Source organism: Protopterus annectens, chromosome 7.part0 (genome assembly GCF_019279795.1).
Source record: "Protopterus annectens isolate FY-2018-M chromosome 7.part0, PAN1.0, whole genome shotgun sequence".
Taxonomy (NCBI): domain Eukaryota; kingdom Metazoa; phylum Chordata; order Ceratodontiformes; family Protopteridae; genus Protopterus; species Protopterus annectens.
In genome coordinates, this window is record NC_056739.1 from 715,401,648 (window position 1) to 715,462,658 (window position 61,011).

Below are 61,011 nucleotides of genomic sequence, written 5' to 3' on the forward strand. Positions count from 1 at the left end.
TTCATGGGAGACCTGAGGTGGTACTTGTACTACTAAGGGAAATATGGCAAGGACATCATAGAACTTCCCCTACTCTTGGTAGTAGAGGGGAAGCATTTCTGTGTGACACAAGAGACTTCCTGTTCAAGGCACTGAGACCGGAGAAAACATGGCTGATTCAGCTTTTGCTGAAACTGACGTGAAAGCTGCTGAAAATGTAGTTGAAATGGTAGAAATCACTATTAAAGTCTTTTCTGAAGATGCGAGTGCAGAAAAAAAGTGCAGTTGTGTACACTTACCATAAATGTAGATGTTCGAGTGTATTCACTGTTGCAGTCATTACATTTGGGTTATCTGCTTGCAGTAGCCCTCAGTCGGCCTGATTAACAAAGTCTTGGGTCCTGCGTCGGATGCTGTCCCTTCTTCCATGTCAGGGTCATCAGGGGTATACAACATGCAGCCGGCGTCATTACATCAGTTTTTCTTGCCCCCCTAATGGGAAGCAATTAAATCTATAATTACAAGGATATACCTCCAACAAAAAAGCAAACGCACCAAAAAGCTTTTTGAGCATAGTAAGGGAGAGTAGATGTATAGCTAAAAAAAGAAAGGAAGCTGGAGGGAGGGTAACCAGGACTGCAACAGTGAATACACTCGAACATCCACATCTATGGTAAGTGTACACAACTATACTATGTTCACAGTGTTTCACTGTTGCAGTCAGTACATTTGGGTAGATTCCCAAAGTTAAGGTTGGGAGGAGGAATTTAAATAGAATTAGGACCAGCTATAAGGCCCTGCAAGACTGCAGTGGCAAAGCCAGCTCTTGATTTAGAGAAAATTGGCAAATGATAATGCTTTGTGAAAGACAGAACTCCAGGTAGCAGCTTCTATGATGTCCCTGGTAGGGACGTCCCTGAGAAAGGTTGCAGAGGTAGATGCAGCCCTGGTTGAATGGGGTCTGATGCCCTGTGGGATAGGTTTTCCATAGTGCTTATAGCAGAAATGAATGTAGTGGCCTATCCATTTTTGAAATGGTTTGCTTTGAAATAGCTTTCCCCTCTGTCCCTGCAGCAAATGCCACCAGCAGTTGTTCAGATTTCCTTTGAGGTTTAGTCCTGTCCAAGTAGAATCTAAGTTGTCTGTGCACATTTAAGGAGTGCAGTATCCATTCCCCTTTGTTCTGTGGGTTAGGAAAGAAAGTGGGCAAATGAATTGACTGATTAAGAGCCACACTGGATACCACCTTGGGCATGAAGGAGGGATTGGTTATGAGGGACACCCTGTCCGCATGAAAGAGGATGAAAGGCTCCACTGCCATAAGGGCCTGTAATTCAGATACCCTTCTTGCAGAAATTATTGCTAAAAGGAAAGCTGTTTTCCAGGAAATTAATTTTAAATCTGCAGTAGCACCTGGCTCGAAAGGAGGAAGAATGAGTTTCTCCAAGACAAAGTTAAGGTCCCAAGCTGGAGTTGCAGCTCTCCTGGGTGGCCTTAAATTTTTGGCCCCTCTAAGGAATTGCTTGAGCAGTAGGTGAGAGAAGAGGGGAGGGTCTGTGCTATAATGAGCTGAAATGGCTGAAGCATGAATTTTGATGGAGGAAAAGGACAAGCCCTTATGAAGCATCTCAGTCAAGTATTGTAGAATCTGAGGTAAATTGGGCACTGCTGGGCTCATCCCTTGAGATTGATTCCAGGCACAAAATCTTTTCCATTTTGCAGCATAATATTTTCTAGTACTAGGCCTCCTTGCCTCTAAAATGATATCCATCACGATTTCTTGAGGGATGGTAAAGGAGAGATTAGGTAATTAGCCAGGCTGCTAGGTTCAGGGTTTGCAGCGGAGGGTGCAGAATCTGGTTCTTCTGCTGAGCCAACAGGGAAGGAGTCTGAGGCAGGTGCCATGGGGCCGAGCGTGAAACACTGTGCAAGAGGGGGTACCAGTGTTGGCGTGGCCAGTTTGGTGCAATTAAAATTGTCCTTGGCTTGTTCTGTTTGACCTTTAGTAGTACCTTGGAGAGCAGAGGCAGAGGAGGAAAGGCATAAACTGACAGGTTTTTCCAGCTGAAGGATAGAGCATCCACTTTCCAAGCTAGTTTTTGGGGAATCCTTGTGCAAAACTTGTCCAATTGATGGTTCTGGGGGGAGGCAAACAGGTCTATATCTGGGCTCCCCCATTTTCTTATCAACATGTTGAAAATTCTTGGTTCCAGTTTCCACTCGTGTGGGTCCATGAGGTTTCTGCTTAGTCCGTCTGCCAGTGTATTTAGTTTTCCCGGCAGGAATTAAGCTTGTAGATTCACTTGGTAGCTCAAGGCTGTGTTCCACAATGCCATGGCTAGTCTGCAGACGGGGTAAGAATGTATACAGCCCCTGCTTGTTTATGTACCACATGACAGTGGTACTGTCCATCTTTACCATTAGTTGTCCTGGAAGAATGTGGTCCTTGAAGGCTGTCAGAGCATTCTGTACAGATAACATTTCCTTTTGATTTATGTGTAGGTGGATTTGACTTGGGTTCTATTTGCCCTGAAAGCACTACCCTGCCAGGTGAGCCCCCCATACATAGTTTGATGCGTCTGTCGTTAAGGTTTGGGTGGCAGGGGGTAGCGTGAATGGTAGTCCCCTGTTTTGGTGGCAGGCCTCTGCCCACCAAAGGAACTCTAGGCATAGGCAAGGTATGATAGGAATCATTGCTTCTAGATCCTGTGAATGTGGACACCATAGGCTTTTGAGATACCATTGTAGTTTCCTCATATGCAGCCTTGCATATGGAATTAGAAGAATGCAGAAGGCCACGAACCCAAAGGCTTGCAGTATTTGCCTTGCAGATAACTGGGTTTTTTTGTGGTCACTTGTTTGAAGTAGGTTGTCAAATGAATCTGTTTCTCTGGCGTGAGGAAAGCCATCTGGGAAGTTGTATTCAAGCTTGCTCCCAGGAATATAATTTGTTTGTTGACAGGGTACCAGGTGTGATTTATTTTCGTTTATGGTGTACCCCAGACAAGTCAATGCCCTTTGAACAAAGGCCAGATGATTCAAAAGTATGTCCTGGCTTTCTGCCTGAATTAGACAATTGTCCAGGTATGGGTATATTTGAATATTTCTTTGCCTGCAAAATGCAATGACTGGAGCTAGGCACTTTGTGAATACCCTGGGCGCAGTAGATAAGCCAAAAGGCAGTGCAGAGAACTGATAGTGCATGTAGCCAGCTTTGAGGCATAATCTTCTGCAAGACTCCCTGATAAGGATGTGCAGGTATGCTTCTTTTAAGTCTAGTGTTGCCAACCATGCATTTTTGCCTAGCATAGGAAACAGCTGGTGAAGAGTCAGCATTTTGAATTTTGGAATCACCAGAAAGGTGTTTACAGTAGAAAGGTCCAATATAGGACTCCATGTATTGCCTTTTCTGGGTACCAGGGAAAATCTTGAATAGAAACCTAGTCCCTTTACTTCTTCTGTTACCAACTGAATAGCCCCCATGCTTAAGATAGAGAGAGTACTTGATTTTGGGCTTCTGCCCACCGATTTGGCAGTAGATCTGGCCACCCGCTTGGTGTTGGTAATGTGTGGAAGTGAAATCTGTATCCTTGGGACACTATATTTAAAACCCATTTGTCCTGGGTAATGAGTTCCCAGTTTTTGGCCTGCAGACCAAGCTTTCCCCCTAAAGGAGCATTCAGTCTGGAAGTGCTTGGAAGTTTTAAAAGCAAGTCACTGAAACAGTTTTCGTTAGGGGTGAGTCTTACTACTCCCACAGCTTAGTCTTGTGTGTCCCCTGGGACTGAAATCTGGGGTTTCTGCTGTGTCTGGGTTTGACTTGAGAAGACTTGGAAGGGGCTGGAAGGGACCAGTTCTTAAAGGGCCAAAGACTATTAAATCTAGGAGGGTGAACTTGCAAGAAATCTTTTAACAGTTTGCATAGATTTAGCTTTATCTTCCATCTTTTAAGAACTTCCTCAGCTTTGTTGTCACAACAGGTGGTCCTGATTTAAGGGAGCATCCAACAGTTTAGCTTTAACATGATCAGACAGACTGCTTCTTAAGCCAAGCTTGCCTTCTGAGCACAGACCCAGTAACAGCAGCCCTGCAAGAGGCCTCTAATGAATCAAATCCACATTGCAAAGTATGTTTATCGACCTGTTCAGTAGAATGCATTAAATCTTGTAATTCTTTATTTTCAGCACAGTCAAGAATCAACATCATTTTCTGTTTAAGCAACCCAATAACATGTTGATACTTTAACATATGAAACTGGCAGTTTAAAGCCCTAATGGCCAAGGTTGCAGAAATGTAAACCTTTTTACCCAATCTATCCAGCGCCCTGGAGTCTCTATCAGAAGGCGTAGGATTTTTAGCAGTAGAAGCCTTAATGCCCTTGGGTCCCTGTGAAATAGTCTCTGGATCCGCAATAGGACTTTTAAAAAGAAACTTGTATGAATCAGGAACCCTGTAATATCGGTCAGGTTTTCTGGGAGCAGAAGGCAAAGAATCAGGGGCCAAACTAGGTTCCGAAAAGGCATCATCAACAATGTCTAGTACAGGAGGTATAGCTAAAGGCCTATGCTGAGAAAGGAGTAAGAAATCCCTAAGCCTCTTTTTTGAATGAGAAAAATCCTGGCTTTCCCAGTGGAAATGGTATGTAAGGTTTCACCAAAAGAAAAATCCTCTAGAGGGGAAGCAGAGGGATGGCAAATCCAGATCATCAGAAGAATCAGAAAAATCAGAATCCTGGTCAGAAGATTCATAAACAACTTCAGTCCTTAGTCTCTTAGAAGGGGGAGGTTGGCTTCCCCTGATTAAAGTTATAAGATCTTCAGCCATTCTCATCATTTGTTTTCTAGGCATAGAGGCCTGGGCGTCAGTTTCTTAGGCATGGTTCGAGATTTAGGCCTAACTGAAGGAGGAGGCTTCAGTCTAATATGCAAGTCCGTAAGCCTGAATACACCCTCAGAAGCCGGTGCCAGCACATCCAAGGTAGAGACATCTGCAGGTTCCACAGAAGCATCTCGCGGCATACTGGATTCCGAATGGGTCTCAGTAGAGGCCTGCAAATCAGAAGTAGCGGGTATCAGGGGCTGCAAAAGCACCTCACTGAGTACCAGCAAACTGGTGACTGGCTTAGGAGAAGCGTCGTCGGCAGCTTGTCTTTATGTTTGCGTTTTTCGGAATCCCGGTAGTTGGATGGCTAACCGACAGCATTTCTGGATAATTAAATCAATAACCGAAATATTTAGAGGTGAAAACATATCGACGATGGACAGTGCACTGATTAAATAAAGCACAAACCGACAGCAAGGTAAGTCGTGGTCAGGGCCCAGGCACGAATGAAAATCTTTGTGAGGTATTTGCTTTCCACAAGTAATGCAATTATTAACTTTAACTGACATCAGTAAGTAGCAAGAAAAAGTTTCCCCAACGGGGTACTTAGCTTTAGTTGAAGACTTCGGTTCTGAAACTCGAAAACGAAAATTTCAGGAGTCGGCCGACCAGCACTTGTGAACTGCTTCTGCTTCGGGCACCACACGACAAGAAAGACTGATGTAATGATGTCGGCTGCATGTTTTATACCCCTGACAACCTGACGTCATGGAAGAAGGGACAGCATCCGACGCAGGACTCACGACTTTGTTAATCAGGCCGACTGAGGGCTACTGCAAGCAGATAACCCAAATGTAATGACTGCAACAGTGAAACATGAAGAACATCAGTGACATTGGGGGAAAAGTAGATTATAGCTGAAACAGAGATGGATTCAGAGGTAATCTTTCAGAGGAGATTGTTTGACAGAGATTTAATGCCAAGAAATGTATAGTTATCCCCTTTGGGAAAAAACATGTATCTGTGAATTACCATATAGGTGGCAGTACACTAAACACCGAAAGTTTGATAAGAGACTTAGGGACACAGGTGGACAGTGGTCTCACCTTCGATAACCACATCGCCACAACAGTCAGGAAATCCTTCTATGTGGCACACCTCATCACTAAGGGCTTTTCATCCAGAAAAAAGGAGGTCATTCTTCCACTGTACTCATCCCTCATTAGACCCATTATAGAATACAATGCCCAGTTTGGTATGTACCTCTCAAGACATCTGCAACAACTGGAAAGGCCACAGAAATACCTCACTAAAAGAATCACAGGCCTAAAGCAGATGCCCTACGCTGACCGCCTTAAAAAACTCCAGCTATATGTCGCATATTGTCTACTCAGAGGCGATCTTTGCTTAACATACAAGGCCATGTCAAACCCAGAGCTGTTGGACATGCTACACTTAAAGAAATCACAATCCCTCAGAGCCACACGCTCCAGGGATCTAAACCTTGTCACCACAATAAACAAAACATGCTGGAGGAATAGGTTCCTGACCCAGAGACTCCCCAGACTCTGAAACAGATTGCCCATACATGTCAAGCAGAGTGCCTCTTTGGTCCTCTTCAAAAGGAACCTTGACGACTGGATGGGAGAAAGGAAATTCACCCCGGGTATCACGTCAGTCGCCCTGCTAGACAGGGGTCCAGGGAAGTAAATAGTGTGGGGAGAAATAGCCAGGGAATTGTTATGGCTAGGCTTGTATAGGCCCTAGGGCTGATAGCCTATAGGTTGGTACTAGGCTATGAGAGACATTTACCTCTGAAAATGCATAATTACAACCCTCCAATTTGGGGGGAGGGGGTATGGTTATTTGGAAGAATGGTAAACCAAAATGAGCTAGAAAATGGAGCAGCAATTTAATAGTGACGTCATGTAAAAAATAAGAAAAAGGAGAAGAAGACATTGTGCCAGAAAAAGTTCCAGAGACAAAAACTTATGCACAAATTGTTAGAGAAGGAACAAAAAAAATAAAAGAAACAAAAAAAAGTATACAGTGCATTTTAGCAGTAGAAAAAGAAGAAAGTTTGGACAGGTTTGAGGTTTGGGACTCTACCACAGCACCTCTGCGTGTCAAAGCAAAAAAGAGGGAAGAGCATTTATTTTAATTAATAAAGATACTTTTTGTGACTTGATATTTGAGACTGGGCAGGCCATGGAAAATGTTCTGGGTGCACATGAACAAAAGGAAAATATTTATCCATAATCAGAATATGTGATGCAAGCTCTTTACAGGCAAAAAAAATAATAATGATCCAGTTTAGAACTGAAGTTGAAGCAAAAGAACTGAAAGAACATTTATTAACTTTATGTAAAGAAGTAATGGAGACTACAAAAATATATGGTGACAGAGGACTATGGACCGGGAATGGGAATAGGGAGTAATACTGAAAATGGAAAATGATAATGTTATACATGTACCTAGTATTATTAATGTTCATGGTAATAAGGGTTTTGTAAAATACAGGGGTCAACCAAAGATTGTTATTTTTGTGGAAAAAATGATTAATTTATGAAAGTGATAAAAATATGTTATTTACGTGGTATGGGGCATAATGCAAAAAAAAAAAAAAAGTGATTTAAAGTGCAAAACGTGTGGCAATACTGGTCATTATTGACCAGAATGTGAAATGAATGTGCAAGAAAATGAAAATGAAGTTATGCAGGAGAAAGAGATAGAAGAACACTGATTTGCTAGTCCATAGATACAGATATGTGTCACAGGCAAATTAGTGTTTTAAACAGTGATGGAACAATCTATATGATTTCCAAAAAATAGTCATATACTTTACTATTTTGAGTGCATTATCCCACTGTTGTTGTCTGTATTCATTTCAGTTATTCTAATAACATTTTTATCCCTTTCCTTTCTTATTTTCTCTAAGCATTATAGTTCTGAATTTTTTTTTCTTTCTTTAACCCTTTTCCCTATCAACTTTGTTTTTATTTCTTCCTATACACCAGTCAGCTTCTTCCTCACTTGTCTGCTCTGTTTGTTTTTCCTTGTTACTTTCTTCAACTTCATGTACAACCTCTTTGTCAGTCATATCCTTTTGTACATTTTCTTGTATAATACATTCTTGTTGTTGTGCATTACCAAATCAATATCCTTGTTATATGTATAGATTTACAGTTTTGCATTTGTGGTCTGCTACTTCTACTTTACTATGCAATGTCTACTTGGTACTGAATGTAACACGTTGCAAATACCAATTGTTATTTAACATGGAGATTTTTTACCAGGGCTTCCGCTGAAAATGGGTCATTATTTTAGATACTACCCCAGAGAAATAAATAAAACAAAACAAATAATGGTAGTGATGTTACACATCAGCCCTAAAAGTAAGATTTAGAAAATGTGCAGCGAAACTGTGATCCGTGTACCTGGAGTGTCTCTTTGGAACACTTACCAAAACAACTTAGGTCAAATTTCCACTACACAGCAGACTGAAACAAGTTCATTTTCATTTTTATGTACCTTTCTGAAATGACAAGTGACAAATGCAAATTTGTTTTAAGATTTTATTATGGTTTCTTTTCAATGAAACCAAATTCGTATAAAAAATTAAATTAAGGCAATAAAGTTACTCAGCTTACACTTTTTTACAAAATTACATTATGAACACAAGACAGTGGTCTAACCACTAAAAGTATCTTACGACATTTGCAGGATAAAGAAGTATTCATAGAATTTATGTAATACAAAACCTTATGCAAGAAAATTTAACAACTTGTACGAAACAAGTCCAACAGGAACAGCATATAAAACATGTAAACTTTACAAAAATACTACTCTGTAGTGAAAAGAAAAATCACTAATTCTGTAACAACAAACCTCTGTAAACAACAACAAAAAAGAACATAATTTGGAATATACAGTTATGAACTGGTACAGCAGTAAAACAAATTATAGTGTAGGTATGTTCAGAACAAAGTAAACAGTAACATTCCCAGTCATTACCTACTTTATGGAAAACAATTATTAAAAAATAAAACTGGACCATACAGACTGAATTGAAATCTCAAGAGGATTACAATCTGCAATTCAGGAGGGTCAGAAAATAAAAATGATTATATAGTAGCAGAATGCAGACAAAAGTAACAATTTGCTGTAGAACTTCACTTGACAGATAACAAGGTCAGCAACAATAACTTAGGAAAAAATGTTATAAAAGTGACCTTCACACAAGAGGTCAACTTTAACTGGGAGTAATCAAAAGTCAAAAAGGCTCAACATTTCCTGTAATAAAAAGGATGATACGCTACAAACCCATCCCTTCTTTGCAGCAGCATGTGCATCATGCAGTGAGAAAAAGAATGGGTAATGCACACAATGTCTACCCTCTAGTTCGAATAAAAACCTCAATCTTGTACATTCATGGCTTAAAAAAGCATACTATTTTAGTAGTCCATTTGTGCAATTATACCATGCCATCTAAACTGGGGCACTCTACCACTTTAACAACCAAAAAGCAGCAGCTCCACCTTCTCCTTCTGCTCAGTTTTAAGTACAAAACTCGTATCTTGTTCTGAAACAGTGCGTTAATGTACAAGAAACATTACTGTTTGGGAAGAACGGGGTAGTCAAACAGTTTCACAGACTTAATTTTTCTGATACAAAACATGAAGGCAACAAACCAATGTGCACAATATAGAGGGTTATAATCATGTATCCAATCACTTCATTATGTGTTTTGAGACAAGGATACCAAGAAATTCACCTCGAGCTAATAAAATTACAGTTATGTATAAATCAAATAGAATTAAATGCTGAAGATGCGATTCTGAAATAATAGCTGACTGGATGCATACAGTATATGAATGTGAAGTCATCTCCACCTTTTTGGAAAGAAATTAATAATTTAACTAATATTATTAAATTACTTCATTCATGCTCTATGGTCAGATAGATGTAACATTTCTAAATCTTTAGTTTTACTTAATGCTCAGATTCCTGAGATAATTCCAAAACCCAAGCGACTAGACTTGCTATAGCCGGAAAAGTAATTGCTAAAAATTGGAAAAGTAAAGTAACCCCCCTAGTGTTGAATTTATTAGTATGGCAGAAAAACTGCTTGCAGTAGTGAACTGCATACTATAAAGATGATAATTTCTAATATTACACATTCATATAAATCTTGGCTTAAACTTAAGACTTGCTTGAAAAATATTACATGTTTTTGATATGTACAACTTTAATGTATTGATCGGCTGTGGACCTATGTAAATAATTAGTTTGTTTTAAAATTGATTTGTTTATCTATTGTTTAAAAAACAAATAAAAAAATAAATGAAATTCACCCAAAGAGCGAAGCTTGAGAGGGGAATCTTGGCATCCATGTCAAGAACTCATAATAAACAGGTTATGATCGGTAACACCTGATCATAAGAGTTTGTACTGCATGGAGTAGCCAGTAAAACACAGTGAGTGCTGTTGCATAGACAGCAAGTAAGGAAAAAGTCAGGACAGTTTTTAAATACTGCCCTAACCTAAATAACTTACTTACAGATTAATGTCTGTAAACTTCTGTGGACATAGGAGGACAGATATTCAGGGAATGAAGGAATGTCTTTTCCCATATACCCAACAGACCATCACAGTGCTTAGGAGGTGTGTAGCAGTTATTACACAGTGCTGTTATAGTCAGGTCTCGCACTATAGTACTGAGTAACAGGTTTATCATTTTTTCCAATTCTGAAGCGTAATCAGGGTGCACCATACACTACAAAACGATTTGCCTGTGATATCTGTTAGTATAACTAAATTTGGTTATCAGTCCAAAATGTTTTGGAGTTGGAATTTGTACTTACAGAAATGAGCAGAAACAAGAGTATTTCAAGATCTGTGTGTTCCCCACTGCTCTTGGAAGAGTGAAGTCTTGCTTGGATTAATGCTTAGACTGAAACTGAAAAGCAACTTAAAGAACAGGCATGCCTTAACACTTACAAGGATGGACACACTGTATTACTCATATGTAAGAAGCGGTAACTCTAGAGGACTCATGGATAATTCTGTTGTAGAAGCAGAAGAAATGAGAGTCCACTCTTGAGTAGTTAATACAAATGGCCAACATGATTACTGCTTTTTTCCAACAGTAGTGAACTAAATTTACAATGGAAGCCTACACTGCAGGAAGAGTGGAGTTACTGTTGACAACAGGAAATAAAAGAACAACATACACCGTAATATGTGCAAAGAGCAGAGTTAACTGGTTATTTTTAAGAGGCACTGAATATCTATGTCTAAAAATATAATGGCTTCAAAGTCAGAAAACAACTTCCTTGTACATTAGGCTCACCACATAAACAGCTAGTTCTCCATGAGCAATTAACATTTCCAGGAACATTTTACTTCAGCCAAAATGGCCTGTGAGGTGTCAAAGAGGTTATCACATATGCTAAATGGGTTTCCTCTTCCTGGTCAAGCTGTACTTTCCCATACAAAACTTTTTTGCCCCAAACATAAAAAGTACACAACAGATACTGGAAGAAAGAGCCACGTCTTAGCTCAGTAAAGGAAATGGTTGTTATTCTAGGAAGATGATGCAAAAGCAGTACAACTTATGTGGAGATAAGTATTTGGATGAGCAGTGTACTGGTCCTCTGCAGGATAAATATCTCAGCTGTGGTGCTAAACAAAGGAAAACAGTGGAGTTTTTAATTATAGTAGGGGAAAATGTAAGTTGTAATTGGAAGTCCCATATTTTCCTCTAGTCAGTGTGCAAACGGAATCCGGCCGACCGAAGGGCTGCCTGACGACAGGACAACCCATTTGTTAGGACTGAGATGCATCATTGAAGGACATCAGTGGAGTTTTTAATTATAGTAGGGGAAAATGTAAGTTGTAATTGGAAGTCCCATATTTTCCTCTAGTCAGTGTGCAAACAGAGTGGCAGGAAGATTTCAATTAGAAGTGGAAAACAGCCTACTATTGTTTGAAATGTCAAATAGATACTGGATAAGGAGACCGTGGCCACCCATGTTATGCCATCTGCATATTAATGGAACTAAAGCATCATTTCAGATGGAAAGCAGAAAGGTATGGAGGAAGGGTGGGTGAGCTCAGCACAAAAAACGAGAGGGTTCTCTTAAAGGCCTTCTTGTCATTAACTCTGGATAATGTTTTACTGGGCAACATCATCTGTACCTACCCTGTTTCTGTATAAACAGTTTATAAGCCTAAACTTAACGAGATTCCACATCTGAAAAAAAAAGCAGTGCAGGGTGATAACTGGGGAGTTAATTGTATACTTTGGTACCACCTGACTGCTAGCGAGGTTAAGGTCTTTACCTCATAGATACAAGGCAGATGGTTTGATTCTGAACTCTGGTTATTGGCTAAGCTTGTAATAGTCTGCAGACTGACAGCCATAAATTAAATCTATAAATTTTAATGTTCATTTCAAAATGTTCTTCAAAGTGAACGTGTCATGTACGGATGAATCTTGGGGTAGCTAAGCACTTGAATTGAACAAATTTTGTTGTGTGTGCTTTAAATGGCATTAAAATAACTGATGTGTGCCAACCACAGAGCATTAATGCATTAAGACATTACTACTAAATTAAGTTTGTAAGTCTGGACTGCAAATGTGTGTCATTTTATGGTACTTGTTGAAGAAATAAAATACTGGGAAGAACACATAAGAATAAGGTAAATTCAGTAAGGTTAGGCATAGTTTTCATTGGGAAGTACTGATAATGCAAGTGATAAAGGCAGGGAGTTAGAGCCTATAACCATTTACTACATCAATAACAAGTTAGTATTTGCTTGAAGCAATGTTGAATACTAGTGCCATTAGTGACCTATCTGGAAATCCATTTAAAGGACATTGCTAGTCCACGCATGGTTTGCCACCAGGTACATGAATACAGTGCTAAGTAGTTGCTTGACACACAAGAATACTTTACACAGAGAAGCTCCCAAAATGAAGTCTACTTAACAGTGTCTGGTTCTGGCTTGGATTCCTTGTTCATATAATAATGAGCACAGGACAAGTGGGTTTGGCATAACGGTCAAGGTCTTCACCTCACAGACAAACAGTAATTGTCAGGTTTAAAATGGCCCATCAAGGCAGTTTAGTTTAGTAGTCACCTGTAAACCCAAGTCTCCCTGACTTGGGCACTTGTTTAGCCATACCCACCTTAGTGAATGGATTTGTAGACAATTAATATGGGCATTTTCATAACAAGATCTGAATAAGCAGCTCATCCCCCCAGCCCTGCACCACTGACAGCTAGTGGAGGGGGTTTATTTTGAAATAAAAACTGTCCAGGTCAAACTGTACCAGTGTATGAAACTGAGAATTGCAGCCTGATCCCTGAATACAAATATGGTTAAAGAAGGCACACTGTTGCTGGCATTACAGTTTATTCATCAACTTTAAGCCACCCTTTCTCATAATCTTGTAAAAGTTCAAGGTAGTACAGCCACTCTGGCTCAGTGTCATATCTGACCTCGTACACAGTCTTTAGTGGATTCGGATGCTTTTCATGAATTCGCACAACCACACCCCTGTACCAAGACTCTGATTTGTCATTCTCCTCATAAAGATGGCAGATTTGTTTCCCCACTAATTCTGGGTACTCTTTTCTTGGTATGCATTCTCTGGAGGTGGAGCTGTGCTGCAAAGTTCGATTCAACAAAAACTTGGGTTTCAGCAATGTTGCCTTCCGTTTGGCTGCAACACCAGTATGGCAAAAAGTTGCTTTTTGTGTTCTATCATGAAGCCTGTGAAACTTGATGCTTACTACTGATCTGCGGAGGTGAAGCACCTTTGATGGACTCCTTGTTAGTCTAAAGTTATCGTGAATTTTTTTTTTTTTCTTGGGTGTCACTTGAGTAACTTTAAGGTTCAGTTGAGAACAATCTTCAGAGTCATAAGAACATTTAAAGTTTCCTTCCGAGCTCTGTGGCATCATATTTACTAATTTAAGTTTAATACCAGGAGCTGGTTGTTTATCATGAGTTGATCTCTTGCGATGAACACTGCTCTTAACTGGCACTCGTTTTAGCTTTAGAACCAAAGAACCACTACTTTTTTCCAATGCAAACTTGTGGTCAGTCTCACTTTGTGCTTTTAAAATGTTGTCTGGCTTCACCTCAGGTAACTTCTCACAGAACTGTGACAGTTTCTCATTTTTACTAATAACATCTGTGCCATCACAGGAAGTCACTGTCTCAGAAACATCTTTTGTTTTCCCTTTACACAAAAGCTTTGACCTAAAGCGCAGTGGCTCTTTGGACTTCTGGCTTGATTGAGCAACAGATTTCCTCTTGCCTCTTTTCCTTTTGACTCTGATTTCTTCCTGTTTAATGGTATTCACTGCATTTACATTTCCTTCAACTATACTTTCTAAATGCTTGCTTGCAGCTTCTGGTTTACTCTCAGGATCAGATGAAAAGGGACCCGTAGCAACTACATGTTCACTTTGCTTGCCTAGAAAACAAAAAAAAAATGCAGTCTGTAAAACTGCTGCCAAAACATTTTGAAAAAGTTTTAATACAAACAAAGACAGTTGTCACCACAGCGAGACCTTTTTTTTTTTTAATTAAAAAAGGAGAAATACCTTATTTGTGACATCAAGATCAGCCTGTATACTTGAATCTGTAAAAAAATAAAGTTATCTGTAGTAATCTGGAGAGGAAAGATTCTACTACAGTAATAAAAACATTAAAACATACCTAGCTGGAGAACAATGTGAGATCGAACAGGTATAACACAATTATTTCCTTGTAATTTTGCCAGCCCCTAGTCTTGCCCTGTTCAGACTAACAGCTGATTATCATCAACAGACATTAACAGCTGATTAAGATTAACAGGCTGTTAAAGACAGATCTTTGGCAGCTGAAAGAAGGGCTCATATGTAGTTACGGGGTATGTAGTTCGAGACCAGTAATGAGCCTAGCCCAATTTCCCCAAAGTACATACTGATAAGCAACCCCCACAGCATCATGTCCAGTCTCTGATATACAATTAATTATCCAGAGTAAAGCCCCATTCCCAATTAAAAAATAGGTTTGTTTTGAAACCGATTCCACTCTTGCCATTAAGGTTAGTTTGCACACATGGGTCACTAGTATAAAAAAATGCTACCCTCTCATGCTAGCCTTAAATCCAATATCATTGAAAAGATTTGAAGTATATAGTAATTCTCCGTTTATGTGACTTTTTCCTGTTGACTACAATTCTATTATTGACTGGACTAACATTTAAAAGAATCAAACACACTATAAAGGCAAGTTAGGTTTTGCCAGTCAACTACAATGTCCTGCAAGTGTCAGCACATTACTGTAATGGTTCTATACTATTGTATATTACAGCTGTACATTGGAATCATCACCCTATTACTGTACACTGCATCAGCCACTTTATCCAGGTCAAGACTGAAAGGGTCCATGGACCAGTTCAGTTACCTGGATAGCAACAAATACATCTGCAACTGTTATGCATTTTATTGTGGCAGCAATTTACGTCACACTAGATATTTGCATTCAAAACAATGAAATACATTTGATGCTGCTTTTCTACACAAAGACAATCTACATTTGTGCTCCGATACAAGCTTTATCTGGATCACAGATGGGGGAGCCACAGCCCATCCCATCTTTCAATGGAAGTGAGGGTAGAGAAACCAATCCCAGACTGGATGCCAGTGTATCACAGGATATGGACAGATACAGATGCACGCACTTGCAGACAACACACCCATACACCCAAAACCAAATCAACCAACTGGAAAGTATAGTTGTGCGAGACTAGTCACTACTGCAGTAAATGTCTGAATAAAAGATCAATGCTGGAATCAATCTCAGTACTTGGGAATTAGCTGCAGATAGACATCTTTTCATATGACATGACTCCAGAAACTTTGTGGACACCTTCTGCAAAGGACTGATCCTCCCTGTATGTCATGGACATCAGTAAGTAGTTCATTCTAGGGTGTGTTTTTGGGAGGGAACCTATACTGCAACAGTGATCCTTGTATTCAAAAGGATACTATTACAGTGCATATGCTGACACTACTGCGCTATAGTCTCCATAAAACTAACTGCTGCAGTATTTTCATAACACTTGGAAGGAGTAGTAGAGCATAATGGAAACTGGTCATAAATCTAGGTAGCACAAACACACACAAATTACTCTTGCAGATGATGTTGACAGAGGTCCAAGTGGTTCCTTCAATGATGCTTTAAAGCTAACATATTATGAAAAAGATGCCCATGATAGTAGTTTGGCCTGGTGTGACTTTTAGCAAGCCATTTAACCAGACAATACTCTCAGGTCACTCCAGAAAAATAACACTTGTGTCTAGTGAGCTTACTAGTTACCACACAAACCAGCAGCCTTAACCTGCCCCTGCAAAGTTCATCAATGATGATTGTAACAGAAAAACTAAACAAAAAGTTAGCTAGCTACTTACAGAGTAGGGACACTGGTCTGTCCTTCTTTCCTGGCATAAAGGAAAAAAAAAAAAGACCTGGTCTATGTCTGAGGAATTGTGAACATCACAAGGTGCAAAAATTATTTTCCTTTGTTCTAAGGCTCACAGTAGATGATGGGTAAATTAATAATTTGGTTCAAACCCAGTATTGCCACCACTATGAGACATGACAAACAAACTGGTCTTAGGTTTTCCAGACAGACATGGTGGAACTTGATGAATGCACCCCATAGTTTCTTCTTGGTGAAGTAGTTGCTACCAAATACAATACCGTAAAGTACAGAAGATTAACTGCATTTACACAAGTAGTTTCACTGAGGAGTTCATTTTCTGTGGTACAAAATACCAAGGTCCTAAGAAAGAGGAACTACCCTCTTTGAGGTGTTTAAACTGTAGGAAAAGATGGTTACAGAAGCTTTGTAAGGAAGGCAAGTCAAGCTGAAATACTGAGAGATGTACCTTCAACTAAAGCAATGTCAGGTTGCGAAGGCCCAGCAATTAGTTGGGAAGTAAAAAGTGACAACAGAGTAAAACAAGGCTGCACTTTACTGCAGCCTACTTACTTCGACCCTTGCTGGACTAATCGAGTTTGTAAAGCCTCCCGTCCCCTGCATGTGGAAACTTTCACAATCGTCTTTTTTTGTTTTTGTTTTACACTTCTTCATGCCGGTGTCTCTCTTTCTGTTTGACAGTAACACTAGAGACAGATGGTCCCCTGTGCATGAAGGGACAAGGAACCCCTTGACCACTGGACACTTTTGTGCTTGATAAATATGAAGCTTTCTCGTTAGTGTGTGTAGTGCTCATAAGCTGATGCTGGATGTTTTGGAAGAATCTTCACAGGGAAGAGTTAAAACAGAAGCTTTCTTCTAAGAAGGCAGAAATAATTCTAATGATACATGGCATATGGAGTAGAGACAGAAGACAAGAATTGGAAAAAAGACAAGATAAATTGGGTAATATATAAACAAGCCAGAGACAGAAACCGGGTGTAGCAAATCTGTAGGCAAGGAGTACAACAGTACAGGAAGGGTAGCAAGCTGGTTTGAACTACATTAGGTTTAATTTTGGTCATAAGGAGCTCATTTAAATAGCTGTCGTATAGTTGCTTAAACAGGTCAGTTATATTCACAACATAATCTAAAGGGATGTCTAGGCTAAGAATGATACAGATCTGCAAGAAAGGGGAAGAACATTTGATATTCACAATCTCAAGTGTGTGTGTCTTAAAAACAAAAATATGCAAGTTTAGGGGCTTCAGTTTTCAGCCAGGAAACCAGAGTCTTGAAAAGCATGCCAAATATCATAAAAGCTGATCAATGAAGGCTAAACACTTGATGAAGTACTGTAGTTTTGGGTATTACAGAAGTAAAAAGTTAGCAGACATTAATGGACCATCTTGGACCACTGTCCAGACTACTATTGCTTGAAACATACTGAGGGGTGTTTCAAGATGTCTGAAGTGCAACTGCATACTGAATTTAAAAGGAGGTTTAATACTGAATTAATACTTGACAAACCGACCAACCTAATCAGGGCTTTAGATATGAATCTTATGCCAGCCCATATGGTCACAACATACATAAGTAAGATGTTTTACAGTTAAGCAGTAATTTAGTGGCTGAAAAAATGTGAAACCAATATTACATATGAATACCTAATGCTGACCATGTGTTTATCTTCTCCAGTCAACAAAAGGTTATTTAGCCACTATGAAATGGCAGATTAGGAACCTGTTTGTAACAGATGCAGTTGATATTCTAAATAAATTCTTGAAGCAGTAGATAGCTGCAAGGGTGTACCCAGGCATATTGCATTAACACAATAATATATACATTTTTGAAACTATTTATTCTGTGCAATGAAATGAACTAAGATTTAAATTTTCAGAAAGCCTTGGCATATTTACGAAGCTGTTATAAAGTTATAGAGATTTTTTTTTTCCAGAATAAAATACTGGCAGATTTTTTTGTTTTAATTTGTTTAAGGCTATCATTTAGCACAATACTGAAATGATTAGTTGCACAGAAATTTCCACTGTCTGAGGAGGTACTACTTTGTGGGAGGTGGTATACAGTTACAAAATTCCTGGCTACACCCCTGGTTGGTTGCCATCACCAGCAAAAGCGAGCTGCAGGGAGAAACTACACACGTCAGCTTTTACAATAACAGAAATAAAACACCCACCTTTAACTTGAGAAGTGGAATCAGGAGCAGTGAACCACAATTGTGGTGTCACAAGACATATTCTGCGATGCTGTTAGTCACTTTCAGTTCTCTAGGAAGGGCTATGTAAAAAAAAAATCAGTAGGGAAAAGGGAATAATATAACTTGTAAACAACTGTCTGGACTTATGATGATGTGCTACACCAAACAAAGTACAACTATTCAGTATAAATGGAAAAGAAATACTTAGAAAAAGCAAAACTGTAGCTTATGGTCATGTTTTAGACATTAATGTTTCTCCACAGGAAAAGTACAAAGTGTGCATCAAAAAGCAGAAGCAATCTGGAATAAATGTGTTGGACCTATAGTACTTTCGCCTACCTCAGGGAGAGTTGCAGTAATGCAATACTTGTGATGAAGAATCAGGTGCACAGCTGTAATAGTACAACACCTGTGGTGACGGGTCAGGTGCACAACTATAACACTGCAATACATGTGGTGACAGGTCAAGTGCAGAAAGTACAGTTGTGTACACTTACCATAAATGTAGATGTTTGAGTGTATTCACTGTTGCAGTCATCACACTTGGGTTATCTGCCTGCATGTAGCCCTCAATCGGCCCGAATACCAGAGTCTTGGGATTTCTGCGTCGGATGCTGTCGTCTCATCCATGACGTCAGGTTGTCAGGGGTATAAAAAACATGCAGCCGATGTAATTACATCAGTTTTTCTTGTCCCAGATGTCAGAAGCCCCCAAAATAGGAAGCAACCAAATGGTGTGGAACACCTCCAGTAAAAAGTAAATACTATTTCCATAAGATAAGGGCAAAAAAGAGGATAGGTAGAAAGTATAGAAAGACAGGGGGCTGGAGGGAGGGTAACCAGGATTGCAACAGTGAATACACTTGAACATCTATATTTATGGTAAGTTTACACAACTGTACTATGTTCTTCGTGTTTCACTGTTGCAGTCACCACACTTGGGTTGATTCCCAAAGCTGAGGAAGGGTGGAGGCTGCCAAAAAGTAGTAGGGCTGGCTAGCAGGCCTTGTAAGACTGCTGTGGCAGATCCAGCTCTGGATTTAGAAAAGACAGGTAAGTGGTAATGCTTGGTGAAGGTGTGTACAGAACTCCAGGTTGCAGCTTCCAGGATGCCCCAGGTAGGGACTCCCCTGAGAAAAGCTGTAGAGGTTGAGGTAGCCGTAGTGGAATGAGGCCTGATCCCCTGTGGGGTAGGTATTCCATGGTGTTTGTAGGAGAAATTGATGCAGTGCGCTATCCATTTAGAAATGGTTTGTTTCTAAATGGCCTTGCCCTCTGCCCCTGTAGCAAAACTGACTAGCAGCTGGTCAGATTTTCTGAAAGGTTTAGTCCTGTCAAGGTAGAAACTGAGCTGTCTGTGCACGTTCAAGAAGTGCAGGATCCTTTCCCCTTTATTCTGAGGATTAGGAAAAAAGGTTGGCAAATGGATGGATTGGTTTAAAGCCACACTGGATACCAAGTTAAGGTCCCAGGCAGGAGTGGGAGCTCTCCTTGGGGGTCTTAAATTGTTAGCTCCTCTCAGGAACTGTTTGATCAGAGGATGAGAGAAGAGGGGCGTTTCAGTATTGTAATCAGCTGAGATGGCAAAGGCATGAACCTTAACAGATGAGAAGGATAGGCCTTTGTGGAGCAGCTCTGCTAGGTAATCTAAGAGTTGAGGCAAGGAGGGCACGGCTGTGTCCTTCCCTTAATACTGGCTCCAAGAACAGTATCTATTCCAATTTTCTGAATAGGATTTCCTAGTACTGGGCCTCCTGGCCTTAAGGATAACATCCAGCACCTGTTTGATGAGGGTTGCTGGTGATGTATTCAGGGAATAAGCCAGGCGGTCAGGTTCAGAGTTTGCAGCCGAGGATGCAAAATCTGTCCCTCCTGCTGGGACAGCAGAGAGGTGGTCAGATGTAGGTGACAGGGTGGCAATGCTGTCAGACTGCATAGGAGTGGGTACCAGTGCTGGCGTGGCCAGTCTGGTGCAATAAGGATTGTCCTTGGCCTGTCCTGTTTGATCTTGAGGAGTACTTTTGGAAGGAGGGGCAGAGGGGGAAAGGCATAGATTGAGAGGTTTTCCCATGTGAAGGATAGGACATCTACTTTCCAAGTTTGGCTGTGGGGAATTCTGGTGCAAAATTTGTTTAGCTGGTAGTTTTGGGGGGACGCAAAGAGGTCCACCTCTGGTGTCCCCCACCTGTGTATTAGAAGTTTGAATGAGTTTGGTCCCAGTTTCCACTCGTGTGGGTCCATTAGACTTCTGCTCAAGTCGTCTGGCAGGAATTGAGCTTGCAGGTGCACTTGGTAAGGCTATGTTCCACAGAGCCATGGCTAACCTGCAGAGTGGGTAGGAGTGAGTCCCCCCCTGCTTGTTTATGTACCACATAACTGTGGTGTTGTCTGTCTTGATCAGGAGTTGTCCTGGCAGGATAAGGTATTTGAAGGCTGTCCGTGCATTCCGTACAGCTAACATTTATTTCTGACTGATATGCAGGTGAATTTGTCCTGCACTTCATTTGCCTTGAATGCATTTGCCTGCCATGTGAGCCCCCCATGCACAGTCTGATGCGTCTGTTGTCAGAGTTTGGACGGCGGGGGGGTTGTGAGAAAGGGAGCCCCTTGTTGTGGTTGCAATCTTCTGCCCACCAAAGGAACTCTGTTCTTAGGCAAGGAATGATTGGAATCATTGTTTCCAGGTCCTGGGAATGTTGATACCAGAGACTTTTTTTTTTTTAAGTACCATTGAAGTTTCCTCATATGCAGTTTTGCATATGGAATCAGTAGAATACACGAGGCCATGAACCCTAGCCAGTAGTCCTTGGCTAGCATTGGAAGGAGCTGCTGGAGTGTTTTGAATGTTGGTACCACCAGGAAGGTGTTTATGGGTTGACAGATCCAGAATAGGGCGCCAAGAGTTCACTTTCCTGGGCACCAGGAACAGCCTGGAGTAGAAACCTTGTCCCCTTTGCTCTGTTGGCACAGGTTGGATAGCCTTGATACTGAGAAGAGAAAGTACTTGCTTTTGGGCCACTGTCCACTGGTTTGGAGGAAGGTCTGGAAATCTGCTTGAAGTTGGCAGAGAGTAGAAATGTAATCTGTATCCCTGGGATACAATGTTTAAGACCCATCGGTCCTGGGTAATATACTCCCAGTTTTTTGCATGCAGGGTGAGTTTTCCTCCTAGGGGTGCAAGTACTTGGGCATGGCTGGGAAGGATTAAGGACAAGTCATTGTGAACTTTTTCCATATGGGGGTGGCTTACCACTCCCAATTTTTGAGGAGGGTGCACTCCATTGATTAGATCTGCACATACCCTGAGACTTAGTCTTTGTGGTCTGTTGCCCCTGGGTTTGGGCTGCGAAGGCCTGGAAGGGACTGGAAAGGATCAGTTTTTGAAGGCCAATGCCCACTGAATCTAGGTGGCTGTACCTGTAAGAAATCTTTAACAGTTTGCACGGATTTAGCTTTTCCTCAAACTTTTTAAGAACTTCTACTGCTTTAGAGCCAAACAAACATTTTTAGTTTAATGGAGCATCAAGTAATTTTGCCTTGACATGGTCTGGCAAGATTTGTTCCTTCAGCCAAGCATGCCTTCTCAGAACAGACCCAGTGACAGCAGCCCTGCAAGATGCTTCTAGGGCATCAAAACCAAACTGCAAAGTATGCTTACCAACTTGGTTCGCAGAATGCATCAAGTCGTGTAAGTCCTTATTTTCTGCACCATCAGGAATCAACAACATTTTTTGTTTAATTAGATCAAAAATATGCTGCTGGTACTTCCAACATGTGCAATTGGCAATTTAAAGCCCTGATGGCAAGAGTTGCAGAGGTATAGACCTTCTTAGCCCATCTGTTTAGAGCCCTAGAATCCCTGTCCGAATGGGGTAGGGGTTTTGGCTGTAGAAGCCTTAATACCTTTAGGTCCCTGGGAAATGTTCTCTGGATCTGCAGTGGGATTTCTAAAGAGAAATTTGTGAGAGTCGGGTACTCTGTAGTATCTGTCAGGCTTTCTAGGAGCAGGTGGTAAAGTATCAGGGGTAAGGCTGGATTCCATGAAGGCATCATCTACAATATCCAGGACAGGGGGAATAGCTAGAGGCAAGTCTAAAATGCCTAGAGTCTCTTTTTGGACTCTGGGTAGTCCTGGCATTCCTAGAGGAAATGCTCTCTTAGGGTATGCAAGGTTTCACCGAAAGAAAGGTCCACTGGGGGGGGGGGGGGGGGGCTGAAGGAATTGAATCCTCTGCATCTGAGTCCTCATAGGTAGATATGGGTATATCCTGATAATCACAGGGGTCAGAGTCATCAGACTCATGGTCTGAAGAATCAGAAGGAAAATCAATTCTTTGTCTTTTAGGGGGGAAGGCTGGCTTCCTCTAATTAAAGTAATAAGGTCTTCAGCCATTCTAAGCATTTGTTTCTGTGGCATGGGAGCTTGAGAATGTGCTTTGGTCGTCGGTTTCCTAGGCGTAGTGCGAACCCTGGGCCTGAGAAATTCGGTAGATTTAGTCATTAACGAAGTAGTCGGTTTGATACGAACATCGGAAGGTCTGAATGCACCATCAGAAGCCGGTGCCTGCACAGCGGCTCCGGACTGACCCAAGGTAGAGACATCAGCAGGTTCCATAGCCGAAGAAGCATCTCGTGGCATACTGGACTCAGAATGAGTCTCAGTACAGGCCAGCGAATCTGCAGAAGTGGGTAAAAGGGGCTGGGAAAGTGCCTCACTGAGTACCGGCGGACTGGCGACTAGCTTAACTGAAGCATTGTCGGCAGTTTTGGACCTATGCGGTCTGTCTCTGTCTTTATATTTGCGTTTTTTCGGAAGATTGGTAGTCGGATGGCTTACTAAAGCCGTTTCGGAATACAGAGCATAAGAGCGAAAGAATTGAGAGATAAAAATAGCCAGACAACAATTAGTTCGGGCGTAAGGCACAAAACCGACAGCGACGGACATCATGGTCTGGGCCTAAACAGGTGACGCAGTAAGAATGAAAATCTCTGTGAGGTATTTGCTTTCCACAGGCAAGACAATTGTTAACTTTTTCTGACATCGGTTAGAGCAAGAATCCCCAACAGGGAACTTAGCTTTAGAAGACTTAAGGTTTGAAACTCAAAAAACGAAAATTTCAGGTAGCTGCCGACCGGCAGTTGCGAACTGCTTCTGCTTCGGGCTCCCGCGCGGCAAGAAAAGCTGATGTAATGGCATCGGTTGCATGTTTTATACCCCTGACGTCATGGATGAGGTGACAGCATCCAAAGCAGAAATTCCAAGACTCTGGTACTTGGGCCGACTAACGGCCACCTGCAGACAGATAACCCAAGTGTGATGACTGCAATAGTGAAACACGAAGAACATCTGTAATACAAGGTTCTGCTTTAGGCAGCACCTCTCGAGAAGCAACAGGAACACCTTGATACCTGAAAATGACCTATTTTCAGCCAAGTAATAACAAGACTTAGTGCTATAAGAAGTACTACATAGCACAGGGACAAAGACACTGCATACTTTGCTCCTAAATGTGGCACATGGACAAATCAAGATGGTGATGGCCAATGACAGTCTCCTTGCCCAGAAAGGGAAGGCAGTCAAACACCCCGCTGCAAATACAGTACCAATCACTGCAACCCACTATTTGCTCAGTTTCTTCCTGAAATTATGCATGCAAGTATAATTTTGGGGATGGTGGGCTTGCAACAAGGTGCTAGCATATTGGCAGGGAAAGCACAAAACAGATGAAGGAGAAAAAGGGAGGGCGGAAAGAAGAATAATCAATAAATAAATGAAGCAAAAGTGAATAACGATGATACAGCAGTCATTATGTTCTCGATTTAGAAGAAAGTACAGTTGTGTAAGGGTATAATTGATTCACTGACTTAGTACAACCCACAGAATGAGATTTATGCTAGAGGAGGATGGACAGGCTTCCAGAGCAGTATGGATGCCCAAGTATTGGCCTACTTCCCATGCCAAGGACATCAGCCAGAATCCTGGACATAAACAGGAGAGTTGTTGTTGTCTTTTGGCTTTTCCCGGTTAGGGGGTCGCCACAGCGGAACTCCGGTCCGCTAATGATTGGCAGTAGATTTTGACGAATGCTGAGGTGCCAGCTCAACATTCAACCTTCAAAGAAGGCACGCCCATTTACACATGTCTTTCGAACGCCCACCCAACTGCGGGGAGGACATGCAGACTCCACACAGAAGGCACCCCCCGCACTCCAGCCAAGAATCAAACGGAAGAACCTCTTGCTGCGAGGCAACAATGCTACCGCTGCACCACCAGAGTACCCAGTGCTAACTGACAAGAGAATTAAGGCTGTGAGCTGCAGCACCTGTGGTACAGGGTTTAATTCCTTCAGTTCTCACTTGTCAACAGCATGACCTTGAGCAAGTCACTTAACCAGATATTGTCCTGGGTAGCCCCTGAAAAGGGACTGTGGGCCTTCCTAGTTAACAAATGGCTATTACCATCTTTTGTTCTTTACTCTAAATGAAAGAGAACCAACAAGAAAGTCCAAACCCTTCTTCATATGCTAAGCATTAAGGGCATGTTAACTGCTTTATATAGTCAAGTATCAAAGGAATCTGGGAACCAAAAAAAAATTCTGATCTACAATAAATGAGGAATTTAGTTCCAGGAACACACACTACACCTCCCATTAAAACATTAAGACTTCTAGTTAAGATTCCCAGAAAAGCTAAAGCACAAGTAAATCACACTGGGATTACCATGCCCCCCCCCCCCCCCAAGTACAATACAATACAAAACTGAGGATATTTTCTTCCCAGGATAGTGGCCAAGGTCTGTCCCCCAACACAAAAGTGCTCTGCATCTGTCCAAGGGGATCAGTGGGTCAGAACTCCCACTGCAGTAATCAATGCTCCCGTACACAGATGCTAATGCTATGGTAACTTATCTTTTGCGCTGCTCCTAGACTGCAGGTCCAATATTTAATGAAAAATTAATTATCCAGGTGCTGCTTACTGTAATGGATCTGAAGTCTTAAAGACACTAAGGTCTTGCTGGCTGGATTCTGCTGAAATCAAAGCCTAGTTATAATTGCATTCAGTCTGTTGCCCACAGAAACTTGCAGAATATACACTGATGCAGCACCAAACTCTTTCACTTTAAAAGTAGTAACTAATAAATTGCTTTTTATAACAAACCACATGTACTACTGTTGCAGCTTTAGTCACACTGTACCACTTACTTCTTGATCGGCACAGAAGATAACTTTCCTGTACAAAATACCTCTCCTAACAATTTCATTTGCTAGTCTTTTGATAGTGTTTTTACATCCTGTTTTTCTCCTTGGTATTCTATTTTGGTCTTTGTATGAAAACATCTGTTTGCTGGTGTTTGCAGAAAAATATGTTTTCATCCTGTAGAGAAACAATGCTGGTATTGTCTTTTAAGTAAACATCTTGTGCAAATGCTGACTTGATGAAAGCATATCTATTCAAACTTCCTTGCTTAACAGTGTCATATGATAGAAACACGTACAGATTGTTTTCATGTTGCCCATTTAAGGAAGCAGGTTAACTCTCTTACTGACAATGTTTAATGTGCATACATTCCGTTTTTTTACATTTTTGCTTAGTCTGTAAGAGGTCAGCTTTCTTGCCGACAGTGTAAAATGCATACATACTTGCCGACTCTGTAGGAAAACATGTCAATTAAGCAAATTCCTTATTTTTCAAGCCACAGTCAATTAGTATGGATGCCAATCACATACTGCTAAACTCAATTTCTACATTTAAGCAAGCTTTATTTTATACCTTATTTATGTTGCATATTTGTAGCAGAATTACTTTCAACCTCAATACCTTGTTGAGCATACTCTTAACATTTAATGTGCGAAGAAGGTGTGGGAAATGGTCTGCATAGTAACTTCACAAATATTCTGTACACACACAGTATTGAATAAATCTGCTGTTGAGTAGAGTTGACCCTAACATTTCCAAACAGTGTCTTACTATACTGGCTAGCCATCTGTAAAGGGTCAAGATGGACATCTAGGCCTGCTTTCCTGACCAAAAAAAAAAATCTGACATTCAGAAGGAGGTGAAGGCAAGCAAGATCCTGGGATTAGGAATGCACAGACATAGACCTCAGCAGATCTTATAACTCCAACTTTTGGCAGGACTGGCATGATCATTAAAGCACCATGCACCCTGTTTAGTTCTTCAGTGACTGAGCCCTTTTCCACTTTTTTGATATTTAACACTTCCATTTTTGGTAGAATTTCCAGCAAGAAACTTGAAGGGAACAGCAATACTGCTACAGAAATTTGGTCTGAAGGACATATGCCTGAAGCCAAAATACCATTCTATAGAGAGTACTGTAAGTGGTAATCCTTAGGGTGAACACTTTCAATTACATTTACAGTTATTTTTCAGATTTTAGCAGTTTTTAATGCAACTATAAATAATATACTAAAAGTGAACATTGTGTCAATTGTTTTTATTCTCGTAACTGATCATGAGCAATATTCCATGTAGGACTTCAAAATCATAATTCTTAGTAACAGTTTGAAACATTTGAATTAACTAAAGAAAAGCTAAATGCAGGGAAGGAGGACATGAATCATCTAAGCTGAAAGAAATAGTAGAGGAAAAGTACAATTGTGTAGATAAAACTTAGCTTATATGTGATCACTGTTACAGCCATCATTATAGGGATTGTTGCATCATTTGACACAATGCAATGTCGGACTTGACTTTTTTGGGTGAGCATGCCTCACCCATAGCCAGGCCAATTTCACCTCATCTTGAATGCCTTTACATACCTGGTATATGCCATCTTTAGTGCTTTTAAGCTCCCAAATAAGGAAGAGCCACAACCATATCAAAGGTTACCAGCAAGGACTACTCAAAAGATATACCTGTGTTATGAAAAAATCAAGCCCTCCTTAGGGAACATGAATAAAGAGATGATGTGAGCAAATCTGAATGGTTGGGGGGGGGGGGGGGGAGAGTATATGGGAATTCACCCAAGTCCCCGTCACATGGGGGGTGAACACAGGCTGACTGGTCTGCAATAATGACTACATGAACATCTACAGTAATGGCAAACTACTTACACAACTATATTATTTTTTTCTTGTGGACCACTGTAAGAAGCTGTCAGTTTGTAGGTAGGGAGGTGGTTGGCTCACTGGTTAAATAATGACTGAAGAAGAATTCCCTTCAGTATAGTAACAGCAAATCCATTTTCTGCCCTAGAAATTAAATCCAGTTGGCAGTACTTTGAGGAGATGTGAAATGCAGACCAGATGGCTACTTTTGACAGTATCCTGTGCAATAGCTTTTTTAAAAAGGCAGTGGTAGCTGCAGTACCCCTTGTGGAATAGGCCAACTTCTTCCCTCCAGGGCACTGCCACAATAAGTCAATACAATCGGTTAGTTGGCTTCCTAATCACCCAATACGTTATATCTCGAACTGTGTTGTTGCAATGACTCCAAGTTTTCATACTAGCCACATTTTATAGGTTCATAGGCTCATAGGTAGGTACTAGGCTATTGGCCCTAGGGCCTATACAAGCCTAGCCAAAAATGTACCCTGGCTTTCGCCACCCAAGACAATTATTTTCCTGTGCCCCTGTCAAGCAGAACCACAGAAGTGATCCCCGGAGTGAATTTCCTATTACCCATTTTTCTTGAAGAGTGCTAATGAGGAGCTCTGTTTGACATAGACAGGTAGTCTGTTCCAGAGTATGGGAAGTCTCTGGGACAGGAATCTATCCCTCCAGCATGTTCTGTTTATTGTGGTGACAAGGTTTAGGTCCCTAGAGCGTGTAGCTCGGAGGGATTGGGATTTCTTTAAGTGGAGCATGTCCAACAGCTCTGGGTTTGACATAGCTTTATATGTTAGGCAGAGATCGCCTCTGAGTATGCGATATGCGACGGAGTAAAGCTGGAGTTTTTTGAGACGGTCTGCGTAAGGCATCTGTTTGAGGCCAGTAATCCTCTTTGTGAGGTATTTTTGCGGCCTTTCCAGTTGTTGTAGATGTCTTGTGAGGTACATACCAAAAGGGGCGGGCGTTGTACTCTATAATGGGTCTAATGAGTGATGAGTAGAGGGGAACAATGACCTCTTTTTTTTCTGGATGAGAAGCCTTTTGTGATGAGGTGTGCCACTTAGAAGGATTTCCTGACCACTTTGGCGATGCGATTATAAAAGGAGAGACTACTGTCCACCTATGTCCCAAGGTCTCTTATCACACTTTCAGTGTTAAGTAGACTACCGCCTATGTGGTAGTTCATGGGTACAGAATTTTTACCAAAGGGGATGACAATGCACTTTTTGGCATTGAGCTTGAGACCATGTCTTCGACACCAGGTATCTGTCTCAGTGAGGCCCTTTTGTAGGATGTCCACATCGCTAGGAGTTTCAATTATGGCTCCTAGTTTGCAGTCATCTGCGAATTTTGTTAGCCAAAGACCTTCTGTGGTACTCCACTTGTCACTGGTCTGTTGTCACTGGTCTGAAGTCTGATTTGGAGTCTGCTACTTTCACAGTGTGGGTTCTTTCAGTAAGCCAGTTGGCAACCCATCTTGTGACATAGGGATTTATACCTAGTTTAGTGAGTTTATCTATAATTCCAGAGTGGGGGATGGTGTCGAACGCCTTGGCGAGATCTAGATAGGCTGTGTAAACCACCTTACCCTCATCCATGGCCTTGGTGACTACTTCAAAGAAGTCTATCAGGTTTAGGAGACATGATCTGCCTTTCACTAGCCCAAACTGTGTGTGGTCCAGGGTTTGGAGATCTCCAATGTCTTTGTTTATGAGTTCCATGATGATACGTTCCATGGCCTTGTAGACGAGGCTCGTCAGGCTAATGGGGCGGTAGTTCCCGGGGTCTGTTGTGGCCCCCCCTTTGTGGAGTGGGATAACCGTCACGGTGCGCCATTCAATGGGCACAAAGCCTGAAGTGAGGCTATGATTGAACATGGTACTTAGGTGGGGTGCCAGTTCATTCTGTAGTTCATGTAGAAGGCAGCCTGGGATGTTGTCAGGTCCCATGGATGCTGTGTTCTTGGCTTTGGAGAGTGAAGTTTTTACCCATGCAGCCATGATTACAGGAACTTTGTATTCTTCCGGTATAAAGATGGGCCCTTTAGGGGGTGAGAGGGGGGTAAAGTTAGCACTGAACCTATCTGCCAGGATGTTGGCAATATCAGTTGGTTCTGTATATTTAGTGTCATTGTGCTGTGACTCAGAGCAGATCTGAGTGTTGCCATTGATGGTCGCAGGACAGGTAGCTTACATCCTTCTAAGTTGGGAACTGCTGATTGAGGGCTCAGTGTCTGTTATTCCAAAAGTGTATTAATTCTGTTTTAAGCACTTGGGCTTCAGGCCAGTTATTTTACATTAAAAGGGTTCGTGGTCTGCACTCTTGTGGGAGGAGAGGCTGGACTCTGCCCTTCTAGCTGGGAATTTCTGGTTAAAGGCTTATAGTGCCTGCATATCTAAACTGTTTCTTACTGAAATTGGTACACCTTGTTTGCTGTAGCATAGACTAGATCCAGGCCTGCTGAATCTAGCTTTGTTTGTATAACTTGAGCACGAATCCAGGCATTCTTTAAAGTATTCAATTGTATTTATTACTGCTTGGTAGTAACTTGATTAAAGTGTAGCTATCATTCTAAGTCTTTTGGATTAAGCACTTGGGTTTCAGACCAGTTGTTTTACATTAGGAAGGTTTGTGGCCTGCACTGTGGTGGCAGGACAGGTAGCTTACATCCTTCTAAGTTGTGAACTGCTGATTGAGGGCTCAGTGTCTATTATTCTAAAAGTGTATTAGTTCTGGTTTAAGCACTTGGGCTTCAGGCCAGTTATTTTACATTAAGAAGGTTTGTGGTCTGCACTCTTGTGGGAGGACAGGCTGGACTCTAACCAGAAATTCCCAGCTCAGAAGGGCAAAGGCTTATAGTGCATGCATATTTGAACGGTTTCTTACTGAAATTGGTACACCTTGTTTGCTGTAGCATAGACTAGATCCAGGCCTGCTGAATCTAGCTTTATTTGTATGCTGCTTGTTATTTCCCTGAAACGCTAATTCCACCTAAAACGCGGCTTTTCAGCGCTTCTGTGGATCCCCAGTGACATCTGCATTGCTTACTGTACTTAATTCCTTGTTTCACTTAAAAGAAAGTTACTGTTTGTCGTTTTTGCATTTAAGTTACCTGAAACACATTGCATTAAATTACCTGGCACTTGCTCACTAAAGCAATTATATAAGTCATCACTAAAATATTAAAAGCACTACACCCTCACAAACTCCCCTTGTGTACCTAGTTCCCCATTGGCCCCCTTTTTTTCAATTATAAAGGAATTCCCAATACTATTCTAGCATGTCCAAAGGTTAGTTGTAAATCTCTTCTCCGGTCCAGCTGGTGAATCTGGGAATCTTGAGGCAATGTTACAACTGCCTCATGTACACAGACCACCCTCTCCTCCTCCCAAACAAATTCCAACACGTGAGAGATGCAACTATAGCCATACTGGAGGCTAAGCTCTCTCAACTCAGTACTGGCGAAACCAGTGAGGAGGAGAAGGAAACCACACTCACTACAATTCCAGTCTCACATAGACCTACCACGACAGCAAACCAAACACATAAACACAGAAAAACATACTTAGAGGCTCTAAATAAAAATCTGCCTAAGCAGCAGAGACCTCCAAAGCAGACACCCAAGCAACCGCTACCCCAAAACAAAACACGTGCAACACATAGCTCACAAAGCCAGTGTGCCGAACAGTCACAGCCCTTAAGGCTAAACAACACACCCGATACACTTGTAATAGGTGACTCTATCATCAGGCACACTGACGTCCCGCTCACCAACCTGAACAAGGAGAAGGTCACGGTGAGCTGCCTGTCAGGCGCTAGGATCCGCCACATAACACAAGCACTCAGGTCACTCCAAGGCAAGTACAAATATGACTCAGTCATTGTCCATGCTGGTGTGAATGACCTGAGACGTACCTCCCTGCACTACATGAAAAGAGACATAGAGGAGCTCTCTGAGCATGTAGCCCAGGCCAGTATGACCCTGACCTTGAGTAGCATCTTACCCTCACCAAGAATGATGCCACAATATGAAGACAAGATGATCAATTTCAACAATTGGCTTAAGTATTGGTGTCATTCAAAGGGGATCAATGCCTGTCAGCCTGGGATGACATGCTCGACAAGCCACGATGCTTCGCTAGGGATGGCTTGCACCTGTCACCCCTGGGCCTTCGGATATTGGCAAAGGCTCTTGCTACCCCCATAGTGCCTTTTTTAGGCAAGGCTCAAAAGACAAACCCACCTCCATAGGTATCACAAGGGATAAGAAACTAAGAGTAATGCTACTCAATGCCAGAAGTCTAAACCTCAAGATGCACGCACTCAAAACTCTCCTTAGCATGGAGAACATCGATATCTGTGCAGTAACAGAAACCTGGTTCAAGGCTCCCGAGAGCACCCCAGCACTACCAGGTTATACCGCATACCATGCTTTTCGGCCCCAAAACGTGTGCCGTACCACAAAAGGAGGGGGAGTATCAATATTCGTCAAAGATACACACACCTCCAGGTTGGTGGCACAGCACGAAGCATCAGAGACTATCCATGTGCAACTAACAGTGGGTAAAACTGCCTTCCAGTTTATAGCCTGCTACAGACCACCCTCCCAAACCCAGGAACCCCACTCGGCCTTCCTGAGTACACTGGAAAATATGAAGGTCTCTCCAAACACCATTATATTGGGTGACTTCAACCACCTAAACATAGACTGGGAGCATTACTCTAGCTCCAACACCCTAGCCCAAAGGTTCCTAGAATTTATAAACTCAAATGCTATGGAACAACTTGTTACCACTCCCACAAGAGGGGGAAACATACTGGACCTGATCATTACCAACATGGGGACTCTATGCTCCAGACCAGAAGTGTATCCCTCACTGGTAAGATCAGACCATATACTAATCTCACTGGATATTCACATCCCGACTCCACCCCCTGCCCTGAAAACCACAGTGAAAAACTTCTCTAAAGCAAATTTCACACTCCTCAAAACAGAGGTGGAATCCTTCAAACCCCCCGGGCCTGTGGAAAATACGGCCCAGACCGCAGAATCCTTTATAAACGCATTCTATGAACACTTTCAGGAATGCATGGATCATGCAATCCCAAATAAAACCAAGACCCAATCCTCCAAAGGCAGACGTCCTGTCTGGTGGACCCCAGCCATAAACAAACTATACAATAGAAGGAGGAAGCTACTACATGACAGAGCAAAATCCCAAAAAGGGAAGGCATCTCTGATCAGTATTAGCAAAAAACTACGGGCACTCATAAAATCGTCTAAGGCCAGCTTTGAGAAAAAAACTGCACAGGACACTAAGGATAATCACAAGGCTTTCTTTGGTTATGTTAGGAACCTGGGTGGGAATTCCCAGATATGCTCAGAATTAGTCCACAATGACAAAAAAATACATTGAACCCACAGACATTGCCAACATCCTAGCTGACAGGTTCCGCGCAACACCCCCCCCCCACCAAAAGGGTAAATATTTATCCCAGCAGAGTGCTGCCCCCTGACATCTCAGATGCTCAGGTAAGAGCTGCCCTCTCCAAAGCAAAAAACACAGCATCAATGGAACCAGACGGTGTCCCGGGCTGCGCCCTACATGAAGTCCAAGAGCTAAACCCGAACATAAAACTACTGTTCAATCTCAGCCTTACTACAGGATATGTACCCAAAGAGTGGCGTACAGCAACAGTGGTCCCTCTCCACAAAGGTGGTGCCTCAACGGATCCTGGAAACTATCGCTATCGCTATAGAAAGGGTCATCATGGACCTCATAAATAAAGATATTGGGGACCTACAGACACTGGATCCTACCCAGTTCGACTTTGTGAAGGGCAGATCCTGCCTATTAAACCTGGTTGATTTCTTTGAAACAGTCACCAAGGCCATTGACGAGGGGAAGGTGGTCCACACAGCCTACCTGGATCTCGCAAAAGCCTTTGATACAATACCCCACTCGGGCATTATAGAAAAGCTCACCAGCTTAAATATAAACCCCTATGTCACTAGCTGGGTTGCAAACTGGCTCAAGGACAGAACCCACATGGTTAGAATTGCTGGAGCCATGTCAGACTCCAAACCAGTTACAAGTGGTGTCCCACAAGGCTCAGTCCTGAGACCTCTCTTGTTTGGTATATATTTCTCGGAGGTACAGGCCAACACGGAAAGACTGTGGCGAACCAAGTTCGCAGAGGACTGCAAACTGGGTGCCATAATCGACTCTTCAGCCGGCACAAGCATCCTCCAAAAGGGCCTCATAGAAACAGACAACTGGTGCCAGAGCCAAGGCCTCAAGCTAAATGCCAAAAAGTGTACAGTCATCCCCTTTGGCAAAAACAAAGTGCCCACAAATTACCACATTGGTGGTAATCCATTAAGTACAGAAGAAGTAATTAGGGACCCAAGTTGATAGCAATCTCTCATTTGACAATCACGTGGCCAAAGTGGTTAGAAAAACATTTTATATAGCCCACCTAATCATGAAGGGATTCACATCTAGATCAGGGGAGGTCATCGTGCCTCTTTACTCATCCCTCATCAGGCCCATAATTGAGTACAATGCCCCTTTCGGGATGTACCTTACCAGCACCTGCAGCAACTGGAAAGACCCCAAAAGTACCTCACCAAGAGGATCATAGGGCTCAAACAGATGCCATATGCTGCCCGGTTAAAGAAACTCCAGCTCTACTCAGTGGCATACCGCCTGCTCAGAGGCGATCTGTGCCTGACGTATAAAGCCATGTCCAACCCAGAATTAATGGACATGCTGCACCTCAGAAAATCTAAATCCCATCGAGCTATGCGCTCGAGAGACTTGAACCTCAGCACTGAAATAAATAGGACATGCTGGAGGGACAGATTCATAACCCAGAGGCTCCCTTCACTCTGGAATAAAATCCCAGTCCAGGTTAGGCAGAGTCCCTCATTGACTCTCTTCAAGAGGAATCTTGATGAGTGGATGGGAGATCGTAGGTTTACCCCGGGTATCACTAATCACTGTTACACAGAGGCACAGTATACTAACGTCGAAAAAGGGCATAGCAAAATTAATTTAAAATGGGTGGCGAAAGCCAAACACACTCTGGCTAGGCTTATAAATGCCCTAGGGCAGATAGCCTAGTATGAACCTATGAACATAGCTATAGAATGCTTTGTGGTGGTCTTTAGAATCAGTGGCAATTTTGTTTTTATAACTAGCTTTGGAGGTTTTATGAGGGATCTCAGCTTCTTACTGAGGCTGACCAGGGAGTTCCTCCAATCGTGGGATTTTACTCTTTTTTTGCAACAGTTTCTTTCTTCTGTTGTAGAGTTTGTTTATGGCAGAAGATCACCAGATTGGCTTCCTTTTTTGGAGGATAGCATCTTGGTTCTGTTAGGGATAGCACGATCCATGCACTCGTGTAAGTGCTTATAAAGTGCATTTGTGTAGGATTCAGCAGTCGTACCTCTATTGTCCATCTGCATGGGTGTCATGAAGTTTGCCACTTCTGTCTTAAGAAGCGTGAAGTTGGCTTTGGAGAATTTTTTTACGGTTGTTTTCCTAAAGGGGGGTGGGAGCGGGATGTGGATGTCTAGGGTGATTAGCTTGTGGTCGGATCTGACCAACGAGGAGCTGACCTCTGGTGTAGAACACCGGTCACCCATGTTGGTGATGACCAGGTCTAGGATATTGCTGCCTGGGGGTGTGGATAAGTTGATCCAAAGCGTTGGAATTGATGATTTCCAGAAAACGTTGAGCAAAAGAGTTGGTACACAAGTAGTTTTCCCAGTTAATGGTAGGGTAGTTGAAATCACCCATTATTAGAGTGTTGGGTTGTACCTTAATATTTTACAGTGTATCAAGAAAAAAGGAGTGGGAATCCTGGGGCATGGTGGGGGGTCTGTAGCAAGCTACAATCTGGATTGCGGTTTTGTCCAGAGTTAGTTGAACTTGGACAATCTCGGATGCATTATGCTGAGCAACTAGCTTGGAGGTGTGGATATCCTTAATGAATAGTGTTTCGGTCCGGGTTTGGTGGTCGAAAGGTGTGGTATGAATTATAGCCTGGTAATGCAGGGGTGCTCTCTGGAGCTTTGAACCAGCTCTCTGTCACTGCACAGATGTCAATGTTCTCCATTTTAAGGAGTGCCTCGAGCGAGTGCATTTTGAGGTTTAGACTTCTAGCATTGAGTAGCATTACCCTCAGATTTTGCTTGCTTGTACCTGTTACGGTGGTGAATTTGTCATTTGAACCTTGCCTAAAAAAGGCACTAAAGGGGTGGCAAGAGCCTTTGCCAGTATTCGGAATCCCAAGGGCGACAGGTGCAGGCCATCTCTGGCAAAGCAGCGTGGTCTGTTGATCATGTCATCCCAGGCAGACAATACTGGATTCCCTTAGAATGACACCAGAAGCTTAGCCAATTGTTAAAGTCAATCATTTTGTCCTTGTACTGTGGTGTCATTCTGGGTGATGGTGGGATGCTACTCAGGGCTAGGGTCATACTGGCCTGGGCTACAAGATCAGAGAGCTCCTCCATGTCTCTTTTCATGTAGTCCAGGGAGGTATGTCTCAGGTCATTCACACCAACATGGACAATGACAGAGTCATATTTGTACTTGTTGTGGAGTGACCTGAGTGCGTGCGTTATGTGGCGGATCCTGGTACCTGACAGGCAGCTGACAGTAACTTTTTCCTTTTTTAGCCTGGTGAGTGGAACATCAGTGTGCCTGACTATAGAGTCATTAGAGTGTTGGGTACGTTATGCCTTATGGGCTGTAGTTGAGTGGCACACGGAGTATGTGGACTATGTGTCATTTGGGTTGTGTTGGGGGGGTGGAGGTTGCTTGCATTGCTGCTATGGAGGTCTCTGTTGTTTGGGCAGATTAGTACAGAGAGCCTCCGCGAATGTAGCTGTGTGTTTTGTGGTTCTGTGTGTGTTTTGGTGGTGTAGGTTTTGGAGGGACTATGTGATGAGTGTGGTGCGGTGCAAGTGTTTACCTTCTCCTCTTTGTTTTTGTAACTGCTGATCCTTGTTTAAGGTCTCCTTTCATCAGTTTTTCTAAAGACTTCAGTGCTAGCTAGGTAGTACCTCAACTGTTTATGCACATCTAGGGAATGCAGGACCCCTTTCACCTATTACTGGTACAAGGGGAAAAATGGGAGTTGCTTGGTTTAAAATTACTTCTGTAATAACTTTTGGCATAAAAAGGGGTCAGTTCACAATGTCACCCATTCGTTAAGAACTGCATAAACTGCTCTTCACATAAGGGTCTGGAGTTCAGATACTTTCCCAGCAGTGGTGACAGCAATATGAAGTTTTTTTTTTTTTTTTTTTTTTTTGTAAAAAAAAAAAAAAAAGAAAATTTAGATGTACTGATGCAGCCAGTTCAAATGGCAGCAAGGTCAGTTTTTCCAACACAACATTCAGGTGCCAATCTGGGTCTAAATTTCTCCTCGGAGATCTCTTCATCACTTCAGAAACTAACTGGCAGTCTTGGCTGACAATGGGATGTTGTTGTACTAGCAGGTACAGAGAGAGAAACTAAACCTGAAGAAAGTTGTGACAAAGCCCAAAGAACCCATCTGCTCTACATATGGCTTCATGTACCAGAGGGAGAACTTTTTCTATTTATCAAGGTATGATTTGATAGTACTTACGTCTTCTAGTTTTAGCATGTCCTTAGAGAAACACTGCTTAAAGGTTAATATAGTCACATCATTCAAAGAGAAACATTTGTTAAAGGTTAATATAGTCACATCATTTAAACAGCTAGTCTAAGTGTGGATAGTTGGGAAGTACTAGCAACCACTGTCCCCGAGTCAGAAGGTTCACATGCTGGGTAGAAGTATAGGTTTCTTCCTTGCTATCTGAAGTAGGTTGGAAAACAGTGCTACTCAAGTACGAAAAAATGTCAATTAAAAGACGACATTTCAGAAATTATTTTAACTACTTTGTGAAGCAAGACTAAAGGATGGAAAGCATAGTTGAGAGGAGGCATTTATGAAAGAGTTTTTGTTTATGAGGTCCAACTATGTACCTCTGTCATGTGGTTCTTCAGAAGCCCTCCCAGCCAGCCTGCCATGAAATTCTTCTGTGTTGGTATGTAAGCTGTATTTAGGAGCACTTTGAAATGTAGGGTGTGTTCACAAGCTTGCATGGCTAATCTGCTGAGGTGATAAGATTTGTAAATAAACAATGGATGCACAAACACACATGTGCACACAAAAAGGAATGTTCTTTGAGGACACTCAGGGTACCAGACTCCTAGACTGTCTTGAAATTTTACTATTTTATTTGTTTTTGTTGATTGGGAAAGTCTGACTGGGTACAATTGCTTTTTCAGCAGAAACTTTGACAGGCTCAATGACAACCATCATCTCCCTTTATTTTTATGTGCAATTTCTTCTCCCTGGGACTGTACTGTACTTTTTGAGGTACAGGGTTCACCCCATTCCATATCCAACACGTGTGTGGTTAAGGTCTGGTTTGGGGTAGATAGCTTGAAAAGTATATCATTATTCTTTTTCAGGTGTTGCACCCCCAGTTTCATGACCTTCTTTTACACAAGGAAGAACTGAGATACTACGCCTCCACGGACTGAGACTGTTGAGGTATTCCTTAGGTACTACTGATGCTTCTTCATGTGCAATCAGGCTATGGGGTCCACCTGTAGGGCGGATGCCATATGGACAAGAATGCTCAGAATCTCCCTGATTATTACCACTGATCTCCATAACATGACCTGAAAGACAGTCCACTTTTTCTTATACTAGATAGGTAGGTAGGTAGTCAAAGACTGAACTGGTGCCCTGAAAGGTCACCAGAAGACAAGAAGCCATGCATTTGATGTCTACTCTTTCAAGGAGAAACTTAAGTCTGTTGAGGCAGTGTAGGCTGTACCTCAGTTCCTTGTACAGCTCAACCTGTGTTTGTGCCTTAAATCAGACAATGATCAAGATAAGGCTGGATATGGATTTGCTCGGTTCTTCAGTGTGCTGTCTCTGGTGTCAGAAGTAGGCAAACCTGTAATGGTGAATCCACAACAATTAAGGCACTACCTTGAAAACAGTAATGTGCAAGTAGCCATCACTGAGGTCTAATCTCACTAGAACAGCCCAAGATCAACATGTTGAACTTTGGCATTTTTAAGTTGAGTTTAGCCTTCACAACCCCAAAATAGGTCTCCAGGATTAGTATTTTGGGGAAAGAAAAAATACAGAGTAAAATCCTTTGGCTTCTTGATCGGGGGATCTGGATCTATAGCCTCTTGGATTAACATTTATGCTAAGCCAGAGACAGCTACTTGTCCATGGTCTTTTGGGACAGAAAAAGTTCTCCCTTTTCCTGGTTTAGATGTGAAATAAAGCATGTCCTTGGGGGCCAATTCACAAAAGCCACTGGTTTGTTATTATTTTACCAATTCAAGTAGAAGTAAGCTAGATGAATAAATACCTTTGGGCAATATGGGAGGAGGTAGAGTTAAAAAGCTAAATAATTTTTGGGAGGGCAGACTGATGGGAGTGATGAGTTTGGTACCTTCACAGCTGCTCCCTACTGAGGTGGGGGGTGTAGTTCTGGGGGCCTACAAATTTCTCTATCCCCCTGCTGCCATTTTCTTTTTTGTACACCCTTCTTATCTCTTGGCTGCTAACCTTTACCCTGCTCCAGTAGTAAAGCTATTGCTTAGGGTCAATTTCTGGTACAATTGGGAATAGAAATGTGAAATGTATCAGCTAAATCTAGTCTTCCCTTTGTCTTCCAGCCATTTAAGCACATTATTAAAAGGGTTTCAATGACCGAATTCTCATCCAACAGGGCATTTAAGGATTAGCACTTTTGACACCCATAGTGAGAGAATCCTCAGCCAAGAATGTAGCATTGTAAAACAGACCACCAGCAGCAGCGTGGATACTACACCTACAGCATCACATCCGCATCCTAGTGGATGCATTCCCAGGTGTAAGCACATGTGAGCTTGCCTGATTAGAGTTAACATCAGGGTTTCATTACCCCTCCCCCCACAAGAATCCTGCAGGTGCTACAGCATATAATCTTGATACTTCAGAATGTGAAAGTAGGACAGTTCAGTCCTGAAAGCCAGGACTGATAAGACTGGTATTCTTAAATATTAGATGTGTGAGCATGAAGTATTCAGTGCAAGAGTGAACGGAAAAAACTTGTTCCTCCATGGGCAAGAGCCCTACAACCAATTTGTTTTCCTAGGGACGAAGGTAGAACAGAGCAGGAATGTGCAGCCAACTGCTCAGGTCTCTGGATTTCCTGTTTATGGCACTGTTAACCGAATTAGGACTGCTTGGGCTACAGATAGGCTACATACCCTTACTTCAAAGAAACTGACACAAGAGCATGTCAACACTGCCCCCCCCCAAAAAAATACATTGATTTCTACAAAAAAAAACAATTGATGACAGTACCCTTATGAAACACGACTATTAGATTGCAAAGGTTCCATGGTCTAGATTCATTTTCAGTACAAAAGGGGCAAAAAAGCAGATGGATTAAAAAAAAAAAAAAAAAAACATTTATTGGCTCATTCATGCAGAATTTCAGGATAATTCATGTGTTCTTCATACAATGATTTCTTTAATGACTAACGTATTGGAAGTTTTTCACATAAGACAGTTACAGCACTTCACTGAACTCTGTAAGGCTCATTTCAGGATGTAAACCTGCAGACATTGACCAACAGTGAAAACTGCAGAACTTCTGCTGTCTAGCCTATGTCATGCTTTTGTAAAACAATCACGTAGCAAAGCTATATCACATGGGTGAGCACAGCAAAAACAGAACAGGACAGAACAAGCTAGGCTACTTACCAAGACGATTCTTGGCGCAGTCACACCAGTAGAGATTGAGGAGGTCTGGGTAGATAACTGGCAACTGTTTCAGTGAAAGCAGCTTCTTCAGCTTAGAAGGACAACTCTTGAGCTGTAAATCTGTGAGCTGCTTTTCCTCAGAAAGGGTTGTGGGACGAAGTTCTACTTTATATTCTTGCAATACTTGATCGATTTGTACAGCAGGTATACTGGGGAACAACTTCTGTTTCACTACATAGATTGGAATAAAGACTGTTCCAGCTCTTATCACATGTGGGAAAGGGCATGTCTTTAAAAACATATAACTGTCTAACTGAGACAGAACATTTTTTAGGAAGGATTGCACATTTCCATGTAACCATACATCTTTTCCTTTGGTAGTGTCCACAGCTTCTAAGACATCTGAACCATTTTTGTGTTTTGACAATTTCACTCGTGCTTTGGTTTTGGTTTCTGCCTCCAGTTTTTGTAACCAGTCCTTTAAGACATCTGGAGATGTTTGCAAGACAGACTTTGAAACTATACTGCAGAGGGTCTGGTGCATATGTAAAAAAGAACGACTTGAGGCTTTGTGTTCTGAAGTATGACTGCCTGGCAACCCTGTACTAGACTCCACATGTGCTGCTGAACTATTAGAAATAGCAGGCAGCAGGGGCACAGCTGCAGCAATGCCTGGTAACACCAATGTTCCTGAAAATTTTAATCCCTGAGAGATATTCTGTTTAACAGCAAATTTGTTATTGCCGGATGTCAATTTTAATGCTGGAGAGTTTTCCTGTGCACATAACTCCACCCTTGGGTCTTCTATGGTCTTTTTCAGCTCTGGCGGGATTTCTGCAACCTTTGCAGCAGCAGACTTCAAAATTTTAAATTTTTTGAACAAAAAAGATGCACTGCTCTGGAAATTGGTTTTATCTGGGGAATTGATAAAAGGTAAGCTTTGGTGCACTTCCTTTAGATTGTCCAACTTTTCGGGCTTCTCAAGTTTATCATCATTACATGCAGTATTATGTTCAGTTTGTTTTATCATCACATTTTCTTCTTGGTTCGAACACCCCTTCATGCTAGCAATATTTTTTACCGTCTTGTCTACAGTTTTTTTTAAACTAAGATCTAAAATTCTATCCTGGTCTAGTTCTGTGACTTTTCCACTTGACGTCTTTGCACTCATATCACAACTTTCATGAAAAACACCACTTCTGACATTTTTCAAAGAATAGTTCAAAGCGTGCAATTCTTCACCAGTATCGTTCCTTTCATTTGTTGTGCCCTGAGCAGCTTTTGTTCCGCTCTCCTCCTGCCACAATTTTTCCATCCTTTTGCTACTATTTGAATGGCAATCCTTACTACAGTATGTTTCTTGGGTTTGTATAATATTATCTTTAGGTAATCTCGAACTTCTATCCGGACTATATTCTGTTTTCTCTATTTCCACACTGCCTCTTGTCCTTATGGCAGAACATTCGCCATCTGCCTTTTGTTCGGTTTGTTTTGGTGATGACGCTAAACAAGCTTTCTCCAAATATGATCTATAAGGAGCCAAACTAAACACATTATTGATTACTGGCATGGGAGGTGATGGAGGTGAGTAACTTTTCTGTCCCTCCAAGTGGTGGAGTGGCACTGATTTTCCATCAGTAGATAGGCAGTCTACTCTCAGTTGGGAAGCAATTGAATTACTGACCAGCAGAGGCTGCATCATTTTAACCCTTTTTTCACAGTTTATCTCCTTTTTTTCTGGACTGTCACTTATAATTATTGGAATGACTGAATCAGATTGTTTGTGCCTTGCTTTACTGTGAGATTCTTCCAAGATCTGGGACTGTTTTCCAACTTCAGGTATGTACACTTCTTGTTTTTTTATCTTCCTACACTCCATCTCAGATACAGTAGGTAATTCAGACCTTGTACATGCCTGTCTAAAAAATCTTGACCTTGCATCCAGCTCTTCCCTCAAGGTATTTATCTGTTTATCAGAACCTGCACTCATGTTCCTTTCTGAATGTACAGGCTGAAAGGCACTGTGACTGCTGTTTACCTGGACAGCACTACCACCATTTTTTGTTGGAGAACCTCCTTGCACTTTTGGCACACTGCAGTCGACTGACAAGTTTGAATGTGTATCATACAGGATCAGAGGCCTACAAGCAGGGAATTCAGGTGAACTAAATGTATAACCAGGAGGTTGCAGTAACAAGTCAAGTTTATATCCAGACTGATTTGGGAGTGTACTGTCTTTTTTCTGTAACCCTGCTTCTACAACAGGAACATGCATAGAGCTAGGTAGTGGAAGAGAAGCCTGATACATACAAGAATCAGAAGACCTCATTAAATGATTTTGTGATCTCTGCTGCTCAAGATAAGCAGTAAGCTTTGGATCTTCTTTCAATGACAAACCACGGCTACCAGCAGACTGCATGGGAGAAAAGTTATTACAATCTTTGCTGGGTACAGGACTTCCAGCAGGGCAAGTATACATCTGTGAAGGTATAACATGTCTAGAAACAGGCAGTTTTTCTTGACACAATGATTTGTGAGGCATCATTTGTGAACCAACTGTCACAGGATGAGCAGAAAGTTTATGTGGCTCCACCAATGGGGATGGGATATTCTTTGGACTACCATTGTGCAACTGAGAATACCCTCTTTCTGGGGATGGCACTTGGACAGCTGCAAATTTGTCATACTGTAGTGATGCACATGCCAGCGTTCCTCTTCCAGAATCTTTAGAATGGAGTCCCTCTCCACGAGTGTGCTGCAAGAGACGATCACATAGGGTATTTTTTGCTAGTGCCGGAGTTGCACCACAATGTTGGTTGATGGATTGCTGGACTTCACTCACAAACATAGGTCTAGCAGCAACAGAAGAAGGTGCATTCCATGCCACCTTCTGTGACCTCACACTTGGATTGTTGCTTATGGATAAACAAGACTTTGAATTACAACCAGATTCTGAACAAATACAGTTTCCGTACACAGGCTTAGGAACTGCAATTTTGTGATGGCTTGAAGTCTGTAGCTGCAGTGCAGTATTTGCAGTATCTGGTTTTAGAGTGGGCCCTGAATTCATCACATCAGTGGATGGTTTATGTTGTTTTAAAAGTCCTTGGTGTTCTGCAAAGTTGCCCCAGTTATCTGCTACATTTTTTACATTTCTAATCAAACTGGATATGCCCTTTTCAGTTACAGAATGCTGGAAATCTTGGTTAGGAGTCAATGTATCAGGCCTGTACAGAAAACTACTATTGGGGTGCTGCTTTAAGCTTACACGCTGGCTAACTGGATTATGGGTATGTTGCACATATGCTGCAAATGGATTCCACTCTGTTGACAACTGTGGGCTTTCTGAATCCAAATTGTTAAGAGGATATGTTAAGTATGTACCACTGTAATTTAAAGGGCTCTCTTTAGAGTATCTAGCCAACAAGCTAGGTTTGTACAAATGTGCGGACAGCATATTTTCAGTCTCTTTTTCCAGTCGTGGTACTTTGGTGTAAGCTAAAGTATCGACGTAGTCAAGTTGTCGCTTGCTGGCCATCATGTTCTCAAACTGATGCAGATCACCTAGTTACAAAAAACAAAAAAAAAGTTATGTTGGACATGTACATTTAATGTAATACATGCAATCAAACAAAATGCACAGTATTTCAAGCCTTCATCCTAAAGTCCAAATTTAAAATAAACTGATACCCTGACTTTACCTTGCTTACTAAATTCAAACTAAACTTTTTTTGCTTTTTTTCCAAAATGTTCATAGGTAAGTAGTAGGCAGTCTGTACACCACTGCAAATCCAGCCAATAACCTGCATTTGAAAGTTCCCTCCAGTCTCAAGGAAGACAATACAATATAGAGTGGGGAGAATGTGAAGCCACCCATCCAATTATCTGGGTTTATATTAAAAAATCACAAAGGTGCTACTCTGCTTGACATGTAGTGAAAGTTAGAGGTGGGATATATGCTAGGATATGAAACTATCCTGTCAATGTGGTACTTGCTGAAATGTTTTTTTCTAGAAGGAACAGAAGAGCTGGATCTTTCATGGCTCAAAGGCTAGACACAGATCTTCAATACCGGGTCTTATGAGATCTGAGTAAAGGGGAATTAAGAGTTCTTTGGATCTAGAGGACACACCTTTGGAAATTAGATGTGGCCCACGGAAGGATTTCGTAAGGATTGGTAAGACTTGGTTACAAAGTAAGGAATTATTAGCAAGAGCTCCTAGACCTCTCATACCAGAGTCTGATTGGAGTTTTGGCACAGGGAAAATGGTTTACTTACCAAAATTAACTATACTAATTTTTTTATTAACATTTAATTTGAGACCATTGCTTTTGGACCAATTATGCACACTTAGGATTCACATGTAAGGAGTGTTGGACTAAAGGCCTGAGAAAAAGACACCAAAAGGGAGTGTGCCCAACAGTGAGCACTGTGGTACATCCACTCTCCCAAGGTTGACAACTCTGCCTAAGTCAACAGCACCACCTGCAGCTGAAAATCAAATTAGCACCTCATTTGAGTGAAAGCACTGCCTTCTGTTTATCTGAAATTTGGTAACCAGACTTGTCAACTGACCTTTTCAGCCACTAGCTTGGCTCCAAAGGAGCACAGTACATAATCCAATAAAATAAATTGATAACAAAAGTGAAAATAAATCATGTGATAAAAAAATGCATAGCAAATGTAAACAGATAAAAAAGTGGTAGCAAGAAACAACAACATTTACAATACTTCAAGCAATGTGGAAATATGTATAATATTTACAGGGTTCCTATTAAATGATCGAAGACACCTTCTGTCGAATGCATCTTGATCAAACTTGAAAGGACGAAAAGGCAAAATAGCGAAACAGCTTATAAGCGAATTCTTTCCCTGGGAAAGAAATTGCTTGGCCGCTTCGGTTTCTTTGCCATTTTCATCACTGTAGTGCGATCTCGGAGTTGGAATACTTAAGTAGGGGGTGTGGGGGGCACAACTCCCCCCCACATAGGGAGTGGGGGGGCAAAGCCCCCCACTTTATGTAATGTTTTATAATTTTTTTTTTGTGGAACTGCGATTTTTTTCCCTTGGAAAAAAAAATCACTGTTATAAGATTTCGAGATTGCAAGCTTTCGCTTACAAGGATTCGATAAATCATCATTGTTGAATGAAAAATTATATGGTGCTGCATACTGTGATGGATTTGAAGTCTTCTTAAGACACTCGGTCTTGCTGGCTGGATTCTGCTGAAATTAAAGTCTGGTTATAGTTGCATTTACAGTCTTGTTGCACACAGAAGCTTGCAGAATGTACACTGATAAAAGAACATACTTTGCAGCACCCAACTCAGAGCAGTAACAAATAGCTTTTTATAACAAACCACACGTACTAATGTTACAGCTTTTAGGTATTGTTCTACTTTACTTCTCAATCAGCATGGATGTTATAACATTTACCTCGGGACAAATGTGTCCCTACCAATACCCCTAACATAAATGGATTAATACAGATCTTTATATACAATTTTAGTCATGCACACACATATACATTTCCTCTTGGTATTCTACTTTAGAGAATTGCTCATCCTGTTGAAGCAATACTGATTGTTGCAGATGCCGATTTAATAATATTATTTTTAAGCTTCCTTGTTTAACAATGTCCTGTCACATTTTTGCTGAATTTATAAGAGGCCAGCTTTTCTGACAGTGTGAACATCCTGTTTTTGTCTTTAGTATTCTATTTGGATCTTTGTATAAGAACATTTGTTCTTGTGCAAATGCTGATAAGTGCAGAAAATCATGTTTTTTGAAGGAAACACATTGTATCAGTGTCTTTAAATAAGCAGATTTTACATTTATGCTCTCACTGACAATTAAATGCATACATCCTGTTTTTTAGTCTGTAAGGAAAGATGTCCATTCAGCAGATTTCTTATTTTCCAAGTCAGTCATTTAGTATGGATGCTAATCACATATTGCTAAACTCTATTTCTACATTTAAGCAAGCTTTATCTTATACCTTATTTATGTAGCATATTTGTAGCAAAGTTACTTTCAACTTTAGTATATTGTTGAGCACACACTAACAGTTCGCTTTTTTACGCGTTCGATGATTTAACATAGACCCTATTTACAGTACTTACAGGACGGAGTTATCTGAGCAAAGTATGCCAATATGTAGTGCATATAAAAATTCCAGTTACATTAGGTCTACAAGCCTGCAGCAACTTATCCACAGCAGTTTCTTCTAGCAGATGTTCTATGCCTTGAGAATGTTAAGGCAGGTTCGTGGTGGACTCCCAGTACCTATGTACTGGATTATTTGAACTATCCCTTACAAAAACCTCTCTCTCTCCCTCTCTTTAGATATCTACAGGCATGTTCTTTGCTCTGTCCTAGGCACTCGAGTGACAGCCATCAGTTCACATGTAGTGATGTTGACAAGTGAACCTGTGGTATGGTTGTTTTTCACCTGCTTCATTAAAAGGACTGCCCCTGTACAGGACAGTTTTCACAGACATAGGAGTATACACAAGAAGATGCTAACAGTTTGCTTGTTTGTATGTCTTTCGGCTTTTCCCGGTTAGGGGTCGCCACAGCAGAATTCCGGTCCACTAATGATCGGCAGTTGTTTTTTTTATGGTGTTGAGTTGCCAGCCCCGACGCCCAACCTTCAACGAAGGCACGCCCATTCATCGCATGTCTTTCGAATGCCTACTCGACTGCAGGGAGGACATGCAGACTCCACACAGAAGGCACTCCCAACCTAAGCCGAGAATCGAACGGGAGAACCTCTTGCTGTGAGGCAACAACGCTACCACTAACAGTAAACACATTAAATGCCGACCTGAACACCAAATACATCATTGTGAACTTGGAACGCGTTCTTCATTCCTCATTGGCTATTTTACACAGTCCTACTTCCTTAACTGACTAACCAAGAATTGAGAAGTATTTTGTGAAAATGTGGGATGGACAAAAATAGAGCAACACTGTGTGAGTGACATACACTTATAAAGTAAAAATGGGTTTAAAGCTCGCCTTTTAAGGAACTTTATGAGCTGCATTGTTGCCGTAAACTAAGACTTTTTCTTCTTCCTAAGTAATAAAAGAAGAAAGACCTGTCACATTTACCCAAGTACGATGCAGTTGATCAATTTCATGCAAGTTCAGTCAAACCGAATATAAAATACAGTGGGACAGTACGATATAAACGGCTAATCATTATACATTGAAATCATAGTTGGCATGCTGAAAAAAAAAATCACAATCAAAGATAGAAATCAGAGCAAGGTATGTAGAAGGAAGACGGGAATAAAGAAGCTAAGTCAGATGACCCAGAAAGACGGCAGTTGCTTTTTCCTAAAGTTTTGAAGAATGCTTTTATTTGTGAATGGAAATGGGATAAGAGAGATAATCTTTAAGAAAGAAGGGAGAGATTCCAACAGTTTGGGATCAAAGCCTGACAAAGCATGGTCTGCGCAGTGAAGCCTAGTTTGGGGGGCTTGGAGGAGTGACATAATCGGTTGAGATGTCCAAGGTTGTATGTTGGTGCACTTCTGAATAGTGTGGAAGCCAATGGAGTGAACATCTCATTCTTGATAAGTTTAAATAGCTGAGATGCAAGTAGGAAGTCAGCACACTGTTTCACAGGTAGCCAATTAGCTTTTTCAGTGGGGACAGAGTGACGAATCTCCAAATGGCATTTGAACATATTCCTTTTAAAAGCTGCAGCAATTAGCAGGAAACAGTATTCTAGCTGATCAAGTAAGATACCTTTACCTATGGCATTTCTACAGGGTCTGGAAAGAAAAAGGAAGATCCTATTAACCCAGAACAGGAGGTAGTTGACTTTTTGTGTATGTGTCTGTAGTAGATGGGGAACTGGAAATTTAGGAAGGGATCAAACCAAATCCCTAGGTATTTGAACGTGAAAATTTCAGTTGGGTTAAGATGATAAAAGGTTTTTTTTGGAGACCTAGAGATATAGAAGTGAGCCTTTGCCTAGTGGTCAAAGCATTGTTTTTGTTTTAGAGGAGTTTAGTAGTAATTGTTTATCAATGGCCCACTGAATACGGGCATGAAAATTATCCTGAAGTTTGAGTTCAGAAGAGACAGAATGGTTGGAGTGGAATAGGATCATGTAATCAGCATAAAGCGAGAGGAAGATTGGGGAAGTCAAAAGGAAGTAAGTTAATGTAAACAGAGAAAGAACAGGGGTGCCAGAATAGATCCTTGAGGGACACCTTTCTGCATTGGGACTGATATAGATGTTAATGAATTTAAATTAACCAAGATGTGGTGGTTAGAGAGTAGTTTTTGAACCATGGCAGTGTGTCATAACGAATGCATGTTTCAGTGAGATGGCCCAAAACTAATTGATGGACAACTGCAAAGGCTCTGGATAATGTCAATAAAAAATAGCTCCAGTAATTGGGCTTTTGTCTGCTTCAAGAAGAATGTTGTCACTTGCCAACAGCTGTGGATATACTGCAACCAAACCAAAAGCTATGTTGCTTTCGAGAGACGGTGGTATTGGTTGATTCATTGAAGGCGTTGCAAATAAGTAATTCTTCTAAAATCCTTCCTAGGGTAGGGAGTACAGAAATGGCTGAAAGCTTGATGGAGTGGAGAATTGGGTTTCTTAGGGAGTGGTTTCACAACGGCATTCTTTCAGATATGAGACATAATATGAAGTGTAGACAAATTTTAAAGGGGTTATGATGTTGTCTCAACAGTGATAAATGAACCCTGGGTGAAGGATGTCAACACCGGGGGGGGGGGGGGGGCTACCAAATTTAATCTGTTGAAGCAGATGGTAGATATCCCTGGATGTGATACTTCTGAAGCAGAAAGCAGGGATGTATCGAGGAAAGGTGGGAATGCCAAATGCAGTTTGAGGTCAATTAGAGAAAGGGCTGGGAAGGTTGCTGAAATGAGAAAGGCAAACCAGAGACATAACGTGGAGAGTATTGAAATTACATAATAATAATAACAATAATAACACACGTGTGCCTTCTTTCTTGTTGACACTACTGTGTCGATCAAGTAGTGTGGTTTTCTGTGCATTAGACAGCTTCAAAAATCACGTGCGATGATGGGGTTTTGGAAAAGTGCCTGAATGGGTAAATCAAGCCTGAAAATAGGAACATACCTTTAACAATAGGGACACCCTGTACAGGACACAGTGAAGACCATCTTGGATCGTTATTTCTTGGAATTGTTCAATAAAAACATAAGTTACTCTTTCAAAAATAACATTTACAAACTGCTGTGAGAAACAGTTACTAACAAAACTTTCACAACAAAAGACAAACTGCTACTGTTTGCCAGGCAAAGTAAAACTAAAATAGGAAACTAACACTGTACTTTAACTTGAAACCATTAAATAGACGGTACTGTTTCTCACCACTGTATCATTATAAGGGGGACCCTGGCTGATTTAAACCCTGGTTGTACAGAGCAATCACATCAGCCAGGGAGCCTCCATTCAGGATATTTTAAAGCATAACACATTAGAAAAATAATAGCTTTTGAAATGCAGAGGCATAAAACTAAAACTCTAGAAAAGATCAGAATATGACTTTTTTATATTTATAGGGTTTACTTGTTCCGCAAAGGAACTTGTCTGTCTGAAGGGGGCAGATGCTTTTTTGCTAGCTTCATTAGGTGTTTAGATTATGAAATACCCCTAAGTATGACAGTTATTTACCTGCTGCAAACTGAAATGACACAACAAGGTACTGTATTAAAAAAGTACCTTGCAGACCGGTCTGCGCAGAAGTGGGAGTAGCCTCACTCACTGATTGCAGGTTAAATGGGCGTGTCGTGGTATGGAAAAGACTGGAAGTATTTTTTCTCTGTTTTTGACCCCCCCAATTAAATATACCAACACCTAGACTGCACTATCTTGAGGAAAAAGGCAAACTACAATTAAACAATGACTATTCATGATGTTAAGGTAATTCTGCATGGCATGTCAATCATGCATCATTTGCATGCTACATCACAGCCATTAGGCATGTCAATCAATCTGACCAGCCTATTCCTGCACGAAACGGCCGATGGGTTAAGAAAATTCAACAAAGCCCAACTGTGCTTGTATTCAGACTTTTCCCCTTTAATTTTAATTCACACGTGAAATATCACATGGACACACGATGTGTTGTAGTAAACTCCACCCTGAGGCATAACAAAAAGGATAACTGACAAGGTGTATGCATTCCAGCAACAATGAAGTGTATTAACCCACCAGTTAGTTCACGCAGGAATGAGCATGGCCTGTTTGATCGACAAGGCAGTGGGCAGAGTTTCAATATGTAAATGCACCGTGATTGACACGGAATCCATGCACACAACGAACTCCATCCTCGTCAAAATTATTACTTTCTCCTTTTTCAGGGGGCAAGTCCCCCTGCACCCCCTTGTCGGGGTGCTGCGCCACCCTGCTGAACAGGTGTTGTGCAACGGTGCTGGTACTACAAACAATTTCAGCCGTTAATAACTGTATCGTTTAGAGAAACAGTTTTGTGGTGTGAACTCTGCCCGATTGACTGAAATGTGATGTACAACAGGCATTTTAGTTTTATGCCCCTAGTAAAACATTTGTTTTTTGGTAGAGAATGTCTACAGTAAAACATTGGGTTGCTTTCGGCACAGATGCTGAATTTTAATTACATTGCAATGTGTCAGGCGGGGCTTGCTACTGCACATCTGGTGGGTTAATACACTTCAATATTACCTGCATTCCTACATTCACAACATGGTCTGAATGAGTTTTACTGCACTCCAATCATGGTTACTTTTGGAATATTATAGCAAGTACAACGATACCAATATGTAGAGAACACCGGTAGGAAACACTAGTATACCCTGCTTTCCAGGAATATTGCATTAAAACATTTACATTACAATGATAACTTATGACTTGCCCATCTCAACATGATTACGTATGCAGATTATTTTCAAATAAAACCACTTCTGGGCTACAACAAACAAAAGAAAAAGGTCACTAAACTCTGTAGATGGCTGGTCAATAATACATTATCAATTTCCAAAACACTACTATAATAACATTTGCTACTCATCAAATATGGGTATTAAACAGCAATTCAGTATCTAATGCTACTCAGCAACGATATACGGGAATCCTTTTTGACTGACTTATCAGGAAGCCACTCAAATACACAAAATATCTCAACCATTATCCTAGACTGAGCACTCAGCAGAAATTTCCCAGTTTCTCAGAATGAACACAACCAATTAGTAAGTACTTCACCACTCCTCTAACACACAAAAATGTTATGGGTACTATAAAACAAAGTCTTTGGGTAGTCTTTTCCATACCACAACATGCCCGTGTCACCTGCAATCGGTGAAGCTACACCCACTTCTGCGCAGAGTACCTTTTCTAAGACAATACCGTAAATACTTCCCTACTGCATTATACAAAATTAAGTTTTCAATTAGCTACTAGCATGTTTTTGTTGTGAAAATTTGGCATGTTACAGCATGTGATAGAGCCCGCTACTGCAACAGCTATTTGCAGTGTTTGCTGCAGTAGCGTTATCGCCTCACAGTAAAACGCTGTCTGGTTTGATTCTCAGCTAGAGCCACGTCTTCTGCGTGGAGACATGCGTGAATGGGCGTACCTTAGTTGAAGGTTGTGCATCAGGCCTGGCTAGCCGGTACGTAAAAATAAACTGCCAATCATTAGCGGACTGGAGTTCCGCTGTGGCGACCCCCTAACTGGGAAAAGCCGAAAGACACAAACATCCAGTAATGGGTTTTGTATTAGAACATTACCCCACCAGATGCGCAGTACCAAGGACCACCAAATCCCCACCCACTATTGTAGGTTTCCCTGTAATTGCTAGTCTTACTGTGAAAAAACATGAGATACCCAACGTCACCAAATAGAATATGGAAAACAGTGTAGCTGAATGTATGCGTTGCTGCAACTGCGTGTTATCTAATCTATGTAACATACACCTAAACTGTTTTGTAGTTCTCAGTGCAGAAACGCACATGGCAGATCTCTTTACTTGTATTGTTTTAATTATTACTGTTTCTTAGCTGTTTGACATCCAATATTTATTTGTGGTGCCACTCCCTATATGACAAAGAATTTTCGGCTTTGTATTAGAACATTACCGCACCATGATTTTCACACAGGAATGGGCGGGGTCTACATGATTGACAGGGCCGAGTGACAAGCCATGTAGATTATACAGTGTCCCCAGTGAATACTTGTAACAAGGCTTTATGCTTTTTTAAGTTCTCTTTGACTACAGTTACCACAGCTTTTAGTATACAATATGTTAAACAGAGACTAAATAAAGTTATAATTTTCTACATTTGCAAGTGCACCTTCGAAACCACCACATGTCCTGGGTGTCTGACTTGCTCTGCCACTTTGTAGTTAGTCTTGCATTACTGTATTGTAGGGTAAGAAGTGGGTCAGAAGGGCAGTATGTATGCAGTACCCAGAAGTTCCCGTTCTGCACTCCGGACCCATAACCCGTGGACCCCCCACCTTTCTTTGGTATAATGTTGTGCAGTAACTGCCCCCCTACACCCCCCACCTTTCTTTAAACATTTTTCTGGAGATAAAGCAACAAGCAATATTCTAAGGCAGTGGGACAATAAATATAATAAATGCAAAAAAAAAAAAAAAAAGACCTCCCAGAAAGGTCGCCACCTGCACCTTTACAGAATAGGAATTTTAAGTCTGTGTAATAGTTTTTATACGTGAAGCCTACTATGTGTTCGCACCCCCTCCCCTTTAAAGAATTGTAATTCTCAGCGTAATGGTGTACTACGCTTGTATAAATGCAGCATATTCTGAGTTCGTTTGAATAGTTAAATCTGTTTGGCTCAGTACCGCATTTGTACACGTTCTGCCAAATTATTTAATCTAAGATGTAAATTTAGCGAAGCCTTTGATCACTGCAGATTGGAAATCCTGGTACCAGCAAACAAAGGAGAAAAAAAGCTTTGTATTGAAATAATTATAATGTTTAGCGTATTAACCCACCAGATGCGCCATAGTAAGCTCCTCCCAATCCCCGCCTGCGAGCATGTTGCTTACTACGCCCATGGCTCCGAGCATGCAGATTGCCGCGCCCACCGCCTTGCAATCATATCTTTGCATTAAAATCCCACCGCCACCTTGCAATACATTCCTATCTTTGACATATCATTAATAAACCCCCAAAACTAAGTACTAACAATGCGGATGCCATTGCTTTCAAATCAAACTACAGCGCTCAATAACTGAAGGCAAACAAACCCAAAAAACTAAGTACTAACAATGCGGATGCCATTGCTTTCAAATCAAACTACAACGCTCAATAACCGAAGGCAAATAAAGAATTAACAAACCCAAAAAACAAAGTAATAATAATGCGGATGCCATTGCATTCAAATCAAACTTAGATCTTTATTTGGCAAACAAATCTACTACAACTTCTATTTCAAATTCAAAGACAGCAAAGCACCCAATGGAGTCAGTTTTTCTCGTCAGACCCTTCATCAAGATCGACTGCTTCAGCTCTTTGAGATGACAAACAATTTTGAAACAAAGTTGATTTGAAAGCAATGGCATCCGCGTTGTTAGTACTTAGTTAAAGAAACAAAACTAAAAAAAAAAAAAAAAAAAAAAAAAAACTGAGTGTATTAGCACTGTGTGTCAATGGATTGCGATAAATACTAAACGCAACACCTTCAGGTACATCAGTAAGTATATTATTCAATGGAAATCTATAGTGACATAATAAACACTAAGCGCGTTGTGTCAATCACGGTAGATTGCCGTTGTCAAGCCACGCCCGACGGCATGTCAATCACGGCGGACACGCCCTTTCCTGCGCGAACTCGACGGTGAATTACGCCCGTTTAGCATACTCATCTTTCTGAGGATGTGTTTTCCATGTTTATACAAAGCACTTTTCAAAATACACCTCATGAGCAAAGTGGTGGGCGGTCCTTGCTACTATGCATACGGCGTGGGGTAATGTTCTAATACAAAACCAAATGTCAATATCATTCTATTGGTCTGCAGATAATGTATTTTTCAAAATGTGATTTTTTTTTTTTATTTGTAATGTCTGACTGCATTTATTTCGAGTGACAGTGGATTGCGGTAACTAAGATAAGAGGTGCAAATCTGGAACCGTAACGTTTAAAAGTACAGTTCCAGTTGTTAACACTGACACTATCTTTTAACGCTCAAAATCTGAACTAAGCCTAATAGTGCAAACTACTAAACAAAGGGAGATGATTTAAGTACTGCGTTTATAAACCTAGAAAGTTGCTAGCTTTACAAGTTTTATGTTAGCATGCACTTCAAAAGAATGCAAACTGTGAAACTAAAATGTGCGTCATTATTTACTGACTGCCATGTTCAGTAAGAAAGGTGGGGGTGCTGCATAAGCAATTTAAAGCACAACATTAGGTTGGGGGTGCAAAGTACTGCGTACATACTGCCATTCGGTGCCACTAATACTTGAACCTGCCCTTACATCTAATTAAAGGACACTCAGTGACTAGCTTGGAATGGCCGTATTTAAAAAACGACAACACTGTGTCTGCTGTATATCGAAAAATTAAAAATAAATTTGGGAGGGTGGAGAACGGCAACAAACAGTCACGGATGGAATATTCAACAGGTCGCTGGGTAATCTGCATGGCTTGTCACTCAGCCGTATATTGTCAATCATGCAGGCCACGCTCATTCCTGCGCGAAAATCGCGGTGGGTAATGTTCTAATACAATGCCTAATAACACTCAACATATACCCCCTCTCAACTGTCCAGAATTTCACAGAATGACTACATTTCTGCACCATATTTTTGACCTCCCTTTCGCAAAGTTTCAGATTTATTATCCTCCAGGAAAAAAAAGTTCGCTGATGCAAACCCCTAATATTCTGTAACCTAATACGAGCTTTTTACAACATTCATTGTTGGTTTGGGCATTGCTCAGCATTCTTACTGTAACGCGTTGAGAGGCATGATGCTCTACCAATACAAATAAATCTCAACAAACGCCTGCTTTCCAGTACTGGGACTTGAACTTAAATAGCTGACAGAAAAAAAAAGTCCATATGTCACCAGTGTTTACTGACTATAATGTATCAACTGTTGGGAACATTTCCAGCTTTAGGAGGAGCCGGGCAAAACGTATTCCTAAAATTATGAATCCTACGTAAAAACTAGGGGACAATTGAGAGGTATTTAAAAAAAAGTGTTTTGAATACATGTGACTATTTATTTATTTTACATTTTTTGACCGGGCAACTCTTAACTGGATATATGTCCATTTTCAGTAGAGGCCCAGGGAGATAAGCTCAGAGGAAACAAACAAAATCACATATACAAAAATTAATGTAAACAATGAACATTGCAGGTGCAGTACAAAGAACAGGACCACGTACCAACAATGCATAGGGAGGTGGAGAGGCAACCGCCCTTCACCATTGAAACATCGCATATCTACATATTCAAACACATAGCTTGCCTGCATTACTGTATGCAATCATTTAATTTATTTGTTCCTTTGACTGCATGCAGTGTTGAATGGAGTACTTGACTGAAGATTATTAACATGCATACACAGTAATCCGCGCTTGATTAAATCACTGCCATTAAAACGCTGGCACTCTAGCACACTGTTTGAAATTATTAGTTCTTCTATCATTGTAGTAATTCAGTCCTGCAGTGCACGATCTCGTGCTTTGGGAGCGCCAATCTAGCCTGTCAGTCATCGAAACCGCGCCCACAGCTGCAGGGGAAATAAGATAAAAACCGGGCTCGTCAAAGGGAAGAAGCTTTGCTTTATCACTTAACTCACCAACTGTTATTACAATTATAAAAAGACAGGTTCTGCAACATGAGGGGAAGTGCCCTCCAAACATCGTGCTGCACTTGGTACATGTACCCATAACTACTGCACCTCTGGAGGATGTGTGTCAACCCGTTAAAACAGATATACATACCTAAGATTTAATTGCAACTGAGATCATTTTAAGCAGCTACAATGCGTCCCAAATTCGGGTGGAAAAATGCACCCTTTTCTCTAAACAAATTTAAATCCTGCAAACGGTTTCCAGGTTGGAATATTTAAACTTTTATTACAGCTTCCTTACAGGATGGAATATACAGTTTGCTTATTGCCGCCCTCTGTCTGAGGTAGAACTAAGCGTGTGCTGCTAGGAAAGCAACAGCCATTACAGAAAATTATGACAGAGTTTCTCAAATCATAATCAACTGGTTATACTTTTGGTATGCAGGTTGAGTCACATTTGGAGGTGCATTTCTTTACACCCGTATTTTGAACGTGTGATGTACTTCCAACAACTTGCACGGAAAGTGTAATTACTGGGCCAACTGTTCACGGGCTTAGTTATATATTTTAATAAAACTACTGGTCAAATTGGACTAATTAGATTTTTACTTTACTGTTGTTATTCTAAGTCTGCTGTTTTAATAGGGGGAAGGTTTTTTGAAAAAAAAAAAAGATATCCAAAGTCTACAAGTGAAATTCTGTAGCAGTGGGAGCTATCCGTAGGAAACACTCGCACCTCCAGAGAATAAAACTAATTGGCAGGTCACTTATGATCATACAGCAGTATATCATAACTAAACTTTGCGAAGGATAGTTTGATTAAAGGCAAAGGACTAGGCTAAGTAAGCCATTATCTCACCTCCACGATGTAACAAGTTTTGCCTTGCATAAGATGGGGGATAAAGAGGAAGAAACACAGCCTCAGTGAAATAGAGAAGCAAGAAAGTATCTTCCCTTTATAAGAAAAGCTGTGATTATCAAACCACACTAGCTCGAGCAAGCAAACAACCGCCTGCATGTTAACTTAGTGGTGAGTGAAAGGGGTTAAGCAATCACTTTTATACAGAACCAAAGCCATAAAAAAATAGGTTATCTTACAGATTAGTACCTGTAAGATAACCAAAATATACTTAAATTATAACAAAGGCAGGTCGCTCACTGTTAACTCGTTTCACTATTTTGTTTTTTATGTTCACTACTGCAGTAGGCTACTCCAATTATTGCAAGAAAGAAAACCATGTATGTACAAGTGTTAATAACAGTCTTCATTTTGTAAACAGCTCGACCCAGCCTGGAAAAAATATACTCCTAGATGCAGTCTTTCGCAAAGTAAAGCATGACAACTACATTATTGTTAATAATTGCTCTGTACAGTGTACACTGTAGTGAGAAAGGAATACTAAGCCTGCAGTAAAGCACAGAAACCGCTAGTTAGCAGTATATCACTCCTCTCTAAAAGTCGTTTAAGCAAGAAAGAACCCCCCGCCCCCCACCGCAAAACAACTTTGGTTATTACTGAATACCACTGTAGCCTCTAGCAAACCAACTAACACACTGTACTTACCAATGCCACATCGACTAAAAGGTTTAAAATCCTGTCAGAAAACTCCACATCTTAAATTACAAAAGAAAAACATGTGCATCTGTGGTCTATCTACTTTCCCCACATAGTTGGCATGACTCTGTGTCAATGTCACAGCTCAGTTTTGATTTAACGGAAATGAGCTTTACCCACCAAGTTTCCTGGGCAAAACCCACAACAGTATTCCAAACTTATTGGCAGAGGAAGAGGGATCCTTGCTTCCACACAATTTTCAAGTCTGCAAAGAAAGTGGCGGATTTTTCCAGGTTAATAATGCACCAAAATGCTTTTTGTGAATAAGAATTAGAATCCCACTAAGAAGTACATCCACAAGGAGCATCTTCTAATAAAGCTCCAAGCAAGTGTCCGAAATGCAAGCAAGTCCCTGGAGCACCAGTTATCTGCTCCTAAGTAGCTGCAAAAGAACAGTGCGGTAAACAACATACTGAACAACCACACCAGAAACAGTCAACTTCTAAGCCCTGCCCTTTTCCCCGCCCCACCAAGTATCTTATTTATATGACACCGCCCCTCACATGTTTAGCCACCTCCCGCCCCTTCGTTAGGTTTATGAAGAGAAAATATAACTCAAAATGCAAGCAGCCAATTAGAACCTGCCGTGTTGAATGAGCTCGAGGGTGTTGGAAAAGAGCGCAGTAATTATTTGCGCCTCAAGGGGGCAGGCAAGGAAAACAGTAAGAATAGATTTGCTTTATAGTAATTAAGTGCGAACGACTGTTAAATAAAACGATACTTGTATTTTTTTTTAATTTTTTTCAGTGTAATACTTTATTTTTCAGCACTCTACTGGCGAGCATAACTGCCGTTTATTTCTATGTGGTTGGGTTTGTAAGCTCTGGGAAAAAGTCAAATGACTTAATGTGATGGAAAAACTATAATTTCTTCAACTTTTTGGAGGCCAGTCATGCGCGTTATCTTGATCCAAAGATTCATTTGAGTAGCAGTACATTGCAGAGTTACGGGCATGCACTAGGTAAAAGCTACTTACTGGACCTGTTTGCTCGGCCGCAGGGTTATGGTATAATACAGGAACTTAAGGAGAAGGTCATATTGGATAGTTTCTTGGGAGAATATCCCATGCTTGCGAATCAGAGAGAAACCCAAAATATTGAGGGGCAAAGTACCAAAAATCATAGCCTTTTTTAAAATATACATTTATTTTAAGTTAGATTTACTTAGAAAGTTAATAGAAAAACAGGTTTTGCATCATCATGCATTTTCTGAAGAATATGATGTATAAAACTGGTAATATCTGTCCTCGTTGATTGACTGCAGTCTTCAATGAGGTGATATCAAACCAGAATGTTACATGGGGCAAGACAGGACAAGTTATTAGGAGGCGTATTCGGTGATGTCACTTGCAGATTGGTCCCAGTGAACATAACCACTTAAATGATCTCATTCACAGTTACCCTGATCTCTTAATCTGGATATTGTCCATTGATTTTTTTTAAACCTAGTTCATCTGATTCGTGGTAATTGATAGGAGAAGCCCATCCCTGCGAGAAATAGCCATATGGTAGCTGCACATGGGTACACACTCCTACAGGAAATTTGCAACAATGCCACTTCATCTACACACATACCTTTGGGATGTGAGAGGAAACTGGACTTCCTGACACACAGCCCTGTGTACACAGGGAGGACAGGCAAATTCCAGATAGAAGCTGAACTGGAGAATAAAGCGCTGTGAAGCAACACCACCAACTAGTGAATCACTGTCCTGACACAGATGGAGACTGTATTCATATATCATAGCAGTTTATTACTACTATTATCATCAGCATTATTAATTTGCTCAACCACCATCTTTGACTCTATCTTATTCCCCAAAATGCTTGTTAAAAAATAAATTGTTTCAAATTCTTGCTGCCATATTGGGCTTCTTTCTTGATCCAATACATTTACTGCTATATATTCTTGTTGTTGCATTTGGCTTCTTTTTGTTTGCAATCAAATGTATGTTATTTCAGAAAATGCTTGTCTAAGTCCATTTGCTGAAGAACATATATTCTGTTACACTGCACTTATATCATTTTGGAGCTAATGTTATTGATTGTTTTTGTTTTCCAGTACTTATAATAATTGTTACCATTGTTTCCAGTTTTTGTAACTAACTGTTATTATTGGTTTTGCGTTTTATTAGTTACTTAAACTCCTCCCCTTTTCAGAGTTTGTACACTCCTGTCCCTTGCACTGTTTCTGTAATTGTTGGCAGTTGGAACCAGTCGTCTGCTGCTCAGCCTTTCATTTCTTGTTAACCAGCTCTTTTATTGCTCTCTTCCTTAAGCAACACCCCTCAATCATTATTTTGCATCCTTTTGTTATGTCTGGTTTAACCTTCCCTCACAGTGAGATAGTTCCTTTTTACTATGTCTGTTGGTGTTAGTTCCCACCTTCTTTTTTTATTTTATTTTTTTTACGTTTTTTTCACTTGTTAACCAGGGTAGAATACACTGATTCAAACTGATTATTTTCATGCTCTGCCTTGGAGACTACAATAGAAGGAAAATAGCAAATATAGCATTTTCAAATTGATCCAACCAATTAAAAGAATGAAAGCACTAAAAGTCTCGGGTGATGTTGTGGTTTCTTTTGTTTGGAGTGTTTTCTGTGGCTCGATTTGCATTTTAGACTAAAAAACAGTTTTCTTTACCTTTTCAAATGGATGCATGTATGATGCTGAAGATGAAAATAATGTTTTATAAACATATAAGAAAAAATGCAGCATACTCAGTAAATATTTTACACACACATCTAAATTCTATATATACACACATATACACACACAAATAGTATAGCGTTTATGGGGGAGGGAATGCAGAAAGGAAGAAAAGGTTAAAGGACAACCGCGCCCTCAGACTCAAAAAACATATTAATTTCATCATGGTTTGATGTTTCCTACATTTTAACAGCACTCTGAGACTATTTGTAGCTTTTTAGATATTTTTAGATGCAATTTCTGACTCTGACCACATGGGGTCTGGCATATTGAAAAAATTCAGACTGTTTACTCTGCCTCAACTATCCCAGAATCCATCATTTGTCTCCCGAAAATTGCATCAGATCTGCCACTTTTTCCCTTAAGTTGCCGTGACTTCATTGACTTAACAGGCATTCACTGCAGTCTTCAAATCCACTACTTTTGGTTAAATTGTTATCCTTTTAAATGACCACTTGAAAC

The 61,011-nt window shown here is 41.0% G+C and overlaps 1 protein-coding gene across 2 annotated transcripts; it reads right to left on the reverse strand.

Annotated features, from left to right (window-relative positions):
- Positions 1-8,361: 8,361 nt before the first annotated feature.
- On the reverse strand, positions 8,362-58,266 carry CCHR7.PART0H15orf39 (chromosome chr7.part0 C15orf39 homolog). Of its 2 annotated transcripts, none has more exons than XM_044077240.1 (3): positions 57,960-58,266; positions 40,400-43,963; positions 8,362-14,290 (listed from the first exon to the last, which is right to left on the reverse strand). In XM_044077240.1, exons 2-3 carry the CDS (start codon positions 43,938-43,940, stop codon positions 13,221-13,223), a joined length of 4,611 nt encoding a protein of 1,536 aa, XP_043933175.1. In that variant the 5' UTR covers positions 43,941-43,963; positions 57,960-58,266; the 3' UTR covers positions 8,362-13,220. The 2 variants fall into 2 exon arrangements, with proteins under 2 accessions (XP_043933175.1, XP_043933176.1); XM_044077241.1 differs by having other exon boundaries at positions 57,789-58,266.
- Positions 58,267-61,011: the final 2,745 nt, after the last annotated feature.

Coding starts and splice junctions, on each gene's coding strand:
- CCHR7.PART0H15orf39 (XM_044077240.1), bottom strand. CDS start 43,940: ATGATGGCCAGCAAGCGACAACTTGACTACGTCGATACTTTAGCTTAC. Junction 14,291..40,399: donor CTGCGCCAAGAATCGTCTTG/GTAAGTAGCCTA, acceptor TTTGTTTTCTAG/GCAAGCAAAGTGAACATGTA.